The following is a 72089-nucleotide window of genomic DNA, read 5'->3' as shown; positions in this document are numbered from 1 at the left end:
CATGGCTCCAGCAGCTCCTGAAGCGGAATCTCATGAGTTTTTCGCATTCGGTGGGGCAGGCGATAGGGAGGCCTATCCAAAATGCCACTTGCCTCCCTCTCCCAGTGCATAAGCCGAGAGAGACATCTGGAAGGAAAACTGGGGTCTATGTTCAGATTTCACCAACAGCTCTGCGTAATGCAGCACGTACTGCAATCACCGCCCACCTTTAATATGCTTTAATACGGGGGATGCAGGCTGCAAGAAATCCAGGTCTGGGTCCTATTTTTGCTTTAGTTTGGGTTTCTTTCTACCTATAGCTAATGGGAGGTGGTGTAACAGCACCCTGCTGCAGAGAGCCAGGGCTGCTCATTCGTGCATCAGCCCACAGCACTATCAACGGACATGAGAGAAATGTGATGGGAGCCGATGCTTTTGCGCGGGGAAGAACTGGGCAGAGCTCTGTTCCTGAGGAACCTGGTGACCTGGCAATGGGATGGCAATCACAAAATGCAGCTGTCCACAGCTGCCACGGCATGGATCTCAGCAGCAGATGAGGATGAAGGACAGTTTAAGACACACTACCTAGGAAATGTGACTTTGAAACCACAATAGCAACAAATCAAGATGTTTAACAAGGCTTATCCTCAGGTCCCTAATGGAGAAAGAGCTGGGGCAGAGCTCACTGCCTTTGAACTCCTAAACCATCAGGAGCTAAGACAAACCTTTAAGGAGGAGCCCCCTGCACAGAACACATGTAGGATACGAGCAGGGCGAAATTCAACGACAAGCACATAAGGATGCACGAGTTGCCACTGAACAACACCTTCTGCCCATGATGGTAAGAAGAGCTGAAGCTGAGGCTTCATCCGCAGCTTAAAGCCTTGAACCTCAGCCTTGCAAAACCACATTAGGTTCAGCTGACAAATTCTTTGGAGAGAGAGAGAAACTTTTTTTCCTGGTTGATTTATTTTTTATGCCCTTACTGGTTTGCTTCCATCTGATTATAATCACGATATCGCCAAGTTTTCTAGACTATTATTTTTAATTCTCTTCTCTTTCCCCTCCAACTCTCTGGCTCCCTTGACCTGCTACCATAATGCGCTCGCAGGGAAAAGCAATTGTGGGAACTCTTGGCCTTTCTGCATTGTGAAGGACAGGACTATCTCTGGGCTGCCATTCATTCCATCAGCCACTGCTCAGGGAAAGCACAATTTGCTGCAAGCCGATAGCAGCACGCTGACACTTAGCAGGATGGGAACGTGCTCCAGCCTGACAAGGAACAATCACACATTGCATTAAAGGAAGAAAGGGGACAGGGAGGAGAGAGGAAAAGAGGTAGAGAAGGGGAGAAAAAGAAAAAAAGGAATGGTTAGCTATTCAGAAGATGCCCTGTAATCTGAGTGTCAGTACTAAAATGTTAGGTCAGATGTTTTGATTGAATGTCAGCAGGAATTGTATGCTGGGAAGTCATGCTTCCCACTTTAGTGACAGAGCAAACTAATGGGAAAATATTCCAAAGTGACTGATTTTGGTGCCAAAGCTCTTTATTGATGTCTCAAACAAGCACAGGAAATGCCACTGCATGGATAAATATATCCTTCCCATGTATTTAAATAAATATCTAAAAAATTGGAAAGTAAATTCAAACCCAGCTGAAAGAACAGCTGAGTCCCTGCAGCCCACCAGCAAGAGCTGGCAAATCCATAAAAGAAGCAAGTCTCTTTTTTTTCTTTTTTTTTTTTTGAGTCTCCCAGTGAGATCAACTTGATGAGCTTCCCTCTACAGCCTATGTCTCTTTGGAAGAACAGCACTGTTAATTTGCTCTCTCACATGACTGGATGTAATACAGTTCTATAACCTTTTAACATTTTGCTGCTTGCATGGCATACCTGTGTCTTACTTATTGCTCATCAAATTATGCAGGGAACTCAGAGCCCTGCTAAGATGTTTTAAATACGTCCGCATCAAAAATACGCTTCTGTAATCCAGGCAGCACAAAATCATTATCGCAGCCTCATCTGCATATTAGGATTCATCCTCTCAGCCTGAGAATGCAGCACGGAAATAGCCAAGCATAAAAGAGATGGAGAATTTTCCTCAGGTGGCGTCTCGTAAATCATCAGTTTCTAATTTACAGATTTTTTTCCTCCGGATTTCAATCTATTTATTTATTTATTGCTTTCCAGAACACAGAGTAATTAATATTATCTCCTCTGCAGACAGAAAAAAAAAAAAAAAGAAAAAAAGATATGTTGCTTGAGCACGTTCACCAAGTCCTCTTCATTATGAGCTTGTATGGATGGAGACAGTTGTGGAGCAGGAAAAGCGTGCTTTAGGACTTCTGAGTGATGGACACAGCTTCTATCTCTGCTCCATATGCCCTGGGTGACCTTAAGCAAATTCATCAAAACTTTCAAGACGGCTTGAATGCCATCAACTTTCAGTGTGACGTACTCCTCAATTTGGGCAACGGGAGCTGGGTTTCTAAATGCAGAAGGCTGGTTTCCAAGTCTTTACCTTTTACCTCTCTGTGCTTTCACCTCTAACCCTGAGCCTGTGTACGTTTGCTCTGGGTTGTGTGCTATTCAAGGCACAGACTGGTTTTCTCATTGTATGCCCATAAGCTGCTCAGGATGACAGGCTTTCCATTAGGACCAGTAAGTTTCGCTGTATACATAAAAGTAGGAGGTATGGAAGCCTCAGTGTTTTGTAGATGGAAACAAAACCTAATATTTTCTCAACCTGCTGGTGGGTTTTGGTGCCTCTACTTATGGGTATCTAATCTGAGAGAAGTTAAGGTGACCTGGTTTAGAGATGGTAGATTCTCAGCACTTTTTGTAAAGCTGAATGCCAAAAAAATCACTACTGGTGATTGAAAACGTAAGCCAAAGCTTTTTACTTGCAAATCTCCAGTTCAATTCTGGCTCAGGCAAGCAGGCACTGGAAGTTGTTCCTGTCTGACAGTTGCATCAGTAGCATCTGGAAAATGAGCTGCTAAGTTTCAGTTTAATTTCTAGTGAATACATTACTAAAAACTCATTCAGTGCACACATCCTGGTACCTACCAACTGCAATTGCCTATGAATCATCAGCGATGCGTTTGTACAAACGATGCTACCACAAAAACAAGTGGTAGTGATTGCATCATTCTACCCTCAGCACAGAAATCAGACACTAAATCATAAAAACCATTTTGTTTCCCGAGGCCAAGAGCACAGAAGGAGAGGAAACAGGCCCAAATTTTGGAATCCAGAGCTAGATAGGTTTGTCTAGCCTATGAGCTGCTCCTGAAGTATTGCTGTGAGATGCTCTGTGGACTGACAGAGGCAATGGCCTCCAGGGAAGTCAAGGAGAGCAAATTAATTACAACGTCAAAGTTAAACTGGAACAAGAGCAAGTGGAGGCAGAGCCAACTGTGAGCCCAGCGAACCTCTCTAACGTAGGAATTTTGCAGCAATTAATAGGACTGTACCCTGATAAAGGTTACCCTGTCACTGCTAACAGTATGTGATTCCTCCCCTATACCCATATCTATATTGTTTGTCAGGAATGAACTTTAATAAGATTATGCTGTCAGAACTCATCGCCAGAGTGACCACACACATGGTACAGTAGATGCAGTGCAAAGATCTGCTTTGATTTTCTCCTCTAAGGTGCCAAACTGTTTTCAAGCATGCATTAGAGCCATTGGCACCAAGACAAGTCCCGCAACACCATGGCAGGACCACCTTCCGGCGCCTTCTCTCAGAACGGGGAGGAGAGGTGCAAAGACAGGCTGGTAAGAGGTGAGACACACAGATTCTGGTCCCAGCTCTGCTGACAGCTTTTGGTAACTGTGTCGGGCTGTCTGGGTCATGATTTTTCCAATTGTGCAGTTGCACGTGTGAAAAGGCCCACACAACTGGATTCTCAACTTGGCCAAAAAATTGTTGTGGTGGAGCATAGTGAGGTGGGGGATCCCTATCAAGCCTACACCTGGCTTGGGGCGTGCAATTTAGCTAAAAAATGACACCTATACATTTGGAGTCATAAACGTGCACGTGCATGAAGGAAACTTGTACCTTTTATCCCCCCGTGTCTTCACTTCCTTCTCCATCCCCCTTTCCCTACACACGTTTAGAAAATGGATACGATTTTTAGCTGCCTCACCAGTTTACCTTTGAGAATGAATTAATGCCTGTAAAGAGCTCTACGACTCTTGGACGGAAGGTGCCATAGGCACAGAGGTTATAATTGAACTATTAAACAGTGCAGTTGGATTTACTCAAAGTGCTGCCAACAGCTGTGTGCTGCACTTTCAAGCACAGCAACACACACACAACCTTCCAACCAAAGGGACGGACATGACCCATATTTGTGCCCTCAAGACCGTTTGGCAAAAGAGCAACCAGCAAAATTCATCAAGCTTCGAAGGCTGCTCAAGGAAACAGAAGACTCCTTGGTAGTTCTTTGAGGCAATGAGCCCACCGAAAGACACCTCCTGTGACCCATCACAACAATATTAAGTGGCACAGGGGACTGAACTGAACTTCTGATGTGTAACGGAAGAGCTCAGTGAGGCCATTTTATCTTGTAAAGGGACTCTTGGTAGGATGGCTGTCTTCTACCTCCCAGCCATGATTTTTCATGAGGACCCTCTTTCATGAGGTCTCCACCAGCAGGCTAGAGGAGACATGCCATTTGCAAGTCCTCAGAATTGCATCCTCGCTATCAGCCCTCCAAAATAATTTTGGCTGCTATGGAAATTTGCAGTCACAAATATTTGTAGCCCTGATCTACAAATAATAGAAAGAGTATGTACGAGGTCAAGTGGCCACCAAAGCATCTTCCTGACATTCTTTCTACAGTCAGTTACCCATGATGCCGAGCCCATTCTTATGACCTGAACTAATATTTGGATCTATGGAGAGGGAAAGCCTGGAAATACTTTAGTGTGAGCACTTTAACACGAGGAAAGTGCATTACAGCCCAGCTTGCTTCAGTCCGAGGTGAACAGAGTAAGGCGAATAGCCATAGTAATGATCATGGCATTGGCATCACAACCCTGCTCTGATGCTCACTCCTTCTCCTCTACCATAGCCAGACTCCCAGGAACAATTCCCATGTCCTCCCCCAGGTATTCTTAGCTCCTATGGGGAGGGGAGGACCACTGTTGGATGTTCAGCACTTCCTGGCACTGAGGCTTGATGGGAGTCAGGGATATAGAAACAATAGGAGCCTCCAAAGGATTCATGTAGTGCAATGGTAATACCGGGTGGAGAAAGTGATAATATCTGGAGGATACTTATTTATTAACCATTTTGTAATCTTAATACATGCAATTACAGCTTGACAAGACACTGCCAACGTGAACAACATCTGGAAGTATACTGGGTCTTCAAAATGAGTACAGTTTCATTTCCATTATTATTTGCTTCTGCTGAGAGTGGCAGTAAACTGTAGTTAATAAAGGAAAGCCAGCTTTTATGGGCTAGGAAGACAGTAAATATATGCAAAATGGTTTGTTGAATCTAGCAGTGGGGTGCCATAAGAGGCTTCATAAAGCAGGGATAGAGTTTAGCATCATTCTTCTAGGGCTGGGAGTGATGCAGAATAAATCTCTCTTGAGTCTACTTACTGACTGGCCCAGTTCAGATAGCGCATACACAGTCAGTGCTTCTTTCTCTGCAGAGTTTCTGTTAATCTCTGTTAATGTCAGTCATCAGATCACCAATCATTTGAAACAAGAAGCTGCAGATATTAAGACAGAGATTCAGAATGAGATAAATAGCACAGATCTCCTCAGGGATAGGAAGAAGGTCTGAGTCCACCTGCCACTGAGGCTGCCTGGTGCAGCATAAGACCGCTTGCCTTCCGAATCTTTATTATGGAACGAGCTACTCCAACTTGGCACAGAGAAGGAGGCAGGAAGCTTGAGAAACCTTCAGGTGGACATATGGACACAGGGATGGATGTGGCCAGACCCTGACTATGTCCCTCTGCAGCAGGTGGGAAGAGCACAATAAACCTACCTCATGGCTATGCCCTACCAGACTCAAAGTCCACGTGTTTTGTAGCAGTTTGATTATTGAACTGCAAGCACCTATAGCCATACACTGAATCACCTGAGCAGCCTCGATGGGAAGCCAAGATTTCTTAAGTCCCACATCCGTCTTCTAGCCCAACCTGATTCTTTCTGTTGACTACACAAACATGAGAGCTGAAGCAACACCACTTTGTCTTGCCGTTGGGGAAGGTTTAAGAGCAGGTGCACAGGCAGAAACTGTGGTTCTGCTGATGGCCAGTTGTGTCTCAGTTGATCACTTGCAGTCCTGAAAACATGTCTTCTGCTGTCTAAAACAATCCATTTCTCCACTCAGAGAAAAGGCAATGAAAAGGTTATGCCACTGAGGTGCAAATTTCCCTTGTAAATCAGATCCAGAAGTCAATGCCTGGCAGCCACCTTCTCTGACGTACTTAAGATCCTGAACCAAGGGCATGTGCCTGCAGATGTCGGAATGGCAGTTTGGGATGTGGGTGTCTGGCTGAATTTGCATGTACTACCAACATCAGCTTCATTTCATCTGATGATGGCATTCGGTGTCCTTGGCATAAGACATTTTACGACACAGGATCTGCCATTTGAGCACAGGCTCACCTCGGAGGGGTTGGAAGGGGGTAGCCAGCAGTACAAGTGCTGTACCCAGGGAATCTTAAAGGCAGGACTTCACAACTAACAAGCAACAAAACTGGATGTGCAGGGGAGGAGGAGGGGAGGAGGGAGAATAGACTTGTGGCTTGATCTTGCCTGGAGCTGATTTCAACAGACTCCATGGGAGTTAGGACTACTCCGTACTTAACAGTCGGAGTTCAGGTAATTGTGAGATTGAATTTTACAGAAGACCATGACTTGCCAAAGGGGAAGTCAAATAACATCAAAGCAATCAAAGGAATTCTTCAGGAATTGCTGAGTGAAATTCTCTGGCTCAAACAGGACCTTAGGCTAGGTTCATTACAATTGGTGAATCAAGATCTAAGATCTGTAAATATTGCAAGTTATGTCCATTTCTATTTTGTTCTTGCTTCCAAGACTTTACCTTGAAATCCTGATCTGGCTGAAGTAAGATGCGGAACAAAGAAAAGAGGAGGAGCACTGCCAGGTGATGTCTTTAGAAGGGCTGTAGAGAGGTGGGAAGGGGGTGAATGCTTTTGGAGCAGATGAGTGAGGACTAAGTCCTGCCTTCATTAAGTGAATAAATGGAGACAGAGCCAAGCAGGGTGATGAGGTGGCCCCATGAAGCCTGGGTGTACACAAGACTAGAAATACCTGCATAAAGAGATTCTTTCTAGCTAAATTCCTTAGCACAGCTCAGACACCCAACACAACCACCAGTGGGTCTGGTTCTAGACCAGCCTCTGCAACACCACGGTATAGACAAACATCACAACCATTATCTCACCGATCATAGAACAACTGCGTCCCCCCAGGTCTGACCATCAGATTACACCCTAAGCAGAGGGCAGTTGTGAAATCCTGCAACACTGCAAACACTCATTTTGCTAGTGAGGAAGGACAAGGTGTGCCCATCACCATTCCTCAGGCAAAAGCACAACTCACATCTTGCCTTCAAGACCACTTTTCAGAATAGCTCTGACCCTTTCAAGTCCTATCAGAGCTGAGGAATCTCCATTGTTATTCTAAGGATCTCTTTGGGCTGTGCTGGTAAATGCTTCGTTGGATTGGCAATGATTCAATAAATTGTTTAATCTTTCTCAATCGATTCACAGAGAGGGGAATGAGACAGTTGATTTATTTTTTATCTCCTTTTTTTCTAAGCTTCTTTAAGAGGGAGTTCCTTCCTCTCTCCCCTCTTCCAGCACTCACAGGCACTCACATGCACGTACTCACCCAGGACCTCAATGCCAGCTTCCCCTGGTACAGACTGAGTGCTATATCGCTGCTGGTGGATAACATCTCTGAACAAAGATGTCTGGGAGACAGTGACTCTTTATACAGCAAACAAGTCATTTGCTTTTATTTTGGGTAAGGTGCATGCCGACGAGCTGCTATGTTAACTTTATGAGCTAGAGTTCCTCCATATCCTCCCCAGCTGCCTACCAAAAAAAACCCCCAAAACCTTGCAAAGCATTTGTATAATATAAAGGTTGCTCCTCCAGATGGCTAAGGCAGTCTTGCATGTTTCTTCTTAAAAATTCCCAACCGTTGCTGTCCATTTCCTAACTCCAAGTTGCAGCACAGCGCGTAAACCTCAGCCTCTGTGGAGATGCAGTTTAGCTGTATGTTGAGAGTAGTTTATGCACACTTATAGGAGCATCTGCAGTGAACAAGGTGTTACTGGCCTGCATGGTCTTGATGAAGCTAATATCCACAGCTTGTATGTCTGCAGCTTACTGTGAACATTTTTTTTTTTTTCCAATTAAATCCGTATGCAGGCAAATAAGAAAATCTGCATTTCTTCATTTCAAAAGCAGAGAAGGCTGGAGCGAGCCCTCCAAAGCCCTGCTTAGGAGCCTAATGAAGTGGCCTGACTTCCAGGTGGAGCTGAGTACCTGGCGTGTCTGATGTACGATCAAGAGCTGAAAATCTTACTCTTCAGAGGAAGTACGGCTCTTATTAGACCTGTGGAGAGGTCTCTTCAACCAGTCAGGACAACGGTGACACCAAGTTTGCACTCCAAGATGGGGTATAAATCTTCCATCTGCCAAAATTCAGTAGTGTTGGAGCCAGAGTTTAGGTTTAGCTTTCTTCCAGAATATACACACAAACGTTAACATCAGTAGGTAAATAAAACAGCCTGATGGGGAAATACACATCATAATTTACCCTTCTAGGAGAGCAAAGAAAGAATTTTCCTTCAGTCTGAGATATTAGAAAATTGGCTTAATGAAACTACTAATTAAGCTAGTCTTCTTTCTCTGAATCATCAGCTATGTTGTAATTGCTACTGGACAAAAGGGTCCCATAGTTGATATAGTGTGGCCAGGGAAAGGATGCTGCAAATTATTCTTGTAATTTTATGAGAGCTTCTATCTTCCATCTTGTTTGACCCTTTCCTGTATATTCTCCCCGATTCCCTCCTGCCTTCCTCAGTTTGACTTAAGGCTTTAAAGAGAGAGTTCTGTCTTAACGCTGTCTTCTAAATGGAAAAGATATATGACATAGGTAAAATAAGACACACAAAACCTAGGAACTATTCTTATTAGAAGTACCAGATCCATCATTAAAGACGTTATTCCAGTTTACGTACGCTATATATGTCGTCCTAATAATCTCCCTCAGGTAGAACTAGCAATGATTCCTTAAGTCCCCTTCTTAGAGACACGTAGTATATTTATGATGAATGAGCTTCCAAGAGCTCAGATATTTAATTTGCAGCTACCATGGTTAGTGATGATTAAGATCCTCTTGTTTTTACAGTGTTTCTTAAATAAAGTGTAAACACGTCCTGTCCAACTCTGTTAAACAGTGAGACACGTGGGACTGCTAGTGAAATTGCGAAGAAAGATGCTGAAACTGGCCAGGCACAGAATAGATACACATGATCACACATATATACACCTATGCACGTAGCTGTGTTCGTACATACGAAAAAAAATGCATGCTCACACAGATATAGATATATAGGCAATTATATGTATTCCTTCTGTCAGGCCTTGACTGCAAGTAGGCTTAATGTCTAGGGATTCCCACTAAAGTACCAGCTTGATTTCCCACCAGAAAACGTGGGGAAATTAAATCAACCTGTCTGGGCACTCAGTGAATATAATTCCCTATTCACAATTGATGAATCAAACAGATAGGCCTAACCAAACAGCACTTGCACAGAAGTCACAAGAGAGAAGGAAGAGGAACAGAATAATAGGCAAGAAGAAAGCCCCGTTCACAAATAGCCCCTTCCCAACATATCCCCTCGTGAAGGTCCAGCTAAGTCTGCTCCTCCTGTAATTGTACCACACACAAGTTTATCGAGGTATATGGGTGGTTTAGGGTAGCCAATCGCACTGCAGGTTGAAGCAGAAGATGTCTTCACATCTATACCTGGGAATCCAGATGCTCTCCCCATCAGACTTTTTACCAGGGCATGTAGCGATAGGATGAGGGGGAATGGCTTTAAACTAGAAGAGGGCAGGTTCAGATTAAACATTAGGAAGAAGGTTTTCACTTTGAGGGTGGCAGAGCACTGGAACAGGTTGCCCAGAGAGGTTGTTGAGGCCCCATCCCTGGAGGTGTCCAAGGCCAGGCTGGACGTGGCCTTGGGCAACCTGGTCTAGTGGGAGGTGTCCCTGCCTATGGCAGGGGGGGTGGAACTCGATGATCTTCAAGGTCCTTTCCAGCCTAAACCCTTCTATGATTCTATGATTCTATGATCAGCTACTCCTTTTAGCTGCTTCCCCACGACTTCCACCCCTCGGGTGGAGCAGCATATAGGATCCCATGACAATGCTTATCAGAAATCCCAGAAGTTTATTAAAAGCTGTGGTTTTCCTCATTCCTTGGCTCACAACTTCTGTTCTCTGTCTGCAAGCTACAGGATCACAAGAAGATTCCTCAGGCTTTGTTACATTCTGTATTTCCTTGACTATACCATATATAGTTGATTTTAGCAGAAATTGCCCCAAAATGTTGCAGACCATGAAATGTGAATTTTCCCTGTGAAGTGACTTTCCATTCAATCTCCTCACTTCTCACCAGATATCAAGGCAATATTTTTATTGCCCCTCAAGTGCTCTCCAGGTGCAGCTGATCTTTTCTCCTAGGCTTCAGTCCACCAGACAAATATCTATATATATTTACACGCATCCATACATGTATATACAGCTGTAAAAATTAGCAAATAACTAAATAAACAAACAGAAAAACCTGTTACACGCTACAACTGCTTCATGAATTTATAACATATGGTGGCAAAGCACTATAAAAACTGTAAACTATAAAGAGGGTTACACAGTCCCATTCATTTATCATGTTACAATGAGTAATTTGTGCACTAGGCAGGAAAGAGAAAACCCACACAGTTGGAGAGTGCATATGTATTTCTGAGGCTCACACTAGAGAGCCTTTTATAAAACATACACATGATTTGAATTCCAAAGCAAAAGCACGGCAAGGCAATGCACAGGCTAATACTGTTATAACGGTGTACGCCAAGCCTAGGAAGAAAGGGCACTAGCTCACGTCCTTTAATGATAAGAGGACTTTCAAACAGTACAGTTCAGTCCCCGTCCATTTAGAACTTAAGCTCCAGTCTACAGCCGTAAAATTTCTCCTTAGTGCTGTTACAGAAATGGCGAGATGGTGCCTAAAGAAGAAACCATGTCTGTGTGCTCCTTCCGCTGACTTTCATCAGGTTTCACTCTTTTTTGCCTCTCTTCACATGTCTGGCGGGGGTTATGTTGAACCACGTTCCCAGGTGGGTGTCCATTGTCCAAGCTGTGTTTTGCACGCAAATCCACATATTATGTAGAGAGAAAACAAGAAGAGTGAATTTAAGCACTCTATTTCTGTAGAGGGTTTCTGACCAGTGCAGTGTCTCACATAGCGTATTATTAAATCACCTAGATTCTCCAGATAGCACAGAGCCCCATAATTCACATCTACCTGTTCCTGATTTGACATTTCATTTTTTTTTCCAGTTGGCAAAGAGCTTTTATGAAACATATAACACACGCCACATGCTCTGTCCTGGAAATGGATTAGTTTTCCCAGTGGGGAAAGTGAATGATGTAGGCTGTGTCCCGGTTGTCATGTCCCAGTGCAAATGGTTAAGATCTTCTTTTTGTCTCAGCAAATGCCCTGTGGAAGCTTGAGCTGGGTTTAGGCCCCAGGGTCATTGCTAAGCAGTTTCTCTTTCATCCTTTTTAGCACCAGCAGACGCAGCTTGAAACATGTATACAAGATGCCGCTTTACAGCATCCCTTATTCACTAGTACCTTGGAGACTCCAGTTCATTGAAAGTAATAAAACCAGATCATCAAAAAGAATTCTTTTGAACAGGCTTTGGGCTCTGCTGTGCTACTTGGTTACGGATATTCATCTTCCTGGAAACTGTGCTGTTTGATACAGCATACCGGCATGAAAGCATCAGCTGCCTCCCCGGTGCATTAACCCCTCGAGTGTTGAAATCACGATCCTTGAATAGCAAAATAGCTATCGCTTATAATTGCTTGAGGGGAGAAGCAGATTTTATTCTCCCAGATGCAGGGAGGCTGCGCACTGGGGTCAGAGGGTTTCCCTATCCTCATCCTTCTCCAGTGATGCAATGGGCTGTGTACAAGAGGGAAGAGGGACCAAAGAGAAACAGCCTCTGGTGGTTACAGCTACAGGCAGGCTCTAAGGTGGCTCCTGTATCAAAGGGTGCCATAGCACTTAATCCAGACTGAAAACACGGATGTGCTGAAAACACGGATGTGCTGAAAACACAGGCACTCTGATACTTGGGACTTTAACCTTCTGTTAACCTTACATATCTCCTGATCCTATGCGTCTTATGGAGCCCTGATGTCAAGGCTTTACCCCAAACCTCTTTGATTTGGCAGGGGGAGAGTTGTCGCTGTTGTCAGAGTTGCCAGAGTTCTGGTGCTTTTTCATTGCATCTAAACCTCCCTTTCTTTCATCTATCTCAGCCAGAAAGAAGAGAGCGTCAACAGTGGCACCATGAGCATAGGTCTACAGTCCCGGGCTTTCATTTCGCTAAATGGGGAAAAGAGCAAAGATGGTGCTAATATCGCCTGAGCTTCTGTTTGAGAGACCAGCATACTCTGCTGCATACCATTCGCATACTGGGCTGGCAGCACAGGGAGGACCATAGTCTGAACTCCCGCCCTGGCCTCTGTAGAGCTGCCATGTGCCTTTGCCCCGAGATCTCTCTGTTTTGGTCTCACTTCACACCAGGGCAGAAAACCCAGCTTGTTTGCAAAATTCCTCATTAGCACATACATTAGGCTCCAAGATTGTCCCTTGAACTGCAGCTTGTCAGCTGCTGGGGAGAAGCAGCAGAAGAGAACCTCTTTCTTATTCTCTCTTTCCAGACCCCCCCGTTACTGGCCCATACCAGAGACCTGGGCTGGATGGATATTTGATATGACCTCGTAAAGCCACCCTTGTGCTCTGTCTCTCATATCGCGCTGGTGAAACTCCTGTGCTTACTGAGGATGGGTGAAGAGAGCTTTACCTTCCCAACCCACTCCACAGCTCATACCACTTCCCTGGTGAGCTCTGACGGCAGGAAAACGTATGGTGCCTTTTTACTCATGGCTTGCAAATAGATGCAAAACAGAGAACGTTTAAGTGCCCCCTTTGAGTCTCCCTCTCTGTTCCCTGCCTGAACCTGAGCCGTCTCTGCCCTGCTGCACCCAGGTCACCGGAGAGGCTGTCTCAGGCTTCACACCCAGATCACACACCAGCAGCTGCCGCTGCAGCATCCTTCTGTTTCCAGAATAGGCTCTACCAGGGACAATGCGAGAAGGAGAATGGCTGAAGTTTCAGATCAGCTGAGAATAGATCAATGCAGGATCCCCAGGAGGTCGTTTTTACGGAATCGCTCTGCACTCGAACAGCAAGCGGAGGAGCAGGAGAGTAGTGGCTGGCATTGATCACACCTGATTACTTATTAAAGTTTATAAGGAAAGATGTTGGAGAAGAAAACCAGGAGGAGCACCTTTTATGACTAGACTAGAAGGATTAGAAGGGGGGGAAAGGGAGAGGAAAATAGCTCAAATTGGACTCCTACGATGTTCTCTTATGTTGCAGCTCCACTTTTTTCTCTCGATTTCATCACTAGTTCACGTACTCTGAGGCTAAGGTGAATCTGTCACTTGAGAGAGGTCTGAGTAGTCAGGTGCAGGCAGTGTTATGCGCACAGCCATTACATGAACAAATGTTATAAAAAGATGCTGCTTAATTCAAGCGCATTTATGACTTTCTGCACATCTCCGTATAGACACACGTGCCTCTGTGTATGTGTCTGAGGACAGGCAGTTCTCTCTCTGCATGTACGAGCACACGTTTGCACATATACATAAATCTGACATCAGAAGATACGGATCTTTCTTCACGTGGCAGTTTCAGTATAATAACTACATGTATGTGCAGGGGTGCATCAACGTCGATCGGCCAGCACGTCTCCACCCATGTGCATGTCTGAACATAGCCCCCTCAAAAGTACTGGTTTGTATGCAGAGAGCCTAAAGCAAATGAGTCCTGTGTAGCAAATGAGTCCTGTGCAGAACAGCTCATAAGCTACTGCGGTGTTAGCTAAGAAAGCAACATCTCTTCACAAAACCTAAAATAAGCCCTACATCAAAACCAGTACAAAACAACTCTAACCCCCCAGGCTACTGCAGGATTATACAGTTGTGAAATACATTATCCAGCCTTTAAAGTCATCTTTGACTATCTGCCTGGGGTCATTCAGACAGCCCAGACTCTCAGCTACATACTACAACAAAAGTTGAGCTTGCAGCTGTTCCCAGGAAGGCAGCACATCGAGGTCCAAGTTCTTCCTGAAGAGAGAGGCCGATGGGATTATATTCAAATTCCTTGTTTGCCATAATAATGGCTCAGTAGTGAATTAGCTCCAACACAAACTGCTGTCAGAGGGAGACCTGCTCTGTTTGGTGGCAGGAAGAGAAAAAATGGAGAGTTATTGGACTCCTGTGAATAAGTTGTTGGATCAGAGGCCTCAAAGCATCCAGCTAGGATCCTCCAGGCAGCAGGAAGAAGTATCAGATGAAGAAAGGATTTTTTCTATGGACAGTAATGATAAGTCCAGAGAATTTTTTTTCTCACCCCAATGACTTCTTCTGCTGGTTGCAACAGGCACTTACCCACTCCCTTTGGTTGCTTACCAGTTGCTGCAATGGTGCATTCCGTAGTTCTTACTGGGGCAAACTGACAGAACTATTTTCTGTGTTCTACATAACAGCAACAAACACTGACAGGAGTTAAAAATCAAATTTCCATGAAAACAAAGACCAACTCAGGGCCAGACAGGTGGCTCCACTCCTGTGCACAAGCCAGTGCCAGAATGCCTCATCCAGTCAGTTCTGACAAGAGTTTCCCTGCAATCTCTCCTTGGCCTTACATCGCAACTAACCTGAAGACCAATTTCTTAGTGTGGGAACTAAGGAGAGCAACCACTGCTTCTTAAGAAGTGATGAAGTCCCTGTCCTTGCACAACATGTCCGCTGGTGCTTATATGTCACTGTTGTTCCTTATGGACACATAAGGAAGTGCTTGCACTCCATTTATCCTTCTGTTGCTGGAGATTTACAGGGAAAAAAGCACAGCCTGTGCTTAGCGAGGAGGAGTGGGGACTGTCCTGTGAGCTGTGTGTTTCTAGAGCTGGAGACACTTGTGTTCCCATGACCATGCCTGTAAGTGTGTGCAGCTGACCGCTACGGCGTCCCTGTTCTTGTGACCTTGGGTTCAGTCTAACCAATGAGCCAGCTAATAAGTTTGTGTTAACATAGGCAGAGGCAGTGGCAGTGGCAGTCAGAAGAAAAGCCATCAGAAATCAAACCTGAGAAAAGGAATTAGGGAAAGAGAATTCATTAATTTCCTCTTTGCAATGACACATGCTTTCCACTCACTTTTTTTAAATGACATTTTACCTGCTATTAGTTTACTGTGAGCATCTCTTAGTGCTGCCTTCTCTCCCCAGAGCCAGTTCCCTCAAGAACAAAATTAAATTTAAGCTACTAAAGTTGGACCTTTCTGAAGTAAAAAGAATCTTTAAAAATGGATTTTTTTAAAGGTCATTTTGAACTTTATCTGAGCACACATGGAGACGCAGGCCATTCAGCTAAATAATGCCATCTGACCACCTCCTGTCACCATTACTGGGATAAGAACATCATTTATGTGAGGGAGAAGGGGGAGGCTTTCCACTCATTCCTTTTATTCCTCTTCTAATTTTTGGAGATTTTAATGCTGTTCATTTTTATAGCTGCTTCTCCACTTCCCATTTCCCATAATAACCCATAGGAAAGGTCATGAACTTTCACTGAAATGGGGTATCCTGATTTTGACCCAAAACAGGACAGACTGAACCCCTTGTTCCTATGACATCAAGCTGCATTCTCCAAGGCTGTACCTGCTCCTCACCCTCAGCACGTCCTGCCATGTTGACTGTCCCGTGACAGGACAGTGTCAGAGCAGTCCATCCACCTCCTTGGGTCTCTTTCCCTCTTCCAGTAATCCAGCTTTATGAATTAAATAAAATATAACCTATCATATTTTAATAGGTTATATTAACCTCGGGTGATGAAACACTGGCACAGGTTGCTCAGAGAGGTGGTAGATGCCCCATCCCTGGAAACATTCAAGGTTAGACTGGACGGGACTTAGAGCAACCTGGTCTAGTTGAAGATGTCCCTGCTCATTGCAGCGGGGTTGGACTAGATGACCTTTAAAGATCCATTCCAAGCCAAACTCTTCTATGAATCTATTCCATTACCATGTATCTAAGCACACATTTAACTTCAAGCACAAGAACAATCTAGTCGACCTCACGAGCCTCTTTCATGGGTTTACGCTTCACTGTGCATGGCTATAGCCTGTGAGACCAAAACCCTGCTCCAGAGGAAGCTCAGGGAAATACAGTATTTACCCCAGCATAGTCCCTATCCTCCAGAGAAACCTTCACCACTGACCTGAAGCATCTAGAATTAATTAACATTATCTTCAACAATGTCTTTACAGCAAAGGCTGGCATGGGGAGATGGCTTTGCGCTGCCAGGCTCCAGTCTGAACAAACAGGGCCTCTTAAAACCATGGACTCCACTTCAGACGTGTCGGATCCACCTTCCTGCCATCAGCCGAAGGCAAAGGAGGTTGCCCACAGCTTGCTGTGCCGTGAGCTGTGTGGCAGAGCTCAGTGCTGTGAAAACGCTGCATGTTATTTACTGTATCCAGTTCTCTGCAATCGTGCCTTAAACAAGGCCATATTTATTGAAGAGACACTTAAAAATGTCCCATGGCATGCTTTGTGTGAATGGGGACTTTCCTCAAACGAAATTTCAGCACGCTGCCTCTTCCTGCAACGGCATCCACGTCCCACTTCACAGCTGCCCAGTCTCCTTGAACAAGCTTCCCTTTAACAACGTTCAAATATTTAATTTGCCAAGTGCTGTGGGAATCCCAAAGGTTTGGAAGAACTATCTATTATAAATGACAAAACATGACATTATTATAGGTAGCCTGCCTACTCGATGTCATCTGTGTTCTACGCTGCTCCTTTAATGAGGCTGTCTTTCAGATCCTGTACATAATAGGAAAAGATCCCGATGCTAGCACTTCCCAGGTACTCTAAAATTAAAACAGCCAAGTCCTTACAGCACAAAAAAGACTGCTTTCTAAACCCTAAACCCCTCATGTTCAGAGGAAGTGCTGTTAATATTCTGATATTTAGTTGTACAGGCATTCAGAAGGAGGCTACTCCCAGCCACCCAGTAAAAGTCAGTAAATGTTCCCCTGAAACCTAACAACACAGTGCCCTCTGCTGCATTTTTCTCTGACGTTAAAAGGAGAAAAAAAGCCCAACCCTGCTGTGCTTTGCAGCCCATCCTCTGGCTCAAATTGAGATAAGCAGATGGTTTGTTAGTACTTATCAATGACTCAGTAACATCCAAGGTACTACATAAAACACTTTAGCCGGAGTGAAGTCAAAATAACAAAATGGATTCCATATGAGGGAGAGCAAAAGCAATTGAAAAATCAAGTAGGGAGTGCAGAAGTGCCAGCAGCTCCACGCCTTAGCCCGGCTGTCCCTCCTCTCCAAGCAGAGCTCCAAACCCAATTATGTAAGTTAAATAACTAGTTGCTACAGTCTCGTTGCTTCGTCCCTCCCACCACCCTCAGCCCCATCCACCTCATCCTTCTGTAACTAAATGCTTACAAGAACTAGGTGAACAAAGCCAAGGATGTGGCAGACTGGGAAGACCAAAGACCATGCTATCTGTGCAGTCCTGATGACGGGTCATCTGCATGAAATGGAGCTGGCTGCAAGCAGCACCGCCTCAGGAGAGAAGCACAGGCTGGGAAGAAGTCATTTCTATCATTCTGCTCTTGATGTGGAGAGCAGTGCTAGCTGTTGACATTCCAGGGGACAGGGATCTTTGTGGATTACTGCAGAAGGGAAGGACAAACAGAAGGCAGCCCTGGGAAACCTCAAGGCCAATGACAGCACTTCAGCAATTCTTACTTTGAGCTACTATCACTTCGGGCTCAGTTAATTAAAATCAATAAATGCATTTGCTTTGATTTGGATTTTAGGCCTTCACTGAACAGTACTAAGGCTTTCTTTCATAGATTCACCAATGATAAAGTCAATAATTTAAAATTAGCCAGACATACTGTGAATATTGTCTCGGCAATGTAAGGTACCTCCGAACACGGGGACTCCAGGGAGTGCACAGGCATTAGGATTTTAAAGCAGCACCCTGCTGGTGCCGTGGCTGAAGAACAAAAACATTTCAGATACTCCAAAAGACTATGTTCAGACCCAATCCAACAGTAGTGTTTGGGAATGTTTCATTCTGGTTTCTGGGTTAACCTGCTAGAAAAACAGGGACCACCTGGAAACTGAATCAAGAGTCAATCAGATCACAATCTCTAAAGACCCAACTGTTGAGTCTTGCCATGAAAGCATGCAAAAATCAATTGGCTCTAAAATTGTGCCATTAAGAAATGTTTAGTTCTTTGCATAGTTGAGGTTGTCAGACCCATGTTTCCCAGGCATTGTTTGCAACAGAAGCTGAAAAAGAAGGCAGAGTTTCTATCCCCACCACTGTGTTACACAAAACACAAAAATTGACAGAGTTGTCTTAAAATGCTGAGATCCAGACAACAGTCTGGATTTGTGCCTGGGTTATGCTGTTATCTAGCAAGGCTATGATATCTATTCCATCACAAATACAGGTTTATTTGGTCCTTCCCTGAAATTTGAGCTTCATCCACCTCTAAACTTTTAGGAAACGCAGGTCTGCTATGTCTTCTCCTTTCCACAATACCTTCTCTTGTGCTTCCTGCATCTTCCTGGGTCCCAGCCAGGCCTGGAAGCACCAAATAACCGCAAGAAAGATTGCTCTTTGAGATCACCACCCAGGAGCAGGAAATATTATGAGCCTCTTGGGCGAGCCTGTTTTTACTGAAGGAACCACCCTACTTAGCAGACACGAAACCTTGAATGGATCCAGAAATTCAGCCAACAGCTTATCCTCATCAGCATCAGCCACTACTAAGAATCAGCTCGCTCCACCGAAGAGGTGAAAATCCTAAAAGGATGGCTCCTTTTGACATATGCAGTAAGCAACGCTATTCTGATCAGCAGAGAGCATGGTATGTGTGAACCATAAGGCATAAAGGGCAGAGGTCTCAACTCGAAGGACTCAAAGATGTCCAGCCTGCTTGTCTGCAGAATGGAAGACAAAACTGAGAGGGCAACTACAAACTGGGTGGGAATCTGGATGCACAGAAAGATCCCCTCTCTGATGCATCTACCCCAGGGGTGAAAAACTCAGAGAACCCCCGCTCTGTTCAGCGCAGTATTTAATTACCTAAAGGAAAAACCATGTAAATAGACTTTAAGAGACACACTTGATAATAAATCTATGACAAAAGGCAATGTAGAAATCTGTGCTTTTGAATTTATTATCTGACCTCCCTGCTGAGCATTCCTGTGCAGCTGCAGGATAAAATAAATTGGTCTAGCTAAAGAAACTGTAGGAAACATTTGAATATTCCCTGCTCTGAAATGTTAACCTGTGATGCTTCTGACCGTCTCTCTCTCAAGTGGAGAACAGCACAGTCACAGTGGACAGATCAAGACACTAGGAATTTCACTGGAAGTGAGGAATGCAAAGGGGAGCAGACCCCAGGCCAAGACCCCTGCATTGCAAGTGCCAGAGAGTTGTCTTCCTAAAGCTGACTAGAATTAAAAAAAAAAAAAATCAACCGTCATTAAAATACTCCCCTAGGAAATGTGCAGCATACGACTGCTTAAAGGAAACGGCTTTGCTTAGAAATACAGCCAAGTTCCCATATTTCTAAAAGATTAAAGACTTCTTTATCCTTTATCTCTACATTTCTTTTCTTTCCCTTTTTCTTTTAAAAAGCCCTCATAAGAAACTTTGGACGGAAAGGTGACTTCAGTGCACAGGAGACGGACACCATGCTGTTCATTAAAGCAGACAAATAAAGGGTTCATCCTGTAGAGTAGTTGAGCACCAACACTTTCTGTCAGCTCTAGAAAAGCTTCTGGCTGGCAGCACTTAGCACAATTGAACCGTGGAGGCCATTATTCTGCAGGTTTAGATAGAGCCCAAGTCTCTCTGATTTCATTAAAGCTTCACCTGGGCAAAGGGAGACCCTGGTCTGCACAAATCCTTGGAGCCCGACAGCCTCATTGCTTTCCCTCTCACTGCAGCCACCTGAGGAAGAAGACCTGGCACTCTTTATACTACTGTTTATTGTAAAATACATATAACATCATCGACAAACCTTGTGCCCTGCATCTATGGGAGGAGACGTGCCCTGAGCCTAAGTGCTGGCAATCTAATTATGATGCATTCAGAAAAACTCATGCTTGCCTTAACACTTTATAATAATATTAATCAAAATTAAATATTGTTCAAGGGACACTAACCATACACTTTAGACTGAAAGTGTGATAAGGAAGATTAGATGAGACACATTCACCAGACTGCCAGGAGTCTGAAACAGAGGACCACCAACATCACGTCCGCAGAAAAGCAGATATATAGCCATCTCTCATTTGCAGGCACAAACTAGCAGATGGCTTGCAAAACCAGGAAAGCAAACTTAAAGCACCCACTCTGTCTTTTATGACTTCGCAAGCATGAGTTTTGCACGGAAAAAATACATGTGTACATCATTAACAGATGCAGGTCCTAACTCTTCCACTTTGATTCTTTCTTTTTAACTGCCTTGTTTCTGATGCCCTTTAAAAAGAAGCACAACGGCTTCTCACTCTTTATTCAAGATCTTGAAGAAAAATTATTCCTGGTGGGTCTTGAGCTCCCCCCATTGACTTCTCAATAGCAGCTAACATCCAGGCCTCATTTCAATGCTCCGCCACTGTCCAGACAAGCTTTGCTGGGTGGGATATTGAATCTTTACAACAATGAAGATGTGATTGCCCTCTGCTGTGTGTATGCTCACTGTATTTTAGCACTACCACTGCTAACACAAGTTATTGCTATCCCCAGCCCTTCCTGGAGAGTGCTGCTATTCAGCTGAAGAGCTTATTTTCCTCTTTCTTCAGTGAAGGAAGAATAATCATTTCTCCCTAAGCTCTTCCCCCTCCCTCCCTGGCCAAAGTCTCTTATGATCTGAAAGACTCACCCAATCTGAGACTTGGAGCACAGGGTTATTACACGCTCTGTGTTATGTGCACCATCAGCACTCCAACAAGCTGATGATAATACACTTAATGGTGCCGCAATTTGTGAATGTGCCAGGCTTTTGACATCATTTGCCACGAGCATTAATCCATAAACTCTGAGCTGCAGGCCGTCTGCGTGTCACCCCACTGACTGGCTATCAAATCAGGTTTTCAACAGCCTCCAGCATGGCTCAGTCTCCATCAACCCTCCATTGTTAATGTTGACAAAGGGTGTAACCACGCTCATGGCTAAGGACTTTGGCTGTCTCCTGGCTTATGACTGATTTCTACGGTAATTCAAGAACAGACAGTTGTTATGTTTTCTGTAGAAACAACCAGCCGCTCTTTTCTTCCTTCTACCCATGAAATGCTTATGGCTTTGGGGAGATCTGGAGCTTCTTCTCCAAAACAGAAAATGCAGTTCTAAAATGCAGCACCCTTATTCTGCTCCTGGTGCAGACAGGGTGAGTTCCCAGAAGGTCGGGGAAGGCCCTGGAATAAGGTGAGAAAGAGTTAGGCCACAGCTGAGGGGTTTTGTCACCTTTGTCTTTAAGACACATTGTATACTCTTTCTTAGCTGTGTTACAGCATTCTGGATATATAAAAGAGGCGGCGACCTTAGGGAATACCACTTCATAGACACATCTGCAATGGAATATAAAGCTGGGGATGGGTCATGCTCTTTCCTTTCCTGTGATGTGACAGGAGGACTGAGTCACGGAACAAAGAGATGTGGCTGGGAGGGAGCGCTCTGGCTATTCTTCACTGTTACATCAACTCCCTTCAGCAGCGTCAGGACTCACAGCTATTGGAATGTACCTGAGGAATGGGAGCGAGCCCAGGTGACACATGAATTTGATTTTAGACGAAAGGATGGCTAAAGACTTTCGCATTGTTATGTTTCAAACCATTCCCTGGTTCTTTTCTAACAGCCATTTGCTCCCTCCTCCAAATATCTTCTTGAAACAACTTCATTTATAAATGCTTCCAACATCTGCTGTCTGCATCAATTTGTCTTTTGGAGCCTTTTATTATAGCAGAGACTGTCTTACTGCATGTTTTTCACAATGGTGTGTAGCTTTACACTTTTAAATAAAGGATCAGACCTTTATGATACTAAGACCCTGCCAGTCCTGTGCAAGAGCTGCGGAAATGATGCATTGCATCTCCTCTCCTCTCCTCTCCTCTCCTCTCCTCTCCTCTCCTCTCCTCTCCTCTCCTCTCCTCTCCTCTCCTCTCCTCTCCTCTCCTCTCCTCTCCTCTCCTCTCCTTTCCTTTCCTTTCTCCTTTTTCTCTTTTCTCTTTCTTCTCTTTTCACAAACTTCCCCTACCAGTTTCTACCTTCATGCCTTCCCATGGCACGTTACGCTACATCATTAAGACCTGCTTTATGTGGTTTGGTTTATACTAATCCTTAGACTAAGGTGAGTAATGCATAGGAGAGGACTGTCTTAATGAGACCAGTTGCTTTTATTCTGTTTATATTAGAGAAAGCAGACCCAGGCCTTTCATGTGGAAGGTGGGGAAGCTCACTATCATCCTGCTGAGTGGCCTGTAGGGAGCCACAGTTCAAGCATGCTTAAACCTTTATTAAACAAGTCTTTCACACTCCTATGTTTAAAACAGTTTCCTGGTTCCTTCCACAAGCCACTTGCCCCTTCCTCAAAATCTTTTTTTGCAAACCACTTCATTCAGAAATGTTTACAACACTTCTGCTGTTTCAAATAGTTCGACATAGTCTCCTTGTGAGCGGAATGGTTGTCAACCCCTTAGGCCTCTCCCCAGCACACCTGAAGAGTAAGATTTTGAGAGCTGAATATGAACTGGTATTCTGAGGGAGAAAAAACCCCACAGAACAGCAGACAGTTTCAGGGCCTATACTGTTAACAATAATCAGAGCTACTCTAAGCTACTGAGGTGCACGGGCAAGATATTAATGTGGTGGTCCCTTCCTCTCTGGAACTGAGCAGCCATCTTCACTCTTCTTTCTCGAGAGTTCAATCCTCTCCTTTTCTCTCAACCATCAACAGCGACTGCCAACATGGCAAGACCTTACCCCCCTGCTCTCTCCTCCATTCTAGCTTTGAGAAAAGCAATGCTAAGCAAGACACTGCCATTATAATGCTTCCAGATCGCCCATTGGTGTTGTGAGTTGACATTGTCCCCCTCATTCATTCTTCACAGGATCACAGAATCATAGAATAGTTTGGGTTGGAAAGCACCTTTAAAGGTTATCTAGTCCAACCCCCCTGCAATAAGCAGGGACATCTTCAACTAGACCAGGTTGCTCTAAGTCCCATCCAGTCTAACCTTGAATGTTTCCAGGGATGGGGCATCTACCCCCTCTCTGGGCAACCTGTGCCAGTGTTTCACCACCCTCATCATAAAAAATTTCTTCCTTGTATGTAGTCTGAATCTACCTTCCTTTAGTTTAAAACCATTATCCCATTCTTGCTCTATCTAAGGTAACAGTGATAATAATGAAACGCAGAGAGAGCACAGAAGGGAAAAAAACCCACCCTCAAGTGACATAATTTGCCTTGGACATTTATTCCTCATGGGACTCGAAGCATTGCCATCAGTGTTGAGTGGTTCAGCAGAAAAAGATATCTTGAATATTTATTACGTTCTCTGACCTTTATGGAGCTGATGAATGCAAAGTTCAGTATGAAAACCCACCAACCTTCAGACAGTGACAGAAGCCCTTAAGCTTGTGATACTAATTCCTGTAAGAATACTAAGGGTAACAATGTTTTTCATGAAGTAAAAGGAGTCTGAGAAGGAAGGAGAACAATTAGCCAAAGCTAGGAACCAAAAAAGCAGTTTTGGCTGGACTACGAACAAAGTATAGTGGATAGTTCTGTCCCCTGCATGTTATGTCACAGAATCACAGAATCACAGAATGGTCAGGGTTGGAAGGGACCTCTGGACATCCAACCCCTCCGCCAGAGCAGGGTCACCTACAGCAAGTTGCACAGGACGGCATCCAGGCAGGTTTTGAATGTCTCCAGAGTGGGAGACTCCACAACCTCTCTGGACAGCCTGTGCCAGTGCTCTGCCACCCTCAAAGTAAAGAAGTTCCTCCTCATGTTAAGATGGAACTTCATATGTTCAAGTTTGTACCCGTTCCCTCTTGTCCTATAACTGGGCACCACTGAAAAAAGACTGTTCCCATCCCCCTGGCACCCTCCCTTTAAGTATTTGTAAGCATTAATAAGATCCCCCCTCAATCTTCTTTTCTCTAGACTAAAAAGACCCAAGTCCCTCAGCCTTTCCTCATAGGAGAGATGTTCTAATCCCCTAATCATCTTTGTAGCCCTTTGCTGGACCCTCTCCAGCAGATCTGTCTTTCTTGAACTGGGGAGCCCAGAACTGGACACAGTACTCCAGATGCGGCCTTACCAGGGCAGAGTAGAGGAGGAGGATGACCTCCCTCTACCTGATGGCCACACTCTTCCTGATGCACCCCAGGATGCCATTGGCCGCCTTGGCTACCAGGGCACATTGCTGGCTCATGGTCATCCTGTTGTCCACCAGGACTCCCAGGTCCCTTTCCACAGAGCTGCTCTCCAGGAGGTCAGCCCCCAACCTGTACTGATGCATGGGGTTATTCCTCCCCAGGTGCAGTACCCTATACTTGCCCTTGTTGAATTTCGTAAAGTTTTTCTCTGCCCAACTCTCCAGCCTGTCCAGGTCATGCTGTAAGGCGGCACAGCCTTCTGGCATGTCAGCCACTCCTCCCAGTTCAAACCTTAGTAGCTGCAGGTACTGTATCCACCTTCCTACATGCTGATACTGAAATAAGAGGCTGCAAAACTTAGATTTGTTTTTCTCTGTGGGGAGTGTAGAAACACTCTTAGTCTAGAACTCTTTCATCGCCAACATTCTAATAAATGTAATATACATTTTTGCAAGCTCACTGAGCAGTGAACACCACAGATACACGTGACCAAAAAGGAATTAAGCAAGTTAATTCAGTTGTCTCCCACCAGGCCCATTTTCATCACCGGTGGCATTACAGCTTTTATATGTGATTATTTTTAGCATTAGGAAATAGCAGTAGGGCTGGCCTGTGGCAGGCGTTGGAGGGAGCACTGGACTTTATTACCTGCTTTGTTACAAACTTCCTAGTGAACCTTACTAAATCGCTCTGTGCTTTTCTCTTTTATGGAGAATAATTCCTGTCACTCAGAAGCTTACAGGGTTTGATTTAGTAATATTAGTGAAGTTCTTAGATGTTAAACCAGGGCAACCCCTTATGATTGTTTACAGAAAGCTGTTGCTGCAATTGGTAAACACTGGCTTGCTCTGCAGGGAGATGACTGGGTTCTTGGGACCTTGGCACTCAGCCTGCCATTCCCCAGCCAGAAAACCACCAAAGCAGTCAGATGGTTGAAACAAAAGGAATGGATAGAATTCTGGAGAAAGAAGAGGGAAGGCGACTGCTCAGTTCTAGAGATGAAGGGACCGCCACATTAGTATCCTGGAAACAGTGGAAAGAGCCTGGATCAGGGCGTAGGAATGCTGTCAGCTCTGTCCACCGTTCAGTCCAGGACAACGCCTCCTTCCACCTTTCAGTCCTGACAATTACTGTAATTCTTGGGAAGAGAATAATCAAATCTAATCTGAGATGTACGTAATGATAAGCATTACCAGATGCTTCAGCATCCCCTTCCTTTAATCCTGCGATGTGTAAGAAAAGGGAGCTCCTTTCTGCTGTTCTGGCTAACGCGTTCTCAAGCCACAATCCATTTTATTATAGAAGCTCCACCTGTACCCCTATTCTCCCTCTTGCGCACAAGAGGCCCAAACAGCAGCTGAAGGCAAACGGGTGGGAGCTGCTCTCCCCCTGCCAAACGCAGCTTTCCCCTCAAGGCTTTGCCCTAATATATAGGGCACCCATCGGGAAACAAAACTGGCGCCCCCGGCCCCCGCAGCGGGTACTGTTGTCGCGCCGGACACGAGGCGATCGCCGCCACCTCGGGCCCGGACGGTGGGTGAGGACGGGAGGCGGGGGAAAGGCCAGCGACCCGTCAGCCAGCCCCAGCTCCCGGCTGTCCCTTCCAGCCGCTCCCCGCCGGAACTATTCGCTCTCCCCATCCTCTGGAGGCGCCACGGGACCCGCGGGACGAGCGGACGCTGTGGGCAGCCACAGAAGGGACCGCCCCCGCCCCGCCCCCGGCCAAGGCCAGGCCAGGCCAACCTCCCGCCGCCGGGGCAGCGGGGCACCCCCTGCGCATGCGCCCTCTCCTCTCTTCGCCCTCCCCCTTGGGTTGTTCCACACCTCCTCTCAGAGGGGAGGAGTGGCTTAAAAAAATGCAAGTTTATCCCCCCATGCATTACCTTTAGGTAAACGGTAAAGCTTCTACACGTTATATAAGAGGGATTTTTATTTCTTTACAATGAGTCATAGTATGTGTGGAAGGGCGCGAAGCCCTCTTTGGCATTTTGGCCCCCCCCTTCTGCGGATATAGGTCGGCCCGTCTCGTCACCTTCCCCGCTCCGGAAAGGGCGGGGCGAAGCTGAGGGTCAGTGCGGGCGTCGGGCGCGCGCTGCCGCCGTTGGGTGAGGCGGGTGCGCGCTCACCGGTCGCACTTCGCCGCTCGCCGCCTCGTCCGCCGGCCCCGCCATGCCGCCGCCGGGCCAGACCCAGCTCCCGGACTGGGACGGCCTGAAGCTCCGCGTGCGGACCCTCATCGCCTCCCACCGCGTCATGATCTTCAGCAAGAGCTACTGCCCCTACTGCAATAAGGTGAGGCGGCGGCGGCCCGAATCGCCTCGGCCCGCTCCCCCGCCCGCTCTCTCCTGGGGCCGGCAGCCGCCGGAACGGGGGCTCTCGGAGCCGCTTCCCCCTTCTCGGCGGCGAGGAGGAGGGGGAGGCAGAGGCAGGCCTGGCGCGGCCCCCGTGAGAGGCGAGAGGCATCTTCCCCCGGGGCGGCCGCTCGCAGGGCTGGCGGCGCGGCCCGCCCCGGGCGGGAGAAGCGCGCAGGGGGAAGGGGGCTGGAAAGGAAACGTTGCGGGGATGCTGCTTCTTCCTCGGGGTTTGCACGGCACCGAAGTAGCTCAGTGTCCATCCCGCTTAAGTTAAGCACCAGGTGCCACCCCTTGCCAGGCTTAAAATAAGGCAAAGATCCCAACGGGCCTCCTTAGCAATTCTTTCCCTTCGCCACGTGAGTGAAGGGGTAAGCGAACGTGTGGGGAGCTCTGCACGGCGCGCTTGTTCCTCGGCTAAACAGCCTTTGGATCTGTTACTTGAAGGTCAGGGTGTGGGTTGTGCTTTCTTACTGAAAGTTTGAGCGCCACGCTGGTGCTCAAGTTGGACAAAGTTGCATCCCTGGAGAGGAAGCTAAGTTAAGTTTTTTGCTGTTTTAGAAATCTGAGGTAGAAGGTTTACCCTATAGTAAGAGTAAGTTTTAAATGCTGGCTATAATGTCTGTTAAAAAAAAAAAAAAACCAAACAGAAACAAACAACACACTATTGATTAATTGTGAAGTTTAGTGAAAAATATTTTTCTAGCTCTGGTTATGTGTCAATATCACAGGGTAGCTGTAACTAGTGAGCCAGAGTCATTACAGAAAAACAGAATCTTCATTAGAATTTTATGATACCAACACGCTGTGGTCATAGCCCATACAGAATCTAGGTGTTTATAGGCATTGTGATTCTTGCATGTTTACAAAGAGCGTGTTATGAAGTGTCAGTTAAACCTCATAATATCATATTTGATGTGGCCATGGTGGAAAAACATAATTGGAACTGTGGGATTGAGTCCTGGTGTTCGTCAATGGAATTGACAATCAGGAAAACACTCAGAAGCTGTTCTCCCGTGTGTAGGTTAAGTTTAGTTCCAGTAGCTCTTATGAGAGAGGAGATAATGTGACCCTGTTGTAGAAAACTTAACTGAATATATCCTGTTTCACTTGCAACTTAATTGAGGTTTTGTGAAAGGAAGCTTCTGTGTATGACAGGGTAGGCAAAACCAACACCTTTGCTCCAAGAATGTTTTGGCAGAAAGATAGTATAGCACAAATAGTATACAATAGTATAGCTCAAATCCTTCTGAAATTTGCTTGCTTATCAACTTATTCAATTGAAGTTTTAGCAAATGAAGTAATGTTAGGGTAGGAGTCTTGCCCAAATTTAGTCCAGACTAAATGGTATCTTCTGTCGAGGAAAAATCCTTCTTTTGAGGACTTCAGAGCTGTCTATTGCCACTTAGTTGTACCTGTCTGTTGCTCTGTGTGCTTTTAGTGGTCATGATTGCTCAAGTGTTGATATGCATGGTGCTCAGTCCAGCATTTTTGAGATCATACAAGGGCATAGTAACTTTTTAAACCTTGCAACCTTTTCCTTTGTCTGTTTCTGGTATTGCAGTGAGGCTAAACTAACACAAGGAGCTTAAGAGAAAAAAAAAATATTATTGTAGTCCAGTAATTAAAGTCCAGATTAATATTCTTTCCTGCATTTGTTCAGAGTTTCTCCATTAGGCAGGATTACTTGCTTCAAGGAAACAATCACATATGAGGAATGTTGTCTTTATTGTCTTGGTAAGGGGAAGAATTAATATCAGGAGTACGAGGGCCCTCTTTCATGGCCCTTTCTAGGAGGGAGAATTGAAAGACCCTATATGAATCTTTGTGAAGGAACAGGTGATAAACTTGGGGGGTGGGAGGAAGACCCAATTATTCTAATTAGGCAGGTTTACTTGGTTTATTTTGCTGTTTGGAACAGGAGAAAAAGGTAATGTGATGAACTAAACATATAGAAGAAGTATATATTGCAGGGGGACAATTGGAGGAAGACAGCTTTTAAGAGAAGGAAGCCACACATAAGACATCAAGTGATAAAACAGAGAAATAACTGCAGTGGTATGAGTATTAACAACCCCTCCCACCAAAGACTTAAAAAATAGTGAAAGGAATGGGAGAACAATGGGTAATGCAGCATTCTTGCTAGCTGATCTGGTCTGTAGAATTAATGAAGTGGGTATAATTTGAAAGTGTAGTTACAGCTTGGGTACTTAGCCTGTAATCATACAGTTTTGAGTTCTTAAAGGCAGATATGAATAGTGTGCACTGTGTCTGTCTTTTACTGTGGATGGTTGTTAGCAATGTGCTTTTGGTCGGATTAATTGAAAAACTGATGATGTTTAGCACTAGTGCAGAGAACACTCATGCTCTAAAAGGACCTAATTTGGGGGGTGGGAAGAATTCTTTATTTCAAATGGATGTAGCCATGCTGGAAGAAAATTAAGATTGTGCTTTCCTTTAGAAAAGCACTGCAAATAAATTCTCTAAATGAATTAAGTAGCTGATTCTGTTCAGTTTAGCTAGTAGCATGAGTAGGCAATTGTGCAGTTCTCTTTCTGCAAATGCAATTTATTGTTCAATTGCTTTAGCAAGGCAGTAGGGGAGAGGGGGTGGTGTTAGGATGACTTCTTGTCATAACTTGACTGTTCTTTAATGTCTTACCACCCTGAAAAGATTAATATTAAGTAAGATAGACATGCATAAAGAAAACATAGTTTTTTAGCATGAAAAATTGCCAAGTCTGAACACTGTGATGTGTTTAAATTATTTTAAGAGCGGCAACTGTGGTTGCATAGAAGTTGCTGGTTATTCTAGCTGTAGCTAGTTATGCTATTACCAATTACATTCTGTATCCATAGGGGTTTTTGATCAATTCAGCTGTAGCTATTATAGAATGGTAGCTGATATGTGAAACAGCAGATATAGGACATACCATTATTACTTCACTGTATGAAGCTGATTTCAAATCTGCTTAGGTATTCTAGTGACAGAAGGCATCTCCAGGAAGAGTTTTTAAAGTGTTAGACCAGTTTCTTGGTTTCAGAGAACTTATCTACTGTTTAGTAATATCTGGAAAGTTTTATAGTATCTTTCTTTTTGTGAAAACTGGAAGGGTTTAGTAGGTAAATGAGGCCATTGCATTGGTCAGAAGGGAAGTAAATGGTTGTATTGATGACTGTGCAACCTAGTGTCCCATCCCAGACACTGTTGGAGGGATTATATTTTTAGGGTTGGGACATTTCCCAGTATGCTGCTGAAGTTTCTGGTACTGTATGGCTCAGAAATTTCTTGACCTGAGTTTGTATTAGTTCTCCTGAGTTAAAAGTTTTCACAGAATCACAGAATGGTCAGGGTTGGAAGGGACCTCTGAAGATCTAGTCCAACCCCTCTGCGGATCTTTCTTTAATTAGTTGGTCTAATAGCTCTTTTGATCTCACTTTAATTTTGGCTTTTACAGTGTTAGGAGGCAGTAAGTTCTCTGGTTTGTTTTGTATAAAGGTTTACTTCCTTTTCATTTCAAAATTGTTTTCTGGTAAATGCAGTGGTTGCTGTTTGCTCCAGTGAGTATTTCTGAGAAATCATTTCCTGTTCGCCTTATCTAGATGTTAGTCATGATTAGTGTAGGTTATCTTTCTACTCCTCCTAATCATTTTCTTTTCCAAACTGAAGTAATCTATTATCTCTTGCCTGTATTGAAGATTTCGTAACTCTGATCATATACTCTTTCTTTCTATTTCATTAGCACAAGCATGATCTATTCATGAGTATAAAGTGCAATAGCTACTTCTAATTAGGATGCTGACATTTGTCTTAAATTTTTTTCCTCTACTCCATATCTTCAGTAGAGAATAAAGGTTGCTTAATGCATTCTTAAATCTGTACTTTCTTGAATATAATCCTTTCTTGTTCTGTGTCCTGTCCTCCCCTCTGCCAGCTGCTGTTGCAATGTTTTAGCAGGTTTAAAAAAAAAAAAAACCCAAAAAACAACAAACCACTAATGAAAACTTGCCTGTTACTCTGCTGCTTTGCTGCAAACTAGAACACCAGCTAAGTAGCTAATTCTGTGACTTCTCTCCAGATTCTTAGCTTACCACTTCATAGTAGCAATCCCTTTAAGCTTTGCTTTTTAGATCTTTCGTGGCATTCAGGTTGGGCTTTGTAATAGCAGTTGCAGAGCGAGAGGTTTGGAACAGTTCCACTGTTTTTTCTGTTTCATTCCGTCCATAGTCATAGTCATTCCAGTAAGCAGCCTGGAGGTAATGGTGAGTTTAGGGCAAAAGTTTTTAGGGCCACCTAGATGGTTAGAGGACTGGAGCACAGGATGTGTGAAGAAGGAGCTCAGTTTGTTCAACCTTGGAAAGGCTAAGGAGGGATTTTAGTTGCTGTCTTCAACTGCTGCACGGGAAGACAACCAGACTCTTCTCAGTGTTGCAAAGTGAAAGGACAAGGGCCAATAAATACAAGTTGCAACAAGAGATACTCTAATGAGATAAAATGGAAATTCTTTCCACTGTTTGACCATCCTCACAGTCACAGCCCAAAGGGGTTATGGTTGTTTCCATCCTTGTAGAAATTCAGAACTGGAGTGGACAGTGCTTGAGCAACTTGATCAAACTTCACATTTGGCACTGCCTTGAACAGGGAGTTGGATCAGATGACCTCCAAAGTTCCCTTACAACTTAAATAATTCTATAATTGTAGAACTAATGTAATCAGTAATACAAGCAGAACTTACTTTTATATATTACAGTTGATATGTGATGGGAGGAAAGGATGAGACAATTGGGTTTGTTCAGCCTTGAGAAAAGGAGGCTTAGGGGGGACTTTATCACCATGTTCCAGTATTTAAGGGGTGGCTACAAAAAAGATGGAGACTCCCTTTTTACAAGGAGTCACATGGAAAAGATGAGGGATGATGAGTACAAGTTACTCCTGGGGGAGATTCCGATTGGACACAAGAGGAAAATTTTTCACAATAACAATCTGCCATTGGAATAATCCGCCCTGGGTGGATTCCCTGTCATTGAACGCTTTAAAGATTCAGCTGGACAGGGTGCTGGGCCATCTTGTCTAGACCATGCTTTTGCCAAGGAAGGCTGGAGCAGATGATCCTTGAGGTCCCTTCCAACCTGGTATTCTATGATGTGATAAGAAACAGACCGTGTAGTTGGTACAGAATACAGAAGCTTTATGTTTGTCTGCATAAAGCTGAAACTCCAGTAGAAAGCACTGGAATACTCAGCCTTTGGCACAGTAAACAGCATGGATCACAGCAACATTAAAAACACTTTATTCATCATGTGTTTGACATCTGTAAGCTTATTAGATGTGACTCAACTTGCTCTTACTGACATGCTGTCAATAAGTTTGGGGTTCATCAAAAAGCTAGTTGTAAAAGACTCTTTCTGGATTGGCAGAAACTTAGTGTGCTTCATTGTTCAGACTCCACACTGGCAAGAGGATCTGTCACAGACATTTAATGCTTCTTGCTAGAGCTGTTTTCACATCAAGACAGTTATGATTAAAAGCAGATATTTTATCCATTGCTTTACAATATCTGTTTGCACAAATCTGGAAATTATATTTTAAAGGAGTAAATACTGACACACATGTAATACTACCTCCTGTGCCGTGCGGTATGTTGTTGTCCAACTGGAAGGACAGTTCACAATTTCAATACTGCCAGTTTTACAAATAGGTTCTACCATAAAAACACAAACAACAACTCTGTTCTACAATGCTACCTGATTTGAATCTGGTAATGGTACACTCTGTCCAGCCAGAACCAATATTAGAAAAACACCCAGAACTCTGTCCAGGCTGAGGAGAATCTCCACTAAGTTGTCATTTAGGATGTGGGTTTTTTTCTTTTTAAGCCTAGGCTTCTCTTTTTTCTCTTTTTCTAGATGCTTGAGCCATGTTTCTAGGACATATTCCAGTGATACTGTATACAAGTGTATTCATGGCAATGGAGGAGAAAAGCAGCCTTTTAATGACCAAGTATCTTTAGAATGCTTCTTCTGTTAATGGAGAAAAATAGCCATTTAAAAGGTTAAAAATATATAACTGTTACATTCTGGTATTAAGTCTCTTAATATTTCATAAGCAAGATATGACTGATTTAGTAAAACAATGGCAAACAAGTTGGAACTACTCCTGCCTGATGCTAGTGGCTGAAGGAGATGTTGTTAAACAGCAAACCAAAAACAGAGCTGGGAAAAAAAAAATCGAGAACATCTAGTCTGGTCCCCTGGTTCAGGGTCAGAGAAGCAAGTTGTTCAAACACTTTTGAAATGTACTTTGAAGCCACTCCCTGGTGAAGATTGTCATCTACCTAGGCAATATGCTCCAGTGCCTTGCTATTAGGAAAAGCTTTTCCTAAAGTTCTTATTCAATCCACCACTATTTCTCTTCTTCCTTGAGGTAGTCAATTATTTATTTAAACACAGTTATTTCTTTCCCCATATTTTCTTTGTTAAACCCAGTGCATTGACTCCTTATGGTAATTGTGCTCTGTTCTAAAACTTTTCTGAAAGTAAACCAAAAGTGAAGGCAGAGCTGGTAGGCACGAGCTGTCCTGCTGCTGAGTACACTTGGAGAGTGTTACTCTTTTTGCAGCTTTTTATAATGCACTTTTTTATCTACTTGACAAGTTTTGTTTTGCATGTTATCCTCTACTCCCTTTTTTTCTTTCCTTAGTACTGTCAAGGAATCTGGCTGCTACTTTATCTCTCTTCTTGATTTTTTTTTTTTTTTTTTTTTTTTAAATGGCAGTTATTCTTACAGCTTTTGGTATCTGTCAGGTATGGAGAAGTCTGCTGCTAAGTAAATTGTGTGTAGGAACTTTTTCTTAAGGTAATGAAACTTGTATGGAAAGATTGCTGTGATGTGGGCTGCTTAATCTGAATGCTGTTAAATAGCCTGGCTTTGAGTGAGGAGGCTGCGAGATGCGGAGGTAGTGCCAAACTTCACCAAAGGCATGTAGAACTAAGCCCTTGGACTATAACTGAGACTTAAGTCCCCTGTGTACGTCCAACAACCAAGTTTTACCCTAAGCTGTGTATCAGATCTTGTGAAAGCTTTGCACTGCATTGTGTCTCTTTCTATTGTAGGTGAAAGAACTCTTCCGATCTATGCATGTGGAGTACTACGCTTTGGAACTTGATGTAACTGGTAAGTAGAAGAAAGAAAATATTGGATGCTGCTTATTGTAAGGAAAAATGGGTGATTGTGCATGACTCTAATCTGTCTTGAACTAATTGAATGATATATAAAAGAATTAAAATAAATCTTAATACAGTCAGAGATAAAATCAATTAGACTTCAATGTAGATTTTAATACAGGGTGTGTTTTTAATATAACTGAAGACTTTGACTCTTTCTGTACAAATCGTCAGCTGATAGAGGATGTGTTTCTTCTTTTGGGAAGAAACCTGTGGTGGTATTTTTTCCTACCTTAGGTTCTTTTGTGGCTTTAGATGAATTGTTAATGTTTGACTTGGTATATGGGTGACCTTCACAGGGAAAGCTGCTGAGTCATTGGAAGGAAGGGTAAATTCCAGTACCTTGGCTGTTGGTAGTTTGAGTTTGTTTTTTTAAAGCCCAAGCTGCTTTAATTTTAATATGTGTAGTGCATTATGCATGTATGTCCATAATGCATGCAGTTTTTAATTTACTCTTGTGAACAAGTAGTTTCTAACAGTAAACTCTTAATTGCATTGTTGGTAAGCTGTTGAATGTGTATTATCATTTTTTTCTGTACAAAACTTTGTTTCCAATGCTTTTTTGTCATGCTAATGCTTTTTGAAGTGCAAAGTACAATGCACAGTCATTTTTTTCTGGAATTACTCCTAATTAATAATGTATTTCCCTTGCAATTGCTCTGGTTACTGATACTAAATAAAAATGGTCTTTGACTAAAGTCTTCTTACTCTAAGTGATTACTGGAAATTCTCATTCCCACATTTACTCCTGGACAACTGCTGAGAGATCCAAATTGAACCTGTGTGTAGGTGCTGAGGATTCAGATGTCAGGTCAGGCAATAATCTTAAAACTGGAAGGTTTAAGGCACTGTGGTAGGTAGAAAAAGTATGAAGGTAGCTGTCGGGATAAGTAGAAGAGCATGTTCATTTTTCCCATCCCCATAGTCTCATAATACAAAGCTGCTGGGCAAAACTACATGCACTTACACAGAACATACTCCAAAACCAGACAATTCTTATGAAATAAAGTATGATCTCCTGTGATATCTGGAAAAGAATTTTTGTGTAGTACTAAGTGTGATACTGTCACGAAGAAACTGATAAGAATCCATGAAATATAGGCACTAAACTCTATTACTTCAACTTTACTGTGTTCTGTAGAAATATGGCTTGAAGCACCAATTTGTCCTCAGTATTTAAGCATGCTTTTCTGAGAAGTAGTTTCTGAAGACGTGCTTATGTTCAGGAAGTTTACAAATGTGATGCTTATAATAGAATTGTTTTCTTGGCAGGTCCACTGTATATTGCAGTCCAAACCTTTAATACTTAGGGTTGTTTTTAAAGCTCCCTTCTTGAAAATTGTTCTATAATGTACCTGTTTCTTTTATTCTTAGCTGATGGACCCAGTATTCAGCAAGTGTTAGCAGAGCTAACTAATCAGAGGACAGTGCCAAATGTATTTGTGAATGGAACTCACATAGGCGGCTGTGATTCAACTTACCAGGTAACTTTTCTTTAAAAGTCAGCGGGAAGTAGATGAGACTACTGAGTGAACTTGCTGTTTGATTGTAATTAAATTTTGTGTGACATATTACACTGGGTGATCTGGGTCAGAGAAGGCAAAGTCATTCAGTTTTTGTTTGCTCAAAAATGTGTGTGGTTGATTTTTTTTTTTTATTTCCCCTCCCAGGCTTATCACGATGGATCACTGCAGAAGCTTCTTGGGGATACCAAAGATGCAGAACCCTATGATTATGACCTCATTATTATTGGTGGTGGTTCAGGTGGACTTGCATGTTCCAAGGTATGATGTGAAAATTGCATTAAAGAGCAGGTTGTATATGAAACGTCTTCAAAAGTTAGTCTGTCTATTAATCACAATAGTATAAAAACAGTCTATATTTTGACAATTATTACCATTCAACTTGGTAATTAATGAATTAGTAGTGGTCTAGTAATGTGCTCACTCAGGAGATCGTGGTCTGTGTGGACCAGTGTCTAGCCAATGCCTATTCAGGTTTCAATCCTAATTATAGGTTTTAGGTTCCTGGCTGAGGGTGGAACCAAAGGTTTTTCAAGTATCTCCTCTTTGTGTGTAGTACACAGGCACTTTAACACTTTCAAACAGTAATCTGGAAAACTAAAGGCTACTCTTGAAGTACTTCTGACTGTTTAGGATCCAGGATCACCAGTCATCTGAAATGAAGTGCTTTCAGCTGTTCTCTCATGGGACTGGTTCACTCTTTAGTTCTTCCTAGCTGCTTTTTCAGAAATGGTTATAGAGATGGTGTACCTCTTACAGTTAGCTGTTGTTCAGAGTGCCGCAGGACCTAAGGTATGAATTCAGTTTTCTACTTGAGGGATTTGAACACACATTTCCCACCTCTCGGCCAGGTGTCCTAACCATCAGTTTATGGTTTGGGCATGGTGATGTTATTCTTGACAACCTTGGTGATTGTTGTACAACAATAGTTAAGGGTGCAACTTTCACTAGATGAATATAAGGCAGGCAGGAGAAGGTGACAATTGAATTCTTCAGTTGGGCATTTTCAGAATGCTCCAGATCTTTCCTCACAGTGCCTTATGGGACATCAGTGATAAACTTGGTGATAATTACCAAACTGTTCAGAATGGGAGAGATCAGGTATTCACAGAACACAAGATAGCTGGCTAAACCTTGTTTGACCCAGGATTGCGATTGCAGGAGTTCTTATACAGATTTGAGGCACCTAAAGATTTGATCCAAGCTCTTCAAAGATCAAACAATGGGTAGATTCAATCAAATGCCTGGTAATTCCTTAGATAGAGTATCCTAGGATTATTTGGGTTGGAATGGACATTAGGATGATGTCTAGTCTAAGCTCTTGCTCCAAGCAGTCAGCTGTGAGGTCAAACAAGATTATGCAAGACCTCATCCATTTGGGTCTTGAAAATAGCTGGGGTGAAGATGGCACAGCGTATCTGGGAAACCTTTTTCAATGCTTGAGTGTCCTCATGGTGTGAAAGTTCCTTGTATCCAGTCTGAAACTCTCTTGTTTCAACTTACGGCCATCACCTTTTGTCCCTCCACTACTCACCAATGTGAAGAACCTGATGCAGTCATGTTAATGACCTCCTCATACATATTGGAAAGTTGTTGTTGGGTCCCCTCCAAATCCACCGTTTCTCCAGGCTGAATGTGTCAGGTTCCCTCGCCCTTCTCATAGGTCATGTGCTCTAGTCCCCTAAGCATCTTGGTGGTCCTCCACTGAATTATCTCCATTTTATTAACATTACATGTTTGGTTTTTTTCAATCACAAACATGCCAAATCAGTCCTGCTCTCCTGAGAGAAAAGGAGAGCTAACAGCATAAATATTTCTTTGGGTGGGGTAGAAGAGGATCATAGGCTGATAAGCCCATCTCATACCCTCTTCAGATCATGCCTTTTGACAATGTAGGATGATATGGACACAGTATTGAACATAAGCATCCATTCAGAGTTTGGAAGTAAGTACAAGTTTTTGAGGGATTTCAATTTTTAATCTAGTGAAGGAGGTGGTAGAGCCATATGTCATAATGAGGCTAACTAGCAAAGGAGCCTTCTGTAAATGCTAAGTATATAATGACTGTAACTGAGCGGACAGGCTTCCTTGGTCAGGCAAAAGTTCAGACTTGTCTCTCCATCTTTTATAGGAAGCTGCTGCCTTGGGCAAGAAAGTAATGGTATTAGATTATGTTGTTCCAACGCCTCTTGGAACCTCTTGGGGTAAGCTTCTGTTAACTTGTATTTTATGGTGTTTGAGTGCCAGTGATAAAAACTGAGTTGTTAGATATTATGGATTTGTATTCTTTGAAGTTGTGGCTGAATTCTTGTAGTTCTGGAACACAGATAACAAAGGAGTTGTTTTCCTGGCATGCCTGCTTTTCTCAACAGTTATTTCTGTTTTGTGCATTGCTAACTCTCAGTTCCTTGCCAAATGTTCTAGTTCTGTTCACTTTAAAATTGTGTCTGGATAGTGTGTGTGTGCATGTTCACGTTCTTGTGTTTGTGGGTGGTTGGTGGTTTTTTTTGCCTTTTAGTTCATCTAGTTCTATTTTGTGAACTGATCTAGGCTACCTCTAGAACAGTGTGACTGTATGGCTGTGCATGCCTCACCTTTCCATAATTAAAGACAGCTGCTGTCTGACCTTATTAATGCTATTTGCAGTTGAGAATGAGTAAGGAACTTTATTGGTCAAGTTTTATTGAGTCAAGTTATTAATATGTTTTCATAGCTAAGTTTTCAAACAAATGCATATTTCAAATTCCACATACTAAGTGATACTAAACTCTGGGAACTCTGGGCTTACTTGCAAATCTGACTAAAATCTGAAGCATTCTGGGGTAGGTATCCTGGGTCTGTGTTTAAGACAACACACTGTACCCTTCTTGGTTCAATGAGTGAAGTAACCTCTTAAACTGAATACAAGCTTGTCAGCTTAGTCTGTTCATTTCATTTTAAAATGTCTCTTACAACAGAAATTTCGTGTTCCTTATGTGGCTGTAGCAAACATCAACTGATAAATGGGTGATTATACAAAGCATACTATAGGAAGAGCATAAATATCCTGTTCATGCAGGTAATAACATGGTTCTTTCCATCTTAGGACTTGGTGGCACGTGTGTTAATGTAGGTTGCATTCCTAAGAAGCTAATGCATCAAGCAGCGCTTCTGGGTCAGGCACTCCAAGATTCAAGGAAATACGGGTGGCAGTATGAAGAACAAGGTTAGTAAGAACATAGAGCACAGACCAAGACAGTGTATAGATGAGACTGAGCTTAAGATCGTACTTTGGACTTCATAAACTAGAGGCAGAGTTCAGTAGTTTTCTTAGGTGAATCAGAAGGCATCCTCCTTCTTGAGTCGTAGAAACCTTTAGGATTGAAAACTAATTGTGTTTTATTCCCTACATCATTTGAATTAAATGAAAGAACTTCTAGAATGGGCTTATTTCAGATAGTAACAAGTCAGGTAAATATTAGTGTGCTAGAACAAGACTTTAACATATATCCCCCTTACTGATGATAATGATGTTTTGTTAGCATGATGTACAATGAAGAAGACTTAAGTTTTTCTTTAAGGGTTCATTGCACTTTGATTTCTTTAAATATGAAATTAATGTCTTGTTTCAGTTAAACACAACTGGGAGGTCATGGTAGAAGCAATTCAAAACTACATTGGTTCTTTAAACTGGGGCTATCGAGTGTCCTTAAGAGAGAAGTCTGTGACATACCTCAATTCGTATGCAGAATTCATTGAACCACACAAAATTAAGGTATGTAGTTTAAAACATTTAGTGGGGAGAGAAAACTTGTGTTCTAAAATTGCCTTTTAAAATCCATCAAGGAAAAGGCTTCAACTCAACATTGTCAACTTATGTCAACTGAAGTTAAAACCTCATTTGTGAAGTTATTGATTCAAACTATTATTGTACTTTCGTACATGCCACAGTGTTTGCAAACCTAACTGTTACGTAAGAGTAAGGTGTATATATATATAAACTTCTGTCTTGCATGAATACAGTAAAGTGGTCTCAGCTAGTAACTTCATGACTGAGGTCAGCAGCCTGAGTGAGGGGCAGGGAAAGAAAAGCTTTAGGTATACGATTTTGCGACTCGGCAAATCTTCATACTAAAGCATAAAAACTACTGAAATTAAATTCAGATTAAGCACTTGCATAACAGCGCTGCTAGAACCTTATGCTGTATCAGCATAAGAATTAAACTGTCAGTTATGCAAGACAAAACATGTGCTGCCAATCTTGCTGTTAGTGATCATATTGTAGCAAGGTTAATGCCGAAGAAGTGCATATTGAAGACCACTGTTTGGTTCAGTGGGTGTAATTGTCTGTTTTCGATATGAGTTTATGAAAGCTGGACTGCATGTGTTTCAACCAAAAGACTAGCACTGAAAAGGTAGTAATATGCTCAACTTGCCTCATCTACCAACTGCTCTAGTGTTCAGGTATGCAGGTCATCTACTCAGGGGCCTCTAGAGGTCATATTAGTTTGAGTTCATTGAAGGTTGGGCCTTCGGCCTTCTGAAACCATGTAACTAGATACTTTTTTTAAATTTCTACATTAGCCTAAGAACAAATTGATGTTATTTTGTCACTTGTTATTTTGTCACTAGCATTGTGTTGGCCTTCTATTGGAAGTGAGGGGCGGGGGGGGGCTGAATTTGTTGTAGCTTTTTATAACTTGAAAGTAAAGTTGTTATGAACAATCTAAATGAGTAGTTGAAATGAGCAGGATTCGAAAAATAAATTATTTTAAGTGCTCTAACTAATGTGAGAAAAGCCTGATAGTTTGTGATTTAAACCTATTGTTCTTCAGTGACCTGCATGGCTTCTCTAAATACATTAGTTCTTGTTTGAAACTGCTTGTTCTTGATGCTTAAAAATATCCACAATATTTAAGGGGAAGATTACATAACTCTGTTTTGTCTTAAAACCTCTTCCTATGATAAAGACTTTAACTGTGTCATAAACAGGCAACTAACAGGAAAGGACAAGTAACCTATCACACAGCAGAGACTTTTGTCCTGGCAACAGGAGAAAGGCCTAGATATCTGGGTATCCCTGGAGATAAAGAATACTGTATTACAAGGTGAGAGTAAAAGGTGTGATAAACTGAATTTTTGTCTGCTATAGTATCTGCTAAGACAAACAATCTTGTGTTGAAAGTACCTTGTAACTTGCCCTTCTTTTCTTTTTAGTGATGACCTCTTCTCCCTGCCTTACTGCCCTGGCAAAACCCTAGTTGTGGGTGCTTCCTATGTGGCTCTAGAGTGTGCAGGATTTCTTGCTGGTCTAGGTCTAGATGTCACAGTGATGGTGCGTTCCATACTCCTTCGGGGCTTTGACCAAGAAATGGCAGAAAAAGTAGGTGCTCACATGGAAACACACGGCGTAAAGTTCATCAGGAAGTTTGTACCTGTTCAGGCAAGTGCTTTCTTTAGGTCTCTTCACTCCATGCAAAATTACTTTAAACAGCACATGCAAAATGCTTGTGCTGTCTGGGAAGGCTTTGACTCTCTACAGGAGTAACTTTTATGAGATTAAGCTTTTTTCTACTGCTGAATATATTAGTAGGTCAAGGTTTGAAGTGACAATGTAAGTGAGTTCTGATGCTTAAGGTCATTCTAAGCTTGCAAATATTTATACAGGTTGAACAGCTGGAAGAAGGCATGCCTGGAAGACTGAAAGTGACAGCAAAGTCTACTGAGGGACCAGAAATCTTTGAAGAAGAATATAACACTGTAAGCATTTCTGGATTTTAAATAACTGAATAGACCAGTATATGAAAATGTATTAAAATACTTTAAAAATTGTTCAGGAAATAAGTAAAGGGAAATCTTGCCTGAAAAATTGTTGATGTAACTTACTGGCAGAAAAAAAAGCATGAAAATTCAATATTCATCTTCCACTGAGCCCTGTCATCAGAATGGGTGAAACTTTACATGCCTGGAATTTAGTTCATGTGAGTAGTGGTGTTGCTTCTATTTTTGTTCTGATATTAATGTTTTGCTGTTTGTTACATCTCTGAAACAAGATGCACATGGATTAACCTGAACTGTTACTGCCTCTTTAAAAAACTTTTGGAAAAGTCACTTCGGTTGTATGTTCACAGTGTTTTGTTTGTGTTTTGTTGTTTGTTTGTTTTTGTTTTTTTTCTTCAGAAAAACACCAAAGGAAGTGTTCTGATTACACTTCTCTTGCATAAAGTTATTGCAATTTAATTTAATTTTGGTTGTTTCTAGGTTTTGATAGCTGTTGGTCGTGATGCATGTACCAGAAGTATTGGTTTAGAGACAATTGGTGTCAAAATCAATGAGAAGTGAGTATTGTCCAACTCCCTTAAACTACTGAATGCGATGACTTTTACTTTCTTAATATTTTTTTAACAATACTTAATGATACTGGTGCTTTTTTAAAAATCCTTACTCTTATATCTGGCAATTAAATGAGCCTGTAAAACCTTTTCTCTCCTGGATTTGAGTACAGTTGTTCATTAACTTCATTTCTTTAATATGTATTTCTTAAAAGAATTATTATGAATGAGTTAATGCCTACTTGTTGGCCACTGTGCTTAAGGAATAGGTGTAATATATTTGCTTAATTTACTTAGAAACTACAGTTTAATATTCTGTTAAATTAAATGTTTTAATCAGCTCATGTGGGAAGTTAATCTAGGGATTTAAAGAGGCAGCAAACTACTCGCTTCCCGCAGATTTAACTCTCTTCTCATTTCTCCCTGGTGTCAGTGCAAAACTAGTGTAAAGTAAGAGGCAGGATTATGTTGTTCAGGAGAAAGAAAAATTAAGATCAGGTCGCAGCAGCTAATTGCTTATTAAGCCAACTTAAATATGTGAGTGATATTGCAGCTCTCTTTCCCCATAAGGGAAAACATACATTGGAAGCTGTATAATAACCAAATAAAAGATTTTAAGTCCAAAGATGTCTGAGTAACTTCATTGTCATTGGACACACACTATTGCTTAGGTCAGAACTGGCCCACTGAATACTGACTTCAGCCATGTGTCAGAGTTGGAGGTAGTTGATGCACTGAAGAGTTTGCAGTTGAAGTAAAAAAGGCATGAGCATATTTAATAAAATGTGCTCAGTAGTTGGAATAACATCTTTGTAGCAGAACTTCTTGCCTGTTTTTTTGCTGAGCTCTGAGGAAGGTTGTGATACTGAACTCTATTCTCTTTTCTGTTTGTTTGAAAGGAATGGGAAAGTACCTGTAAATGATGAAGAACAAACCAATGTGCCTTATGTTTACGCTATTGGAGATATATTAGATGGAAAGCTTGAACTTACTCCAGTTGCTATTCAAGCAGGGAAACTGCTAGCCCGAAGGCTTTATGGTGGTAGTTCCACAAAGGTACAGCTCTAAGAATACAACTTCAACTTATTACTAGGCTTTTTGCCTCAAAATTACAATAACACAAGCTGATTTGTCCACTTGGCTGTGGGCACTGCAAGTGTTATGTTAAAAAAAACAAGTGCTAATACAACTTTTCCTGTTACATGCTGTATGGAACTTGCATAGTCTAAATATAAATTTTGTTTTTTATTTTTAGTGTGACTATATCAATGTACCAACGACGGTGTTTACTCCTTTAGAGTATGGCAGCTGTGGTTTAGCTGAAGAAAGAGCCATAGAAGAATATGGAAAGCAAAACTTGGAGGTGAGAGCAGTTGAGACTTGTTTAACTTGTAGCTTGAAAATGTTTTTTGTGGGCCTTACTGTTTTACACTCAAGGCATAGTGTCAAAACAAGATTAGAAGGTTAGCTAGATACGTCTTTGGTGGAAGTTGTTGTCTGGCTAACAAGGTATTGGACTCCCAGAAATCCAGGACTGGACTTGGTAATGTTAGAGTTGTGTGTAGCTATTTCATGCTGCCAAGAAGCATTTGCCTTCAGGAGGCTGAACTCGGGTTGCAAAAATGTAGGTGTGTGGTTTGTTTTTTTATGTCATGAATTAAAGACTTATTGTTGAAGTATACCAAACTCCTGGGAAGAGCTGTCTATTTTCTACTTATTCACTGTGCTTGAAATGGGAATTAATTTCTTCCTGAGCTTTTCTTACGGCAATAGGGGTATCAGGCATAACTTCCCTTTTCTGTGGTAATTTCTGGCTTTGCACTTCTTGCACAGTTTCATTAAAGCTGTTTGCATGCCTTGTGTTTAACTCCTTACATCTTTCAAATACACTTGGTATTATTTAGCTACTGCTCTTTCCTGTTTTACAGAATATGTTTAAACTTATAGTAACTAGATATTAATTTTGTATGTATAAAGCACTTCCCTTTCTGAAAGGACAATCTTAAAATGCTGTGTCATATAGCTGTTGCTGTTTTAATCAAGTATTTACATCAGGGTCACATGGTTTGAGTCAAGTCTTCCTCTACTGACTTTCAGAGGATGGACTACTTGGGGCGAGGGAACAATAATCACTGTCTTGTCTAGTATATGTTATGAAAATTTAGTGAGTTAAATGTCAAAGCACCTATTTGTAAAAAACATTAAAAATTAGAATTTTGTCTGACTGAATTAATTCATCAAATTCTAATGTTCTTTTTCTTGTTGTCCTTCCAGGTTTATCACAGTCTGTTCTGGCCACTTGAATGGACAGTACCAGGCAGAGATAACAATACTTGTTATGCAAAGATTATCTGCAGTAAACACGACAACGTAAGTAGCAATGGGTATGCCGAGTTTATTCTTCGAAACTTCTTTAGACCACTCAAAGTACTAGTATCTTTTATTTGGCTTACCTGAGGCCAGTCCTACCTGTTCTGTTAATATAAGTATTTGTTTTAAGAGGTCTGATCAATTTGGAGAGAGCTGATTGTTTTGTTTGGGGTTTTTTTGGTATAACAGCTGTTTGAGCAAGTGGTGTTTGAAACTTCATCTGGAGTTCCTATTTTAAGGGTAGACTTATGAAGAAATTCACCAGGTTTTTCTTCCAAGTGGGTTTTGATTAACTACTACCTGGTGTCTTGCTTTAGGTTTCTGGGTTTTGCCTTTTGCAAAAGGCAGAGTTTTGTATGTTTAGTAGAAACTTGGAAAACAAGTGGTTGGTCCTAGAAAACTCAGTGGTGGGAAATGGGAATTTCTAGTGATCAGTAGGTTCTTGTTGTTGCAAAAAATAAGTGCCCATGTTGTCTAGTATTTTTCCCCAAAACTATTTGGGAGAACAGACAAACAAGGGAAGACTTTTGATGTTTAAAATTACTTTGAAGAGAAGGAACAATAGAATGAAGTAGCATGGTTTTTAAGCTAAGAGGTAGTAAGCTTATTCTTTTCCTTGTTAGCCCACCTAACCCCTCCTCAGAGACTGCAGAAAGGCTCAAAGTTCTGCTGTTTATTGGAGCTTCGTTGAAAGTAATCCAAATGAAAAGAACACAATGGAAGGAGGGGACTCTATTTAGATTTCAATGTGGAAAGTTTTTTTTCCTAGGATGCTGGAGGTTCTTTTTTGTTAAAGACGCTGCTATTGACCTGATTGCATAGCATGTAACATTTATAATGGGAGTTACCTATTAGTGCTCTTGTTAAACTTCACCTAGTACTGACTCCTGTTTTGTTCTCACCTGTCTTAAAGAATCGTGTGGTAGGATTTCATGTTCTTGGACCTAATGCTGGTGAAGTTACCCAAGGTTTTGCTGCTGCAATAAAATGTGGTCTCACCAAAGAATTACTTGATGAAACAATTGGTATCCATCCAACTTGTGGAGAGGTAAGGGAGGGGGAGGGCATGTTTGATTTAAAACCTGTTTTTGAAGATGATTAGCTAGATGCAAGGAAAGAATATTACATTGTATTAGATTCATTTAGTATTTGCTTAACTTCTAACCATAAGATAATGCCATGTGATAGGAAATGTTAATTGTGTGCTGCAACTTGTTTTCCATTGTAACAGTTCAAAGAAATCTAGTATTGTTACAAAAGGAGACCAATAGCCATGTGCATGATGATACAAAGCAAGAGTAAATAAACTGTTCTTTTGGTGTCTTACAGGTGTTCACTACAATGGACATTACAAAATCTTCAGGTCAAGACATCACTCAAAGGGGCTGCTGAGGTTAAACCTGCTGTTTTACATGTTTTCGTGTTGTGCACACTTGGTTCTGTGGAAGCCCTAATACATCCAACTGCTTTGCAGCAAAATAAACATTTGCATCAGTACCGCTGTACGTACTGCAGCTGGGAGCGGTGCCTTTGTGAGGCTTCCTCAGTAAATAGTGTTGCAAATGGAAACAGTAATACAGCAGGGAAATCTTGAACTGTAAATCCTGACTTTGCTTGGAATCAGCACTACTGTGCTTTTTTGATGTTCTAGCTCGGAACCTTATTGTGAGGTGAGCTACGACTGATGGCTACCATGCAAGGTTGGGAGATCTCTTCGTCCAGTCAGATGACTGAACTCCTCCTGAAGGAAATTCTTAAGTTGCACAAATTAAAGCTAATGCTTCTAGGCTCCAGTGTCTTGTACAAGTGGCTGAGATACAGGAAAAATGTATAACTGAATGATTCTTGCCAACAGTTTACAGTTGACTGATTTACCTTTTCTGATGCATTTTGGTTTACTAGTGTAATCAGTTGAAGCAAGGTGGCACAAATAGGATGCAATGTTGAGTAGTGCAGTTCAAGCACTAGTCTCCCACCTTGACCAGTCTAAAACTTCAAAGTAATTTAAGACATCGCTGTTGTTCTCATTCATAGTTGTTTGACCTCAGGTGACACCATGTCTTTAAGGTAAAAGTTTCAGTTGTAGGCATCTTTTGTGGCAGGGTTGAAGAGCATAAGCACACGACCACGTCAACTTGGCTCTTCCTGTTTATGGCTATATTTAGTCCTAATAGTCTCAAATCTGGTTTCAGATCTGCAATGTAAAACAGCACAGAACCCAGAACTGTAAGTCTGTACTCCTTTGTGGAGTATTGAAGTCTTAAAGGATCAGGGTGTGAGAGCAGGTGCCTGCCCATGATGGTAATAAGCATTGTATAGAATTTCTTTAAAGCATGTGTTGCAGCAGAGAGCAATGACTTGGTGTGCTATCATGCTTTGTGTAGTGTTGTGTACAGTCAGTACTCTGAAGCTTTCTTCCCCCCTTAGCGTTCTGCTCTGGGGGAATTGTGCTTGAATTTGGCTCTTAGTTTTGTCCAAAGATGTTTTGAAAGACTACTCTGAACATTGTATGATAGTAAACAAACACTTTTTAACTATTTAATCTATGATGTACCATGGAATTTGAAGTTCAATAAACAATTCATACAACACTCTGGTGTCTGACCTCCTGGTTTATGTTGTTACATACTTGAGATTTTATTGTGCTTCAACTATATTGTTTATCACATGCAATACTAAAACCTCTATAGACTTGTGCATGCTGTAATCTTTCAAACGGAGAAACAAGTTTTCTTGCCACATCTGGGGACTTGCTTAAGAAATCTAATGTGCTTCTAATTCAGTATGTAGAATTCTCTGTTCAAACCGAGAACACAGTTTTATACAACTTCTGTATACTCCAGGTGATCCTAAATATATATGTTGTAGTGTTTAACTGCAATGTAGGTGAAAGACTCTCAGTAGACTCTAGAGTGTTAGCAACAAATCTCACTGGTGTTCAAATTTAATAACTCTTGGAGACTTTGAGGTTTTGCTGTGGGTGCCTAGAAGTAGTGCAAAATATTTCCATTTGACAATGGGGACACTTGCTGAGCTTCTGGTGTTGCTTTGCTGCAGAGCTCTGGCATGTTACTTGTTCTGGTCTCACAGAAATATTAGGTAGAGCCATCCACTTGCTATCACTTCTGCAGCAGTGACCTTGAGTGGCACTGCCAAAATGTTGCAGCCTGGAAGTTTGCCTCTTAATAGGTCAGGTGTTATAGTTTGAAGTAAAGTAGGCATAATAGTAGTGTAGAAGTGGCCTTAATCTCTAAGTTGAAGTGGATGAACCAGAGACTCAGCTGTTTTTAAAAAGTCAGAGAGATTAGGGTGGGCAGCTAGTAGCAGGTAATATGTTACAGACTTTGCACAATCTCAGCAGCTAAAATGAAACTTAGTATTAAAAATAAATCATTCAGAAGGCTTTATATCATGAGAAGCTGACTGCTAATGGCAAAGTTTACCTTGTGTAGCCATGTTTTAGAGGAAGTGGAGGAGGAAACAAATCAAATCAATGAATGATAACTTCCTGAATTTACTATTAGTAAGCACTAATTGAGTTTTATTTCAAATTCAGATTTGATTTGCAGGTTCAGGTTAATAGATTAATAATTACCACTTGCATATCTGTAACAGTGTACTAATTGCAGATGTTCCTTATGTCAAACTTGCCTGGGCTGTCGGCTCTAAGTGATACTTTACAAGCACTGAGCACTCTGTACAGTTAGTCTTTTAAGCTTTAAACTCTTCGGTTAAAATATACAATAAATGGCTATTAGCAAGAGCGGTATTTGAAGTGAACATGTTGCTTGTGTTTCAATAGGCTCATGTGTAAAGTAAAAGGTGCCATGACAACAACAAGTAGTTAAAAGCCAAAATTTTAAGTTTGACAGTAGATGTGAGAGAAGAAGGTAGAATCTGAGAAGTAAAAACCTGTAACAGCCAATACTTCTGAATGTACAGTCTGATGTTGTTTTTCCAATCTTTGTTTGGTCTGTGGCTGAGTTAAATATGTAGAATGGCTTCTTGCTTCAGTCTTTTCTAAAGTATCTTTTCTTATGTATTCTATCTTTAAGTATTCTACACCTACAGTCTAGCTGTTACATGACCCTAAATTCCCAAGTCGTCAGTTGTCCCCGTTATTTGGGCCATATTGTGTCTCCTCAAAGCGTTCTTTTGCCCAGTACCTTTCAAGCTTTTTGTGACTTAGTAATGCATTATTTATAACACTGAAAATAAATTAAAAAGAAAAAAATTACAGGCCCAGTATAGAGGCCAAGTATGGGGAGAACTTCCTGATGTCATTCTGAAAAGGCTTTGAGACGGCTTTTGCCCTTTTCACTATGTTGCGATTTCTATGGTTTCTGCTGGTCTGGCTTCTGACAAGAAACTTAATGGGGAGTGGTGTACACTGCGGTGCAATGAGGTGTAACAGCTGAGTTGTTAGCTTGATAAAAGAACTGTGAGAAACAGACATGAGTTTACACAAGCTGATTAAATGATCCTCGATGGATAACTGCAGGTAGTAAGCACTAGCACTTTGTATGTATTCGCTTGCTTGAGTGACAAGAGTAGATCCTTAAAACTACAGGAGAGCCTTTGTTTAAGCTACATAAGTAGCATTTAAATGAATATCTGCTTATGTTTGTCTTCAGTTTTCGAACTTGCTTTGATGGAAACTTGGCTAGTGCAGGTCTAACTGGGTTTAGAATATTCTAAAACAATCTTCCCTCTAGTTAACAAGAAACAGATGCCCTGTCCTGAAACTCATTTACTCCAAATCATTAGTGAGTTTGAGTAGTACAGACGCTCAAGCAGTGACACTAAAGGCAAAATGGAGTGGTTACACTTCTGTTCTCATCAATGTTGTTCACCACATTCTGAAGGGGTGTTCGGTGTCCTTAAAATGCTCATATTTATTCATACTGTAATACTGGGAACATTTTATAGGCTGCAGTTGAAAATATTCAGTTGCCTGCTGAATCTGCTCTTAGCTGAAGCAATGTTTTGTCTATATCGCTGATAATTACAGCACTCTGTATCTGGACTGTAGTTCTTCAAACTGTGGATAAACAGCAAAGCTGTGTGGTTTTTTAATTTATTGGTGAAATTTATCCTTTCCAGGCCTAGGAGTGGTTATGATTATAGGTATTGTAAACATGGAAAACACTTAATCATCAAATTAGTAGATGACTTTCCACATAGCATGAATTTTAATTATGTTTTGAGCACTGTAATTTGTTTTGAGTAACACAAGCAGCTAGTTGGCCTGTGGGGGCAAGTCAGAGACAAAAGGGGGAGCTGAATATTCTGTAATAAGCTTTGAAATGCCAGAATAAGACATGAAAGGTTTTCCCTGTGTAACTATACTACTTAAGGCTTCAGATTCTCACTATTGCCCTTCGAGTGGCTTTTGACAAAGACTTGAAGTGTTTACCTTTCTTCAGCACATCTCAAATACTGGAAGAAAAGAAAACTGAAAAATAAATACTTTTTTTTAGCTCTAAACTGGAGTTCCTTTGTGTTTAAATTTTGAACTTGTCAAGTCTTTTCTGAATATTGGCAAGGGAAAAATTCCTGGATGTGCCTTAGAGGTGGGAACAGCAGAGGAAGGAAAGGTCAAGTGTTCTAATTAAAATAAACAGTGGATCTAATGAAGCAAACCACTTTTTTTGTGGGTTTGCAGCACTATATAATCTATTCTCAAGCTTGTAATTAAAGTAAATGAAGAGACAGGTTAAGAACTCCTTAAATGACCTTTTTTTAATTGACAGTACACAGCGAGTGTGTGTTGTGTGTGATTGAACGTCTTCACCTCCATTAAGGTATATGAGCTCACAATTTGGAGCCGAGTTGCGTGGTTCCCATTACTGCCTCTAAAAATAGCAACCGTCCTTTAAGGTAGTTTATTTGCGTGGCAAAACCAGGAGCAGTCCTGTGCTCAAAAGCATTATAATGATGTTTGGGAGGCAGCACTGATTGCCTGTTAACTGGAAGGCAGGATAGAAAATACCATTTGTTTATTTTGCAAAGCCAACGTCACTGGTCTGCTGGTTACTTGTACTTCCCTTTGGACCAGCAAATATGACTAAATCATGTTTGTGTGTGCGTTGTGGCCCTCCCTCTGCAAGGGGAGAAATCAAATTACTGAAAGCAGCTGTATATGTCTCTGCAGCAGATCTGTCTGGGTACAGAAGAAAAGTATGATTGTCTTATCCAGAGATTTTATAGGGGTTTTGAGCTATAGTATTTTCTACTAGCTTTTCTTTAAATAACTTGCTGCTCTTAAAATGCTCACAGTCCAAATGTTGTGGTTTATCTTTGAATAGAAAAAGTTGTATTGCAAACGAAATCTTCCAAAAATTCCTTTAATAAACAAGGTTTGTAATCAGTTTAGCAGCTTTGTTGTTTGGCCCATTGAAAGGACCAGGGTGCTATTTCTCTACTTTATTAAAAATTACTTATTGCAGTCTCCTGTTTGTTTTCCTGAAATACAGGAGTAGGCAGGTTTCTGTGTATACAATGTCCTACAAGGAATTTTGTCTTCAAAGAAATTCACTTTGTCTCCCTTTCCCACTACGTGCTGCCAACAGAGTCCCCAGCCGTGACTGATTTGACTTGTCTGTTTCTGCCGCTCCGAGTAGCGTGCTGCTGACTGTAGGTATGTGTAACTTGTACCTAAATGGACTCGGAACGGAGGTTGTGTGAGCCTGAGAGTGTCTGGGCAAGAAACTCCCTTTGAGTACTACTTACACTGTTGTTGCTGTTTGCTTTTAACAGGCTGATGGTCGTGGGTAGATGCTGGCATAATTCACCACCTTCTTGCCTTGTAAAAATGTGACTCTTGGAAACCTGGCACTGACTGCCTTACGTAATATTCCCTTTGACATGCTGTGACTTGGGCCTTGTGTACTGTGTAGGCGGAGGGCAATTTAGAGCACTGATGGGGTCTGAACTATTGCAAATGGTGATTGAGTGGAAGTCATGGTCTGGCAGTGTGCATTGGCAGGGGAGGGAGCCCATGCTGGTGAAGGCTGGGCAGAAGAGGAGGGAATTGGTGGGGGTGGGAAGGATTGGCTTCATCTGGGATTTTTCACCTGTTCTTCTTTCTTTCCCTCACTTCAAGCAGGAAGAAAAATCGTGGTAGAGCCTCTACCACCTTGTGGTTAAAACTCTGTGCTGGGGCTATATCAGCCAGGTTTGTTGCCAGGTGATGTCTGCTCCTTCCATCCTGTCTTCTCTGGGTGTGGGTAGTGATACTGGTAATGAGTGGGCTGGGAAGCAAAGATTTTATTACGCACTGTTCCCTTCCTTTGGAGGCAGAACTTCCCTCAGCCTGATTCACTCTGTTCCTCAGCCTATCTGTTCCCCTTGACAAAGATTACTGCCCGCCCTGTGGGATATGAGATCTTCCTGCCCTCTCTCCCAAAAATAAGAGGCCTCATACTTTCCCTGGAGCAAACACCTCTACAAAACTGCCCTAATTCTCTTCCCCTTCCTCTATCACTTTCTAGGCTTTCAATTACAGCTGTCATCTCCCCATTGCATTTCTATTGCTCTTGAATGTTAATTTTGTTGACCTTTTACAATCCCCTCTCTCCTCCCGGCTAAGGGACAAACTTTAGAAGGATTATTCTGCTTGAAGGTGATTAAAGGTGCTCCCTGATCGCCAGATTGGCATCTCCACAACATTCAAGGTCTCTGCTGGGCCAAGGAAGTGGAGGAAAAAAAGGTTCGGAGATGGGCCAACTGCCTCTCAAGTTGGATGAAGCAACATTAAACGGCCCCTTCCCTTTAGACTCCGCTTTATCTCTCCCCTTTACTACAGGAGTTGAGTTTCTAAATTAGGAGGCCTAAGATTCTGCTATTGAGAGGTTTGCATTTAATTTAGTTCACATTCTGCAGGGGCTGAAGATCCCCTGGCTGATCCTGACCTCAATCAGCAGGTAACACACGCTTTTAAAATATTTGTCTTGTACTTGGGTTTGCTTATCTGGGCAGTGACAGTAAAGGTTAGAACTTCGCTTGTCTTGCGTCTGTGGTGAGACTGTGGTGGTTACTTAACAACTCTGAGGATAAGCATATATTGCATGAGTGAGAGGATTAGTTGCTGTTTGCACAGCATTTAAAAGTTATAAAATGGGATGTGTTAAGAGGAATGTCACTGACAGGATGTGTTTGGTGCGGATCTGTTTCTGGCTGATCGCCAGCAGTTGTGTTGGGTCTTGTTAGGGGCCCTGGGAGAAACTGGATTCCTCGGCTTCCCTCTTCTAGCGCTTATAGACAAGGCGAGGTGGGTTAGCCCTGGCTGCCCACCGAGCTGCTCTCTCTCTACCTGCTCAGCAGGAGAAGGGAAGAAAATACAATGGAAAGGCTCATGGGTTGAGATGAGGACAAGGAGGACACTCACCAATTGCTGTCACAGGCAAGACAGACTCAACTTGGGGAAAACTAACTCAGTGCTAATTGATACCAGAGTAAGATAGTGAGAAATAAAAACAAAGATAAAACCACCTTCTTCCCCAGGCCAGCTTCACTCCCAACTCTTCTACCTCCTCCCCAGTGGCGCTGGGGACCGGGGAACTGTGGTCAAGTCATGACACTTCATCTCCACTGCTCCTTCTTCCTACTGTCCCCCTGCTCCTGCGTGGGGTCCCTCCCAGGGGACACAGTCCTTCACAAACTTCTCCAACGTGGGTTCTTTCCACAAACAGTTAGATCTATACCTTTGCCTTCAATCCCTTTTCTAATATCAAGTACAAAGAAGTAGTTAATGCTTTTGAGCTGGGATTTTATGGTTTGGCACTCATCCTGTGGTCCTGGTACTGTCCACAAAATAGCGTTGGTAGGGCAGAGCCGTTCCAGTTAGTACCACACCATCTGTGCATTGCTCCAGTCTTCCAAGAGTCTGTACCTGTAATCGGGGATTAAACTGCCTTTGCAGTTCACCCTAGTGGCATATGATAGCAAGCATAGTTTGCTCTGAAAAATTGCACATTGTTGAGCCTTGAGTGCCTTCCTTCCAGTACAGCAGGAAAGACAGCTCAATTTGTCAGACACTGAGAAACCAGTACATCTCAAAATTCAAAAAGTTCTAAAGATAAGACGAGTTCCTGAGTAGAGTTTGGGCAAATTTTCCTTAAGTGTTTGTTTTCTTCTGTTCTGGGGAAAAAAACAAAAGGGTGGGTTTCAGCACACTTGTTACCACTAATATTTTTTTTTTTTTTTAAGTGATTTTTATGTATAATGTTTTGTCATCTCTAAACCTAACATAAAGTGGATTCATTGCTCACACTTGTGTATCCTCTTATATCTGTTACATTGTTTTGGTTTGGGTTTGGTTGTTTTTGGGGTTTTTTTTTTGAGATTTACTAGCTGAAGGAAATGGAAGCAGAGAGGGGAAAGCATAAGGCAAAGAACTGATTTAAAGGCAGCATCCTCCAAAGCTTTTTAATTTGTGTCAGGAAGCAAGTGATACAATACACAGTAGAGAGGGGCCGTGTTCATGCCTGACTTTGGTCAGCGCTGCAGCCGTTTGCCGCAGTCTTACTGGAGGCAGCACCATGGAATTGCCCATCACTGCCGCCTCTGGTGGAGGTGACCTGGTGGGTGAAGCTGTATGGAGTGCTCACCTCGCTGCTTCTTCTGTGCTTCTGTGCTGTAAGGAGGTGATTAATACCCTGAAGATCAAAATCGTTTTTCCAGCTAGCCCTAAAAATAGTAACATACAGTTAAAAACCTAATGAGTTTCAAAGTGAAATATAAAAATGTCGAGGTAACTTTTATACTAAATTGGTTTTTTTATTCTTGTGGTTTTGTAAGTCATCCTTTATTAGGGTGATGATACTTTAAATGTATTCATTAACTATTACAACGTGAAAGATTATAACCTTTAATTTGAGGAGTTCTTACCTACCAGGAAAGAAATTAAGCGATAGTCTAATACTTTTTATTGTTAATTTGTGTTACTCTAAAATCAGGATGCCAGTGCCCCAAGCAAAGACAAAATATTGTATGGAGCCTTCTGGCCCCAGTTGTTGCTTTGTTTTTCTTGTTTTCTTAGGTGGGCTCAAGTAGCCATTCTTCTTTCCTCCCAAGCTGTTTCTCTTCAGATTCAGCAGTCAATGCAGAGGGCAGAATTGGTCTGCTTGAAAAGTCTACAGCTTGTCTTCTGCAGTCCAGGGATACATCCTGAAGGAATGTTCTGCTCTCATTCAGTCCATAGCGCTCATGTTTAAAGTTTTTGTAGAATTAGCCTAGAAAAAGTAATCGGTGCTTCTGACTTATGAAGCCTTAAGGCATCTCAGAAAAAAGCAGACTGCATAAAGTAGTCTAACTTGATTGCTAGATCATAAGACTGCTGGTTTTTGTTGGTTTTTTTTTTTTTTTTATCATGGTCTCAAAGCGAAACAGAGGTGTTTACTGTCTTCCTGATTTCCAAACTGTGCCTTGTCAAACTGTATGTCTGCACATGATAAAATGAATCTTTTGCACAAGAGCAAAACGCATAAGCTAACTTTTGTCTCTGCATTTTTCCATGGCTGCTATTAAAACAGTGACATCTGGATTAACACGTGCCATAGTCCCAAACAGGGACAGGAAAAGGACTGAAAAATCCTGATGGAGTATAGAATTAGGCTCCTCCTAGAAAAGAATGACTTCGTCCACTTCTCAATTGTGTTTCTGTGAAGGTTTCTATAACCTGTCAGATGTATGTTATCTCCCTGAAGGTACCACAGTGGGAAAACGCCAATCTCCTTAATTACTGCTTTGTGAATGAATTGCCATAAAATGAGACAAGTTTTCCAAAGCAAAGGATACATAGGCTATATTTTATAATTAGGAAAACACTAGGTGAAATTTAGGGAAAATGCTTATATAATCTTTTGTGCTCAGAAAGAACACAAACTTACTTGAAAAGTGTTAACTTGTGAATATTGATCTCTTAATTTTCATAGGTAAGAAGGAAACGGTTTTCAACAAGTACCAAATCAACATCACGAGATGCATAACCTCGGAAAAATAGGATGTATATTTTGCAACAAAATCATTTCCTTGCAGTAAAATCTCTTACAGTTACCTGGGATTGGCGGTGAGGTGGGGGGTGGCTCCTCTTCTGTATTGTGTGCTCTGAAAGGTGAGATTAATTTATAGATATAGAGGGAAAGCCCGTGAATCCTGTATACAGGGCTGTAGCATACAGCCTTCAGGCACCAGGAAAACGATGCAAAATAGCTGCAGCCTTTCTGATGAAAGCTGTCTTTTGGGTTGTTTTGTGTTGTTGTGGTTTTTTTTTTTTTTTTTTTTTTTTATTACAACTAATAATAGCTGTCTGGAGACAAACACTATTAAGCAGTCTTGCCGCTGTCTGTCCTGCTTCGGGTTTTATCCTAAAGGCTTTGCGTGTTTGCATTTGTGTCAAAGCAGTGGCCAACAAACTGAATAAAGAGGGAGAAACTTGGATTACTTCTGTGGTAAAGAGTAATGTTAATGTCTTGTCAGCCGATTCGTCTAAGGTTTCTTGCAACAGAGTTGGTAAGCTCGACTGGAGTTTAAAGAAGTCAATCACGTTGAAAAAATAATGGAAGCACAGGAGATGAAGAAAGGGGCTGCTTTTCTTGTCCGCAGTCTGAAGGCAAAGAAAGCAGTAAAAGTGTACACGAGTGGTGATGAAACTTTCCTGTACCACTGTCTGTGGTTGGCTGGGCTAACTGGAACTGATCTGCTGCATATGTTTGGGATTCACATGTTATTGTCGTTGTATGATCGCGGGGTGAAAACAACTCTAAAGTTTCGCTGTGGCAATTAAATACAATTGCTGCTGTAACAGTGCAAATAGGAAAGAAGCGATTAGAAAAGTAAGGCTACTCTGAACTCTTGGTGGGAGGGGGTGGATTTAACAGTATTTCTTCAGCAATAAATTTGTCTGCTCATAAAGACGAGCTTCTAATAAGGGTTGTAGCAAGTCTTTTTGGAAACGTAGCTTTACAGAATCACATTCCTACTTCAGCAGTTCTCTCGTCATGAATTAAATGCTTCACTGGATTCAGGCCCTTATCCACCCACCCTTTTTCTAATGTTTGGCATAGTTTGTGGCCAAACGTTTTAGTCTACTATGGTATATTACAGGGAGTATGAAGAGATCTATTCATACAAAATCATGGTCACTTGTCTTTAACTAGATTGAGTACAGTGAGCATCAATACGATTTCATTACAACAAGTTAGAGGCATAAAGGTAAGACAGTATTTTGCATCTTAAGACAAATATCTTGGGCAGTTTATGTAGAATTCAGGAGAGCTGAGAATCAGTAAAAGGGTGGGAGACTCTGTGTTTTCATAAGTCTTCCTGAGTTCTGTCCGGCTTTCCTAAAAGCCAGAAATCAGTTCTCATTTCAGATCAACCAGACGTGGGATAGTAGTCCTTATCTATCCCATAGTATAGTGATACAGTCAAAAAATACACTAAACAGACAATACTCAATCCTGGACCAAAGCTATCTTTTTTTGCTGCGTAGAAATGTCCGGGTTTAAAATCTACTAAAATACATCCGAGTTTTATGTATTTGGAAAGTGAATGTTTCCAAATATTCAGGGAATTTGAGGACTTGCCTTGGAAATTTCCGAGATGTGTCTGAAGCACAGAACGAGCTTTTAAAATAGTTTTATGACTTTGGGGGAGTTGTGGATTGGATTCTTGATGATTAGGGTATTTGGTTTCAAAGACCAAGTAATAATTCAGACACTTTGTGCACTACAACTGTTTTTCATATGGTAACAGTGTACTCTGTCCTTTGCTGGAATTTGGGAAGATGGGATAAATTGCTAACAGAGACAGAAGCAAGTTCTACTGCCATCACAAAAGGGTATCAATAGGGCCCTTTAAACTGTTTCTTTATATGTTCCACTGTAGTTTGCACAGATCTGATCTCACCAATGTTATTTTTAAAACACAATTTCGACATATGAACATCTGGTGTATGAGCACAGTTTACTGTCAGCATATTGAAACTTAGTGGGTTTTGTTGAATGTCACATCTGCTATGAAAGCACAGGGAATACACTATTTCAGCTTTGTTTCTGCCCATCAGAGTACCATTCTTTTCTGTGCCTGTTCGTCATACCCTGGTCATCTTCCAAGGACCCTGAAATGAAAAGGATACGCGTTAGAGTCCATGGGTTGCACTTTTTAATCTGCCTCACATTTTTGAGGTGAGAGTGACACAGTTTTACTGAGCTACCATTCTTGGAGGTTGATTTGCTTTAATTCTAAAGGTGATGGCAGCAGTGTCTGCTATCACATGCCAGACTGTAGTCACCTTTTCAAGTGGGTCTGGGCAGAGAGGCAGCTATTGGAATCGGCGATCCTCAGTCCATTTGTCTTTCCTCTAATTTTCAGAAATAAAGCTCCTGTGAGTCTATAAATACTTGAAAAGAAAATGATGTATGATGTTGGCTTCTTATGAATATGGATGTTGCTAGAACTTCTCCTTCAGCTCCCGCTGCTGAGCAAGTCGGATTCTTCTCCTTTGTATATTAACATTTGACCCTGCAAAAGTGCTGTTACAAAAGGACATCCAGGGTTCATTTTCTGGAACAATAGCAAGTTACTAAGCTTTGGCAGCGAAGGCATTTGGCTGCTCAACAAATTGAACTTAGCGTGCCCTAACTCAGATATGTTTGTATTTTTCAATTATGCTCTTGACTACTTATAATAAGGTGTCAGTGTTTTTAATTGCCTGTCATCTTCCAAGAATCTCTCCCATAAACTTGTGCCTCTCAGATGTCTGAGGGGAAGTGTTTCTGATAAACTTACTCTGAGGCTGCCCCAGACTTTGCATTTGCTAATAAGCGGGAACATCTGGTGGTTACTGTCAAAACCAATGCTAAGCACTAGAAAAAATGTCAAGACTAAGATTTTGTTGTGATCTTTAGCAGTAAAAGGGGTCTTGGCCATTTTTAAAACTTCTTTAGAGGTTTAAAAAGCCCTCAGGCTAAAAGCCAATTTCAGCTTCTATTTTTTTTTTGTCATTACGAAAATTGATTTTTCTTTTTTCCTGTGATTTTTCTGTCTTCTAATGGTGTTCTTATGAAAACAATTGGATGAAAGTATTCTTTATTTTCCTTGGTATTTAATCGTAACTTGTGTCATTTGATATTACTTTTATTAAAAACAATACAATCCTGGAATAAAAAGGGCTGTTTGCGTGTGTCGTGAACATACCTAGGCTTTTACATATCATCTTTTCCACCCAAATACTTCGGTTTTGTTTATCTTTGAACCCTTGGGTGAGACAGTGAGATTACATCAAAGGACATGATACAGATGTTTTACAGGTATTGGTGAGGTGAGGAAATATTTGATTGAATTTCAAGGGACCGGAGGTGATTCTTTAAGGAAAAATATTTATATCATGAACTTGTGAATTTCAGTGTTAAAGGAGGATTTTCTGAGGGCTACCAAGATGATTAGGGGACTGGAACACCTCTCTTACGAAGAAAGACTAAGGGAATTTGGTCTCTTTAGTCTGGAAAAAAGACGGTTGAGGGGGGACCTGATCCATGCTTATAAATATTTAAAGGGTGGGTGCCAGGAGGATGGGGCCAGGCTCTTTTCGGTGGTGCCCAGTGACAGGACGAGAGGTAACTTGAGTATAGGAAGTTCCACCTAAACATGAGAAGGAACTTCTTTACCTTGAGGGTGGTAGAGCACTGGCACAGGCTGCCCAGGGAGGTGGTGGAGTCTCCATCTCTGGAGACATTCAAAACCTGCCTGGACGTGTTCCTGTGCAACCTGCTCTAAGGTGTCCCTGCTCTGGTGGGGGGGTTGGACTAGATGATCTCCAGAGGTCCCTTCCAACCCTATGATTCTATGTGCTCCCTGCTCAGAAAGAGTTAAAAAATGTTAACACAAGGTCTGCTTTTCAACTCCTACAGCCAGATTTGCTGCTGAAGCTGGGAGATACCTCTGCTTGATCCGTCTCAGCTCTCAAGATGAAGATCATCTTGGCACTATTTCCATTTTTAGTTTGCATAGGAGGTTTTACTAGACACCGAGTGTTTGGTGTCGTACTGCCAGCAAGGTCTACTGCCTTCCAAGAAGAACCTTATCATGCTTGATCATTTCTCCTAACACTGTGAAGGTTAACTTTTGGGCTTTTGTTGACAGTATCCTCTGGTCTGACAGTTAGTATCTTTCATTTCTGAAAGAGAAGGGAAAAACCTACCTTGTCCATATAAAACGGGAGTTTTCAGTGTACTACTTTTCTAAAACTGCTGCTGTTCCAAATTTGAGAAAGAAAAATATTTTTTTTTTTTTTTTTTTTGTGGAAGAAATACTTATTCTAGGGCTGGTTTTCATTAAGAGTTAGCAGAGTAAAACAGTGTTTGGCTAAATGGAGATAATGGAAAGGAACATAAATGATTTATGTGATATATACAGTTAATCCATGGCCCAGCAATGTGCCCTTGTTGCCAAAAAGGGCAATGGAATCCTGGGCTGCATAGGGAAGAGTGTGGCCAGTAGGTCAAGGGAGGTCATTCTCCCCCTCTACTCTGCACTGGTGAGGCCACAACTGGAATACTGTGTCCAGTTTTGGGCTCCCCAGTTCAAGAGGGACAGGGAACTGCTGGAGCAAGTCCAGCGAAGGGCAACTAAGATGATTAAGGGATTGGAGCATCTGCCTTATGAGGAAAGGCTGAGAGAGCTGGGACTCTTTAGCCTGGAGAAGAGAAGGCTGAGGGGAGACCTTATTATGGCGTACAAGTATCTAAAGGGTGGGGTGAAGGAAGATGGAGCCAGGCTCTTTTCAATGGTTCCAAGTGACAGGACGAGGGGCAATGGGCACAGGTTAGAACACAGGAAGTTCCGTTCAAATACACGGAAAGACTTCTTTACGGTTCAGGTGACAGAGCACTGGCACAGGCTGCCCAGGGAGGTTGTGGAGTCCCCTTCTCTGGAGATTTTCAAGACCCGCCCGGATGCAGTCCTGAGTAATGTGCTCTGGGCAATCCTGCTTTAGCAGGGGAGTGGGACTAGATGATCTCTAGAGGTCCCTTCCAACTCTGAAAATTCTGTGATTCTGTGAAAAGCTGCAGTCTTATAAGATTAATACAGTATTTAGCTATATGGCAAAGACTTGAGGCTTCTCCCACCCATGAATTCTCACAGTAATGCTCTTTGGTGGGAATAGGCAAGCAATACCAAAACTGCATCCTATCCATCATTTAATTATCACCCCTGATTTACTTACACAAAAGTTCAGTATAAAGAGTAGTCTCTCTCATTAAAAGACCTCCCTAATAATTTGTGAATATTTGTGCTGAAGCTGAGATGTGCAAGAGACTTTTAATTCACAACAAAACAAACAAAAAAATCAAGTAGAGAGGCTTGTATCTTATTTGCTGTGTATCTTCTTGGCAGTAAAAAAAAAAAAAGCTTCTCCTCTTCTGAAGCATAAGTAAGTCAAAATCTGAAAATTGCTTTGAAGCATTGGCCTTGTACAGAGCTATACTGTGTCACTGGCTTTTTCAAGAAACCTCTGCATCGTATGCTTTAAGGTATGTACTAAGTGATTTAATAGGATATGTCATTTTTAATTACTGTGGAACAGCATTCATAAGTCTAAAAATGCAAGTCATGGCCTCTTGGCATTAACGCTTCTAAAAGCATGATTATGTAACCTGCAGGAACTAGCACGGTACTTTTTTTTTTTTTTTTTTATCTATCCTCTAAGTGCATAATAGTTTTACAATTTTGTGATCTGCAGGATGAGTTCAGTACACGATTCAAGGTAAATTAGTCTTAAGTGAGCTCTCGGAAAAACTGCTTCTGGTTTTTGAGCTTAAATGGTCTAAAATTAGTGCATCCAGCTCTACGATACATCACTGTCTTAGGAGCGTTCTAGTTCTCCACCCTCTTCATATCATTTCATGCAGCATAGCTAACAGGAGGGGGAAAAGCCATGTCATTGTAATTGCCCCATCCGTACCACAGCTGCATCTGATTGCAGTGCCCAACTGTAGCAAATAATTGATTTGGGGGCTTTTTCCCCGATCGAGTTCTCAGCAGATTATTAGAATTCTAAAACGACACAAGAATTCCTTTATAGGAGAAAGTGATTTGCTTTGAAAAAGTGTCACATGCAATTTAACCTGCAGTCTGTCGTAATTGATGTTAGCTGCCTTTGACAGTTATCGCATTATTTTCTTTGCTGTGTCTGTGCTCCGGCCCTCCGCGGTGAGAGAATGCCGACGCCTGCCAGAGGAGGATCTGCTGTGCTGTTGCTCTCCCCGCAGCATCCTGAGCATTTGGATGTTTCCATCCAGTTCTGGGTCTGTCAGTAATCCAGTCCACACAATGAAGGTGGAAAATCCAGCAGAGTAGTAGTGCTGGGAGCTGACAACAGGTTTGGGGATTTAATGGGAATTGCAAAACACCGAAACATCCTGTTCCAGAAAGGAGCCTAACACAGGTGCGGTTGGGTAAAGCTCTGGAGTTTTGGATGAGTAGTAGATTTGTCAAAGAAATGAAATGCCTGGGAAAGGGCCCAACCAACTAAGTCAGCTCTTAGCGCTTACAGGAAGCAGCGTGCCTTCTAACAAAGTTGGAAGAGGCCATCTTCAACTAGATTTGGTCTTTCGTCATCTGCAACACTTCTATCAATGTTTTGAAAGTTTCCAATACTTTCCAGTACTTAAAAATGTGTAAAGTAGATACTGCTACCCAAATGATTGTGTCAGCTGGGGCACGCTTTTAGCGTAACGTGGAACTGTATGACTTCACTTGAAAATAACAAGGCCCGTTCTTCAGTAGAGGACTAATTGGACGGAAACTTAGTAGCGTATATTCAGGTAGTCCTTTTCCTTTAATGAAACTTCAGCTTTACATTATAATTTTCTCCTGCTATTTTTTTTTTCCTTTTTTCACAGCTAAGGTTAAAGAAACCCTGCTGCACCCAGAAAGATGCGACAGCTCTGTCTGTGTCCTTGCTCCAGTCCACCATCAACCTTCTGTACAATTGCCCCAGTGGAACAATTAACTTTGGATCCTGTGGGACGCAGACCCTCCTGAGCAAGGTACTGGTTTGACTTCTGCCCTTTCACACTGCACCTTGTTCCAACTTCTGCCCTTAGTTGCTGATGCGTCCTGATCATCTGTCTGTCTTTCTAACTTTCGTGACAGAAGCAAAACTAGAAATATTTCTAGCTGAAATCAGATTAGATGATGGTGTGGGTGTGTGCATAGATGAATGTAGATAATAAGATATGTCTATATTGGTGGCTTACAGATTTCAGTAACTTTTGGTTGCAATGTCAATACTGGTCCTCTTCCTTCTATAGCAAAAAAAAAAAAAAAAAAAGAGAAGCCACAGAAAACAAAACAGAAAGAGACTTCTGAAGTTCATTTAGTGCATCTTCTTTATTTAAGGTAGGCACAACTATCCTGAAAATGATCTTGTTTGATCTATGGTTAGCCTTGGGAAGCCCCTGCTTCAGTTATTGATTTTATTTACACATGTACTGTGAGAAAGAGGTTAGAAAAAGTTTCTAGGGAGAAAGAAGTGAGAAGTTTCCAAGGCGCATAAGCAGCCTGCGGCAGAACAGGAGAAAGGATTGGAATTTCCAGGCTATTTGGTGATAACCTGTAAAGCACAGACTAGACATGCAAGAACCACTTCATCTTAGCTGGGACAGACAAGAATAAATATAAAGACACAGAGGGTGAATGAGTGCTGGAACAGGAAAGCGAGAGTTGCTGGTTCTGTGCTGCTGCTTGCTTTCTCGGTGAGCCCTCGTTACTTGAACTGGTGTATGGCAAATGAAGAGTTTAGAGTCTCAAATGAACCAAATGCTTTAGCATCCCTTTTTTATGAACCTCACGTTATAGGAGAAGTTATTCTGCAAAAGCTGTGACTTGACTGTAAAGGAAGCTGTGCTGTTGTAGCCTTATGTTTCCCTTCCTAATACCATTAAAAATGCCCAGGCTTTTATGCGTTAATATAAGCTTTCACCTTGCTAATACTGCTTATTCTTCTGGACTAAATAAGAAGCCGCAAATACTAAATTGTAACTTTGGTGAAGATGAGGAAAACTGAAAAGAAGAAAGTTTTGATGAAAGAATAGGAGTCAGAAAATTCATTTCCATTTTAATGGGATTTTAGTTGTGTTCTGAATATGCTGCATGTTTAAATCCAACACTTGGAAAGCTCATCTTACCAATAGAGTCGTATTTTCAGCAGAAGCATACGTGCTTTGTCTCCCGAAGCACGCCATCTGTCAGGTAGCACCCCGATAGCTGATTTGTGTATGCAAAGAGGATTGAGTGTTTAATTGTTTATTTACATAGATTACTGTGGGATTTAGAAATGTCCCTAAAAGTTCAGAGTCCTTCTGTGTTGTCAAGAGAGTTTAAGGTCATGTTAAGATGCATTAAATGAAGAATACCAAATAATATCTGTGGGAATGCTGTTAATCCCAGAGAGCTGTATTTGCATGAGCCGTAGTCACAGGCACCCTGTAGTCTCATCTGGTGCAAATACTCAAGCAAACACTTATTGGTTTTATTTTCATTTTATTTCAAGACTAAATTTACTATTTCTCCCACAATCGAGTCGTAAGGAAGAAAATCGGATAGCTTGAGTTTCACTAGAAAAAAGAAAAAGTAATACTTACTTCTCTTCAGACCTTTTAAAATATTGCCTCTCCGAAGTAACAAAGAAAATACCATTTCAGGTAATGACTGAATTTTAAAACTGGTAGCATTTCAGGTAGACTATGCGTCACCGTCAAATAAAATAATTCCAGTCTTGCTAAATTGTGGTTCCTGTATAATATAATAGTGACTCTTAGATATTTTCATTCGTTTTGCAGCGGAGTCGATTACCAAAGGCTATTCTAATGTGTTTCTAGGGAATCACCGAGTGATACAGAGCAACAATTCCATTATCTCATTTGTATCTCAGAGAGGAAAAATACAAAAAAGGACCACATTTAAGATATAAAAGGTAGACCAAATTGTTACAGCACTTACAGTATGGACTACTGTTTCTGCTCTCTCTTTCTGCCATAATAAGTTCTCATCTCCATTTTCAACAGAAAAGCTTACCACATTACTGCTCTAATTCTGGCCAGGGAAGCATTGCTTATACCGGTGTGCTCAATGAGTTGCAAAATTTCAGTTAAAGCATCAGCACAACAGTTAATAGATGTCATTCATCCATAATGCCGAGGATTAGTTTGGATTAGCACTGCGTTGATGTTTGTCTCCGGCGGTGGGGTGCCCCGGACAGCTAGCGCGCAAACATTTTGAAGCGCACAGGAGGACTGGGGATGGTAAGGTGACCTACTCTGGTGCTTGTGCCTACATCTGGGCATGGTGCCTCCTCCCTTGGTGGGTTTTGGGCGTTTTTTTGAGTATCAAACCTAAAGATCAAGAGCTGGAGCACTGAGAGCTTCGCTGTGTTTTCATTTCAAAAAAACGGTTGTTCTGATCCTTTGGCCAGGTACGTTCAGGAGTGCCGCGGAGCCGGTGGAGAAGAAACTCTGTAACGCATTTGCATCTGATGTGTCCAACAGCATCTTTCTTTCCCAAGGAACCAAAGGCATTCCGAAGGCGCACAAACTTCTTTTAAATAACCATCAGAGGTAAAGAAACCTCCACCTCCTTCCCAGAGGCTGAGTTGCCAAAGCAAACCAGAGCGGGTAGATCTGCTCTCTCTGGTTCTGAGAGTTCCTTTCTCGTGGTTCCAATACAGATCTGTGGGTGGTAGAATCAAAGTCAAATCCCTTTTCCACCGGTTCAGAGCAGATATTGGAACCAAGAACTTGCAGAAAAACTGCTCGTCGCTGCATTTTACAGTCATGTAGGCTGTGGATTTCTCTAAGTCTTTCCAGGTAGAATTATTCCTATTTTCTACTTTCTTGTAGAGAACTTGTACAATTATCTGGGAGATTAAGGCCGATTTTAGGCTAGACATTAGGAGTCAGGAAGCCTGATTTCATTCTTCTCTTATCTAGCTTTTTAATGCTAGTCTTTTCACGTCTATCTAAAAAGCTGAAAAAGCATCCTGAATGCAAGTGTGTCGTTTTAAGACATGTACAGTTTTGAAGCCCGCTTTGGTGGCTGTCCCGAATCCTTGCTGAATATGGAGTTCTTGACCAACATTTTAATGAAAGACAGGCAGGAAAAGGTGAGCCATAAAGACGGCCTACGTGTCTTTAGTGAATTTTAGTACACTACTATTCTTTTGCAGTCAAGAAATTAAAATCCAGTGTGAATCTAGGGAAAGTGAAGGAGAAGAGAAGTAATGCAGCTGCTCAAACAGGAGAAATCCAGGGCGAATACTGGTAGCTTTGCTTTACGAGTGAAGTGACAGCAAGTAAGTGAAAGCTGGTTTAGAGTAGGATTTTAGAGGTTGCTTTGCTGTCCTGACTTCTTCAGTAAATTAAGAACAAAGTATTATTGAAGTGTGGCTCTGTTATGAAGCGCAACTGCAGTTCTCGCTGCAACTCGTACTCTGCCCTCAGTAACGACTCTGCGGCATCAGCAGTCTCAGAGGGTACGTAAAGGTGTATTGAGGGCAATGGAGTTTAGCTCTGCATCTGAAAACCGCTTAAGAATTGTATTGATGGGACCTGAGAAATTGCAAAATAACAACTGGATTCTGTAAGAGCTGCAGTGCGATTTATAAGAGAAGGTAATTAAATCGTCTGTTTTCACTAAATGAGGGTGTAGAAGTGGATTGCAAGTACAGGGCAGATCTATTTCATTGTTTGTCGTTTCTTTTTAGTAGTGCTTTATTTTACAACGTACTGCACAATCCTCTCCCCGTGAGTTTCATCTTCAGACACACTGTCGATTTAAATATTTTCTCCCAGAAAATGGTAAGAGAACTACCAATGTAGCAATAGGAAAAAAAAAAAAAAAAAAAAAACAAAACCAAAAAAACAAGAATAATTCTTCTTTCTTATACACATGTATTCGTATACATGTGCACTCACACACCCAGAGGTGAAAAAAAATCCCTGTTTAGTTGCTAGGGTTAGTGGGAGACTAGTGGTGGCCCCAGGCAGGGATTACGGGACAAGTGCATTGCATGACTCATTGCGTTACCCAGCGCAGCTCTGCGGGGTCTCTGCGGAGCCCTGAGCAATTGTTACCTGACCCTTCCCTCTGCTGGAGCCGGTATTAAATCCTGAATCAATAGAGGAAGTTGCACCGTAGCTTTGAATGAATAACGCCGTAATTTTGCAGCACAGCGCAGCTATTGAAAAGCCAACAGTTTGTTATGATTCGGTGGACGAAGAGACATTCACGCGGCGGTGGTTGTTTTCACACGCTTGGCTGTGCGCACAGCTGAAGTTCACGTAAGTTTATTACGTGTTCACGAGGAGACGAACGTTGGGAAGACTATTACTGCTGACTTATAGGTGGCTCTGGATGAATGGGTGTGACCCTGTTGGGATGCTAAAGGTACTGGGAGGCACATTGCGCAACCTGTGGGATCGTTGCATATGAAAAACCTTTTATAATATTCAAACCAAGAACTCGGACCGAACAGGGCTGATCTCTGCAGGCATCAGGAGACGCGTGCTTTCTTGTGCTGAGCGCTCCTGAGCTTTATTGCGGTAGCGATCTGAGATGGGAGGACGGAGATATGAGTTATAGTCACAACTGCAGACACTCCATTTCCCTGAAAAGTTGACGGAGAGGGAAAATCACAGCGTCATAGCAAGGGCATGGGTATGCAGGAAATGAGGCGAATGCCCAAAGGTTATACTGAAGTTTGTGGCAGGGCATAAAATTAAAACACTGAGGTAGAACTAAGGAGATTTTAACTGGAGCAAGATGAACGTTTTTCAACTAAATTAACAGTCAGTAAGAGATGTGGACTTGTCAAAACTTAAGTGTTTCCTACCCAGGAGCATACCAGCTATGTGGAAACTTGTGTCAGAAAAGATCCTAAAGACCAGGATGATTTTTTTTATTTATTTTTTTATCCCGAGAAATAACTTGTCCCAGTGGCCAAGATTTCACCTAGGATGTGTGAAGTGCAAGTTCACATCTTTGCTTTTTCTTATTCAGACTGGGTGCTTGAATCTGAGTTTCCCTCATCCCAAATAGTTGGGAATTTTGGCCTTTCACTGTTCCCAGGCACTGGCCTCATCAGCTTCGCTTTTTCAGGTGACATTACAAGTATATTTGGAGTCATTAGAATTTAAAAGGGTGAAAATCCTCTTTTTCATTTATGTGTTTAAAGGGAAGAGTTTCATTGCCCATTCTGCTTGTACTAAGAGAAAAATACCTATGCTTTGATGGCTAAAAATCATCTGTAATTAAGGATAAATTTAGTCATGGTGAATTTATTAGACTTATTTGTTCTTGTGAGAAGATTGTCTTTTAGATTTTTCTTTCCTCTGCCTGGCGTGCTGATCACGACAATGTTGTTATATATTGTTATTAATGGTAATAAGACGTAACAACGCTTCACTCCGGGTATGAGAAGACAGCGGTGTGAAACCAGAAAAACACATCAAGCCAAAAAGCGTTGCAGGCATTTACCCAGCTCTCTATTGTTCTTCTGTGCTTTCCCCTCTGTTGCATTGTTTTTGTTTACCTGTTTGGTTTGATTTTTAAGCAGTGAGTGTGCCAGGGCTTGCAGTTTGTCTGCCGAGTCCATTCCCAACCCAACGCAGTAGCCGGTAGGCTGGGTGGTGATTTTTGTGGGGAAAAACACCTGACATAATGATAGATCGCTGAACCCCCTCCGTCTGTGATGCGTTATCTTGTATCTCTGGAAACGTACAGAGACTGTGGCCTTCTAATGACTAAACCACGAGGATCGCTTTTCCCTGAGAAGGCATTCAACTATTTCACTCAAAACCAACAACAAATACAGTTACGTTACCTGGATTCTGCAAAATTGAGAGGGTGAGCTGTGAGGTGACCTCGTCTTCTAGAACTGGCTGATTACCTAAGGGATTCTTCTGAAGGTTTTGCTGTACGTTTCCAGTTTACCAGACGATCAGCAGCCGTGCCGCGGGGGTTTCCCCGTTCACAACAATGTTGGGATGCAGCGAGCAATGGATGTTCCTGCTTCATCTTTTCTAGGCAGATTTGAGCTCTCTCTAACTGGGACCGTGTAGTCATGTGAAGGCAGCCCAGAGCCTAAGCTGATGCCTCTACCCTTTAAGCCCACCTTCTTCTCTTGGATTCAATACCATGCTGACTGTAGCTCTCCGACTCCCTCAATTTGTCCACAGAAGCACCGGAGACACGCAGCACTGCAACATACACGGTATAAAGGGGAAGGAATTAATACCACCACCTTTGGGGGGCTCTCGGGGAAACATGCGGAAATACTTTAATCGCAGCGGGAGTAAATGTACATCCAGGATTCTGAGAATACTACTTTAATCACGTTCCCATCCTCGCCAGGGCTTGAAAAGCTGCGGTTTTCTGGGCAGCTGCCAAACGCAGGTAATGAAGGGTTGTTTTAGCGCTTGGGAAATGTACAAAGTAAAGCAAATGCTAAACACCAGTTACGTTCTGCTATCCCAGTCACAGGACTGCCGAGAGAACTGCCAGGGATAAATGTCCACAATTATGGTATATAAATACCAAAAGGAATTATTTAGGGTGGAGCAAGGCAGGGCCACCTAGGAGTGATTAGGTGGACTTAAGGAGAGGAGAAAACTTCCTTGAGAGAGAACTTTTGAAACTGACACATTTGACCAGAGAAATATTGACTACGTGGGAAGAAACGCTTTCGTATAAGCCTGTGACAGGTTAAATTTAACAATTCTAGTACGGAAAGTATACCGAACCGCTGATAGAGCCACTGCATCCCCGGGCCAGATCGAGTGCTTCTTATTCTTGTTGCTGGCAAAGCCAGAAATGCAGCCCACTCTTTCATTGGTATTTTTGCTCCTCGTAGCACTTTGTTTGCGTATGTCACTTGAGCATCTGTAAGCAGTTGAGTGGTGCATGAGATGGGGAAAGGCTCAATGCGCAGGAATAGGTCCAGCTGCATTTCCAAGCCATATTTTCTCCATGCGCAACAGCATCAAACGTTTTTGTTAACAAGCAAGTACATTACACTAATTTCTTTCATTTCTCCTCCTTATTGCTTGATTAGCAATTTCGGGATAATCTGTTGTTTCAAACTAATTTTACTATCGTTTTTCTGGATTAGCGATAGAACCATTATAATAAATCAGCTAAGGACATTGAAACACTTGAGGTTTGATCTCCATTTGCACCTGGTGAGAGGATGTACAGTGGATGTACAGAAGCAGTACAGGCTATAGAAAAAACATAGCAACATCTGAACAGAAGGCATCCCTTATCTTCATGAGTTCCCTTAATTAGCTTGGCATAGAATTAAATTGTCTTCCCTGTGGGGGAAAAAAAAGTTTTGCTCATTTATTCTTTGTTTTCTGAATACTGTTGAAGCCACACCATTTATATAAACATGGGGCTTTTTCCCTAAAGAGCCTTAAAGTATTTAAGCTTACCGTAAGATGAGAGACAGGTCAATGAGGAGATCATTCCTGGGGAGAGGGAAGAACTTTTCGGGTCTGCAACAGCACAAATTCTGTAGAGTATTTCATGAGAACATAGAAAAACTAGAGAAGGAGGTGAGTGACGATGGAAACGAGAAGTGAATGAAAGGATCACAATGAGAATGGAAGGGGAGAACCACGCTGATACGTAAGGGCGTCGAAACAAGGAGCAGGAGCTAAATTTGAAAATGGAAAGTTGGACACACAAACATCTGCTCCCTGACAGGACAGTAAATCGGACAATGGCAAGCTGGTGTAAAAGAGAGGCACTAAATCATCACACGCAGAGTGACAGTGGTGAAGAAACCACGGCAGGGGCTGTGCTGAGGGTGTACAACCGCAGGACCTGCAGAGGAAGAAGACGGACCTCCTGTTCAAATGGGCACATTCATGTTAGCGATTGGGTTGGTTGTCTTTTATGAAGTCACTTTAGAGCCACCTGTAAGTCCTTTAGATCTGATTGACAATTACTGTGGCTATTTGCTTTTCCTACTTGTGGATTGTGAAACTTTAATCAAAATTACTCTCAGTATAATAAGTTTGCAAAAGCTGAATTCTTAATGGTTTTTTCCTAACACTTTTACAATCTGATCAATCTTTAATAATGAGAGCCAGCTGAAAAAAAAATAATACAATTTTCTATTCAGACAATGCAATTTCATCAAATATGAATCATCTTAAGTGAATACATTGATTTAGATTAAATTTGATAGGAAAATATCAAAATGAATAATTTTACCTTATTTCTTCCTGGCAATGTTGAAATATTTTATATTGGCATTTTATTCCTTTCATTTCAACTTCTATGATATTTACATTATTTTGCTATTCCTATACTATTGCATATAAGAGTTTCAGTGATTCCAACTCAGTATGTTTTTTATTTGTACTGAAAATAAATGTCAAAATGTTGGAATTTCCCGTGGGATGAGAACTCCACTTTCTGTTTACAATACAGTGTGAAAAGAAATACGGTGCTCCAGAGTAAGTCTGACCTTAGTACTTCTCAGCTCTGGAATGCCAGTCAGTTTAATATATGGATCAGGATTGTGTAATAAGATTTCTGAATGATTTATGCCAATCATCTTTTCATTATTTCCTCACCAATGTTGGCGGTCATAATTCCTTGTACGCTAATGCATTTTTTTCCATCTGTCTAGAAATAACTTATATCAAATAAACTAGAAAGTAATCTCCTTGGAGCACGGTTTCCAGTTTTAAGAATTGTTCAGATATTTCATCTTTCTTACTGAATTAGGTCCGATGCTGGTCAATGTATGATTTGAGTAATCTCTAGTATTATCATCGATATTTATTTTACAAAACGTTCTGCAGTGTTCATGAGTTTCAATCCATGTGGAGATAAAGGCAAATGTCCTTATGTGCTTGCTCATAAAATTTGATCTAAAAGCAACCAATGAGATGGTGACACTTTATTTAAAACAGCAGAAAGGCAGTTAAAAATATTAGTAGGGGATTTCATTTTTTCAAGTACGTAACCAATCTTCATGTAAAGAAAGATGGCTTCAGCTTGGATTGAGGAAGTAATTAATACATTAGCTGAAAGTTAATCTATTCAAATGGTGTTCCTGGAGTGTCGTGATTTAGGCCAAATCGGCTACTGGGGACCTGGGGGACCCCAGATGCTCCCCTCTACCCCTCTTCAAAGAGAGAGGCAGAGGAGGGAAAGAGAGACGTATGAGTTTAGAAGGAACTAAACTACTTTAATGAAATATTAATAATAAAATAAAAAGAAATAATGAAAAATATACAAAACCGTATCAAGCTCCCGAGATGACAATCACGTCACCGGGTGGCACTGGGGCAGTCCCAGGCTGGACTCAGTGACGGATGGGAACTGGATTCTGGATCTGGATTCGGGATCGGGATCACAGGCAGACGAACAGAGTCCTCCTCAGAC

At 41.9% G+C, this 72089-nt stretch overlaps 1 protein-coding gene across 1 annotated transcript; it reads left to right on the top strand.

Moving 5' to 3' along the window:
- Positions 1-26924: 26924 nt before the first annotated feature.
- On the top strand, positions 26925-47209 carry TXNRD3 (thioredoxin reductase 3). The gene is made up of 16 exons (XM_082487598.1): positions 26925-27138; positions 34310-34370; positions 35795-35904; positions 36091-36204; positions 38075-38147; positions 39029-39148; positions 39555-39697; positions 40915-41030; positions 41140-41365; positions 41590-41682; positions 42184-42260; positions 43154-43310; positions 43510-43617; positions 44529-44624; positions 45538-45672; positions 45954-47209. The coding sequence occupies exons 1-16, from the start codon at positions 27016-27018 to the stop codon at positions 46014-46016; spliced, it is 1815 nt and encodes a 604-aa protein (XP_082343724.1). The 5' UTR covers positions 26925-27015; the 3' UTR covers positions 46017-47209.
- The last annotated feature ends 24880 nt before the right edge of the window (positions 47210-72089 follow it).

Source organism: Vanellus vanellus (assembly GCF_965231255.1).
Source record: "Vanellus vanellus genome assembly, chromosome: 9".
Classification (NCBI taxonomy): domain Eukaryota; kingdom Metazoa; phylum Chordata; class Aves; order Charadriiformes; family Charadriidae; genus Vanellus; species Vanellus vanellus.
This window is presented reverse-complemented; position numbering and strand designations above follow the sequence as displayed.

Bases quoted from the DNA above. Each gene is read 5' to 3' on its own strand.
- TXNRD3 (XM_082487598.1), top strand. From the start codon at position 27,016: ATGCCGCCGCCGGGCCAGACCCAGCTCCCGGACTGGGACGGCCTGAAG. The intron at 34,371-35,794 runs GTAAGTAGAAGA...TTTTATTCTTAG, and splicing joins TTTGGAACTTGATGTAACTG to CTGATGGACCCAGTATTCAG. The intron at 42,261-43,153 runs GTGAGTATTGTC...TTTGTTTGAAAG, and splicing joins GGTGTCAAAATCAATGAGAA to GAATGGGAAAGTACCTGTAA.